The sequence below is a fragment of the Schistocerca piceifrons genome, chromosome 2 (genome assembly GCF_021461385.2).
Source record: "Schistocerca piceifrons isolate TAMUIC-IGC-003096 chromosome 2, iqSchPice1.1, whole genome shotgun sequence".
In the NCBI taxonomy this organism is placed as follows: Eukaryota; Metazoa; Arthropoda; class Insecta; order Orthoptera; family Acrididae; genus Schistocerca; species Schistocerca piceifrons.
In genome coordinates, this window is record NC_060139.1 from 146985998 (window position 1) to 147058086 (window position 72089).

General features: G+C 41.1%; 1 protein-coding gene across 1 annotated transcript; it reads right to left on the reverse strand.

Annotated features, from left to right (window-relative positions):
- Positions 1 to 25884: 25884 nt before the first annotated feature.
- LOC124775206 (forkhead box protein B2-like) lies at positions 25885 to 54161 on the reverse strand. The gene is made up of 4 exons (XM_047250044.1): positions 54050 to 54161; positions 50294 to 50649; positions 25989 to 26132; positions 25885 to 25899 (listed from the first exon to the last, which is right to left on the reverse strand). The coding sequence occupies exons 1-4, from the start codon at positions 54159 to 54161 to the stop codon at positions 25885 to 25887; spliced, it is 627 nt and encodes a 208-aa protein (XP_047106000.1).
- Positions 54162 to 72089: the final 17928 nt, after the last annotated feature.

Sequence of the window (72089 nt, forward strand, 5' to 3'; positions counted from 1 at the left end):
TGCAAATGTCAACAGCAGGCGATGTGCGTCTTGCAAATTTATTCCACTTACAGTAAAATAAAATGTCGCGTGATTAGGGCCTCCCGTCGGGTAGACCGTTCGCCGGGTGCAAGTCTTTCGATTTGACGCCACTTCGGCGACCAACCAGTCACTGAGCGGAGAAAAATCTCCGACCCAGCGGGGAATCGAACCCGGGCCCTTAAGATTAACATTCTAACCACTCAGCCACCCGGGGCAGACTTCCACTTACAGTAATTGCTTATGACACCAATAATAAGTCTTCGCCGTCAAGCTTGCATTCAGTACTGTTCAGTACGTTTCGGATTTGCTTTTTCCGGCATTGTTAGCTGTATGTTAACAGCGCTACACAGCAGTGTGAATAGGTTTACAGATGAGAAGTTGGTCGATATGAATGGGTCCACTGATTCCAATGACAGAAAGGCACAACTTCTGAACTGTTTCCCCAGTTACGGTAACCACTTCATAGGAATTTTACATCTGTACATAGGCTCCTAGGAGAAATCGGTTCCTTCCGAAGTTGCATATTGCAAGTTGTTTTCACTGTTGTGAAGGTATTTTCGCACGAAAGTAAGTAAGTGGGGTAGCAAAAAGAATAAATCGCAGTTATATTATTTCTGTGTAACGAGATACCGTAGACCACACGTCTCTTACTCAAGATACTGAGGAAGTATGCCTGAACAACTTCCGAAATTTTGTCGGTGGAGTTCGGGTCCACCCGGTTTAAAAGTATATTCCCTCGAATTTCGTTAGTTCTTTAAGTGCATATAAAAACGTGGCGTCGTGACGAAGAAAGCAGCTTTACAGTATCCCTGAATTGTTCACATATTGAAGTTCTGAAACTAGACGAAATCTCGTACGGCATCCTGTATGTTGTTTTAAAAGCTACTGTTTCATACTATTGAACTAAATATTAAAAGCGGCAAATCACAAAAAGACAAGCTCTGCCAAGCAGCGTGTACAAGTTTCCAACAAATTTCAAGCAATATTTCTGGTTACTATCGGGTGGCTGTCGATTCTAACGTATTGCAAACATCTTTCGAAACGCACTATATGTCGTAATGTCGGCACAGATCGAAGGAAACAATATTTCTAGTCAGCTGTCACATATAGGCCGTACATGACGCTAGCTCATCTTCTTCTTCTTTCGTTTCACCCTCTTTGTGGTACGCAGGATCAATCATTTCTTTGCGCGTTGTTCTTTTCTTAGGGCCTAGTATTTCTTCATTATATCTGATCTTCTTTTCCTCTCTTCTTCCGAGATGCAGGGTTTGGACTTTTGTGTAGATTTGTCTTGGAATCTTACGTTTTCATCTTTAGTAATTGATTTAGCTGTTCGACCAAAAAGTGAATTTTCTGAAATCTTTAATTCTACTAGGTCTTTCTCAGTTTCTTTAAACCAGTTGGGTTTCGCTTTGCTGTCACGGAAAAAAGTCAAAGATTTGTTTAGTTAATCTGTCGGAATTCGTTCTGAGAAGATTACCTCAAAAATTTATCCTCCTTTTTCGTATAGTATCTGAAAGTTTTTCAATTTTCTTGTAGTGGGTTTCTTTTTTGATGTATATAATCTTATTGTCTTGAAATTTTGGTCCTATGATTTTTCTTAAAATCTTTCTTTCCTTTAGCTCATGTTTCTCCATTTGGTCTTTGAAATTCATGTTTAGTGTTTCTGCTGCACACAGTGCTTCTGGCTTAATCACTGTCTTGTAATGTGTAATTTTAGACCCCCATGAAATGGATTTTTTGTTGTATGTATTTTTTGTTAGTTGGAAGGCCAATTAAAGTTTATTTTTTCTGGATTCCATTGCTTTGCTTTCCCCAGCACTTCAGCTAATCCATTCTCCGAGATATTTGAATTCTTTTGCTATTTCAATCTTTTGTTCATGAACTTTGAAGTATTTACATGAATTCTTGATGTTTGTCAATATCTTAGTTTTTTTCAAAGGAGATGTGAAGACCTATTTTAGCTGCTTGTTTCTTTAGTTCAAGGATTTGCTCCCGCGCTTATTAAATTGTTTCAGCAAACAGGGCCATATCATCTGATATTCCTCTGTAATTGTTGGGGTCTGTCTTCAAGCCTTTCTTGTGGATAGGGTGAATGAGAGCTGTTCTCCATTCTGTGGGGATCTCTTCTTTTTTCCATATTTTATCGAAAACACACTGAAGGGATGTAATTGCATTTTTGTCAGCCTTTTTCCATAGTTCGGCCACTATTTGTTTTTCTCCGGACGCTTTGTTGTTTTCAAGTTCTGAAATGACCTTCTGTAGTTCTTCAGTCGTCGGTGGTTCTGAATCCGGCTTTTCACTGTTATTTGGGATGGATTCAAATTTTTCAAGGATGGAATCACAATTCAAGAGTTTCTCAAAGTAGCCTGCTAGTATTTTGCAATTTTGCTTGTTATTGTGAACGATGGTCCCATTTACATCTCGAAATTGTAGGGTGGGTGCTTTGTATCTTGATAACCTTTGTTTGAAAGTTCTGTAAAAGCTTCTTGTGTTGTTTTTAGCAAATTATTTATCAATTTGGAGGAGAGTTTTGTTTTCATGTGTCTTCTTAATCCTTTTTATATTTTTATCTCCCAGTTTTCTAACTGTAATGAAATTCAATCTGCTTTCTTCTGTTTTCTGTGATTGCCATTCCTGTTTTCCTGTTTCAATGAGGGCATCACATTCCAGCGATCACCAGGCGTTTCGCCTGAAGTTATAGTTTCGTAAACAGTAGAAATTGGAATGGACAAGGCAGCAAATTTTCGAGCTGACGCCGTTATGTGAGGCAGGGGAGTGGTTATGTAATGTACTAGGGTCAGTCAGAAAGTAATGTTTTTTTTATTTACAAGGGAAGTAAATGGCAAGTACATAAGATAACAGCTATATCGATTAATTTGTCACTGTTAATTTAATCACCATCTTTGTACACAGTTACTTTCCACCTTGAAACAAGAACATTTGTGATAAACATTATGGCCCTGCTCCCTCTGCCAGGAACAAATAAATGATCCAAAGTCTCTTCTCTTGTTACAGTTTTCGCCAGAAGCACCTCCCCCTCCTCGCTCAAACACAGTAACAGAATGAATGCAGTTGTTTTCCTTGCCTCATCATTGCGGTCGGTCAACGTCTTCGGTACACAGCGTGCAGAAATCTTGGAATTGCCCTGTTTGTCAATAATGGGCATCAGACTGCCTTTACTGGTGGATAAATGGCGACACAATTCATTTATTGTGACCGCGGCAGTCATCACGGATGATTTGTTCGACTCACTGGATGTTGTGTAAAGCCACTGCACTCAATGTCCGGCCGCTCCGCGTCGTATCAGCGAACTGGACTTCGGCTTCTCTATAGAAACAAGCCCATTGTCTAACGGTGTTGACGTCTGACTTTCATGGCTGTAATTGGGCGTTTCACCTTTTGCAGTTAGGAATGCGATCACAGAACGCTGTCTCATACGTACGTCAATGTCGTCCATTTTCTACACTTGCAGGACGCCGTTACCAGAGTGGGCTGTACAAGAAGGCTTACGGAAGTGCGTCCAATACATGATTACTACATTAGCAACTTAATGAAGGGAAAAAAGTGGACTGCACTTATAAGAAGCTCAGACTACAAAAATAAAACGGAAGATAGGTGTAGCTACAGAAAATTACACACATCATAAGTAATTGTGAAGGGAAAAAGATTCGGTCACTTGTTGAACAATACTGACGAGAGAACAGGTAGACAATGAGAGATCGGTCAGTAGCGTAGACACTATAGGCCCTAAACAAGCCGATATGGTTTGAATATGAGTGCTTGGGTCATTCATGAATCCAAAGGAACAACAGACATCATGAACAAAGAGACACAGGGTTGTGGCTTGCTTATCTTTATTTACGTGTCGTACTGTATTAAAGGTAAAGTTCCGCGTTCTTGTCTTGGACGCGCCGATCTATCCTGACCGATCGCCGTGTCGCCCTCTGCCAAAGGCGTCATTGGACGTAGTATTTACGCTCATATGGTCAGCACACTGCTCTCGCGGTCGTTGTCGCGTTTCTTGATCTTGGAACCGTTACTACTTAGGGCAGTAGCTCCTCAGTTGGCATCACAAGGCTTAGCGCACACCATTCCAGTCCTTCCACCAGAGAAAAATTCCTGGCAGCACGGGGAATCGAACCCACGTCCCACGTATGGCAGTCAAGTGCGCTGATCTCTCAACTAGGCAGGTGGGCGTATTAAAGCGTACGACAACTTTAATCCATTATTTTTTTGTCGAAATTTGACATTCTGAGGTCGTAAATGTGTGCAAAATACAAGTTGATACTTGCAAAGAAGAGTACAGCAACCAACCGCTGTTGATAATGCTACTTATTCACACAAATATATCCGTTACCGGTTTCGAGCTAAGACATTCATCTTCAGGCAGCTGTACACGTTTAGACACGCATTTGTTGATGTTTACATGTTGCCGTTTTGTTCCCTTTGTGATGAAAGTTCCTTGGGATGGTGGTTTCCTACAGCAAAATACTATGCGTACAACGAACTGTTAACTACACAATAACTATTTAACATACAGTAAACAAATATTAAAGATTGATTTGTTATACACACATCAAAAAAGTTTTGCATCACCCCAGTTCCCAGAACTCCTGAAGACAGACCTTGACTATGGCTATTGTATCACAGACACAGTCCCTTTGACTGTTGAGAGATGTCACTAAACCCGCCCAAAGATGTAAACAACCATGCATGTGTGGCGCCTATTAGACGGAGGGGTCCGACAGTCCATCAGTTCCAGTCATTTCACCAGGAAGGAGGTACACGGCTCGTGTTCTCCGTAGTTCAACCATGCCTAGACGGTCAATACCGCGGTTCGATCGCGTCCGCATTGTTACTTTGTGCCAGGAAGAGCTCTCAGCAAGGGAAGTGTCCAGGCATCTTGGAGTGAACCAAAACGATGTTGTTCGGACATGGAGAGGATACAGAGAGACAGGAACTGTCGATGACATGCCTCGCTCAGGCCGCCCAAGGGCTATTACTGCAGTGGATGACCGCTTCCTACGGGTTATGGCTCGGAGGAACCCTGACAGCTACGCCACCATGTTGAATAATGCTTTTCGCGTAGCCACAGGACGTCGTGTTACGACTCAAACTGTGCGCAATAGGTTGCATGATGCGCAACTTCACTCCCGACGTCCATGGCGAGGTTCATCTTTGCAACTACGACACCATGCAGCGCGGTACAGATGGGCCCAACAACATGCCGAATGGGCCGCTCAGGATTGGCATCACGTTCTCTTCACCGATGAGTGTCACATATGCCTTCATCCAGACAATCGTTGTTGTTTGGGCAGCAAGATGGAGGTTCCCTGCTGGTTTGGGGTGGCATTATGTGGGGTCGACGTACGCCGCTGGTGGTCATGGAAGGCGCCGTAACGGCTGTACGATACGTGAATGCCGTCCCCCGACCGATAGTGCAACCATATCGACAGCATATTGGCGAGGCATTCGTCTCCATGGACGACAATTCGCGCCCCCATGGTCCTCATCTTGTGAATGACTCCCTTCAGGATAACGACATCGCTCGACTAGAGTGGCCAACATGTTCTCCAGACATGAACCCTATCGAACATGCCTGGGATAGATTGAAAAGGGCTGTTTATGGACGACGTGACCCACCAACAACTCTGAGGGATCTACGCCGAATCGCCGTTGAGGAGTGGGTCAATCAGGACCAACAGTGCCTCGATGAACTTGTGGATAGTATACCACTACGACACAGGCATGCATAAATGCAAGAGGACGTGCTACTGGGTATTAGAGGTACCAGTCTACAGAATCTGGACCACCAACTCTGAAGGTCTCGCTGTATGGTGGTACAACATGCAATGTGTGATTTTCATGAACAACATAAAGGGCGGAAATGATGCTTATGTTCATCTCAAATTTTCTGAACAGGTTCCGGAACTCTCGGTACCGAGGTGATGCAAAACTCTTTTTGATGTGTGGTTTTAGGTTACTTACACTGAAAGTTCTATGTCATTATGTTGTAAACAGCAATGCTCGCCCTCCACAAGGTAGCAGACAGAGTAAAAAAAGTGACTATATCCCGGCCAGTATTGCTTCGAGGAACGTTAAACTTGACCAGTGTTCACTGGGGACATGTGCAAATGTACATACAAAATTTTGTCAAAACCCGTTATGATCGAGGAGGAAAATATTACGAAATTAGGTGATTTGGCATGGGATGATCATTATTTTAGTCAAATTGTGTCATAAATTTCATTTTTTCGCAACTCGATTCAATACCTCATTATGTTTCCGACCTACCCCTCTAATCTTAGACATTCTTCTATGGAATCACATTTCAAAAGCTTCTGTTCTTTTCTTGTCCGAACTGTTTATCGCCCACGTTCCGTTCATTACGAGGCTACAACCCAGACGAATGCCTTCAAAACAGATTTTTTGAACACTTAAATTTAAATTTTATATGAACAATTTCCTCCTTATCAGAAATTCTTTTCAAGCTATAGCCAGACTGCATTTTATGACCTCTTACTTCACACTGTCGATTATTTTGTTACTCAAACAACAAAACTCATCTACAACATTTAGTTAAGTAAAAATCAAAAGTCGAGATCTTAGTAACATATGTTTATTTACCGGTTTCGGCTTACGTTAAATCCATCTTCACAGTTTTTGGCTCTGCAAGTTTAGGAACACCGAAGCTACAAACAGTACTACTGTATATGGCGTTAAAATAAAATAGAAAAAATCTGTAGCAAAAATTACATACAGTACTATTACGTATGGAGTTAAAAGAAAATAGAGAGGGGTTGTAGCATTTATCCCTACGACTGGTGCTGGCGGCTCCCCGGTTTTCTCTTGATACCACGATCGTATACTGTGACTGATGGGTGTGGGCCCACGGGTTAAGTCGTGTGCAATTCGCGCGCCGACTATGGATTACGTCGTCACCAGCCAATGGAAAACGCTTCACAAGAACCGAAATGCCGTTGCTGTATGAAATTTGCACAGTAGGTTTTCGTAGACCGTGTAAGGGTGCATAAGAAGTGAAAACATCATAAAACATGAGGCAAGTAGTCATTTATGTTAAAATAAAATAAACAAACTTACAAAACAACAGAAGAAGCGGAGTAATCTATTGACACTGGTGTGAAAGACGAACACATTGTTCTTATTAACAAGTTTGTTAGTGTGGCCATCCTCTATTGTTCTTTTGTCACTCGATACAGCTATTTCGTCGTACACTGTTTATCGGAACGTAAATATTGCGACTCCATTACGTGTTTCATCTTCTTTGGTATGTTTACCTGTTTGTTGCCAACCTAACGAAGTGTATGTTCGAGTCTAAATTCTATTTATGACGTTTAAACCATGTGTGTGTATGAGTGAGAGAGAGAGAGGGGGATAGAGCCGACGAGTTTTTTTTTTTTTCTGGGGGGGGGGGGTGTATTTGCTGTTAGCGAGTGGTTGAAAACTTAGAGCTGATTTGACTTTTTGTTTCAATACTCTGTGGAGGAGTTCATGGATGCATGGATGAGTGAGTGTAAATATGTTGGGTTCTATTAATATTACATTGGATAGTATTATTATATTAATACTTTTTGCGAACGTTATTCTATTATTTTATCTATTAGTGTAAATAATGAATTGCTTGGCATATGTACTTGGTCATTCAACAGGATTTTACCCTCTGCTTTGGTTATCTGTATGTGGTAATTTTCTTGCATGGTTAGGTGGTGTTTTTTATTGTTGATTCTAATTATTTTCATGTCATCTTCTCTAGTGGTTGGTTTGTGGTCATTTTCTCTTAGGTGTTCTGCAAATGTGGAGTGGTTTGTCCCATATTTCCAGGCTCTCATGTGTTCTTTGTATCTGACATCGAATGTTCTCCCTGTTTGCCCTATGTATGTGCCTTCAAAAGTGTTACACTGTAACTCATATATACCTGCTTTCTGGTATATGTCTGTTTTTTGTCAGTTTTGGGGTGTATTTTTGTATAGAATTGTCTGTTGTGTATGCTATGTTTATTCTTGGTCTTTTGAAAATATTGGTGATTTTATGGGTGAGTTTGTGTCTGTATGTCATTGTGTACCATCTTGTGTTTTCTTTCATCTTTTTCTGATTATCCTGTGTAGATGTTATGGGACTGCGTGTTTATGTTTGGTTCTGTGGTGTTGTTGTCTGTGGCTTGGAGCTTTCTGCTTTTATTTTACTTTTAATTTTGTTGTTTAGCTTTGTGTCTGTGTTATTATTGTAACCATTATTTTGTGCTATCTGCATTATTATGTCCAGTTCTTTTTGGTAGCTTTCTTTGGTGAGTGGTACTGTGTTGTGTCTATGGAACATGTGTCGAAGTGCTGCTTGCTTTTGTGCGTGTGTGTGGTTCGAGGATTAGGGAATGATAATGTCCGTTGCTGTGGGTTTGCGGTAAATTTCAAATATATGCTTACTGTTTTCTTTTTTGATTGTTATATCTGGAAAGTTAATTTGGTTGTTCTGTTCTCTTTTAGTTGTGAATTTTATATTTTTATGTATCTTGTTGATGTCAGTATGTAGTTTTTCAATTTTTATTTGTGGTTCATCTCTTAAGCAAAGGATGCCATCCATATACCTGAACCAATATAATAAGTTGTACTCTTTTGCTACTATTTTCTTGAAAATGATCTGTTCAATGTGGTTTGCAAAAATATTGACTAAGGCTCCTGAAACTGGGGACCCCATTGGTAATCCATCGTCTTGTAAATAAAATTCATTATTGAACTGGAAGTAATTTTGTTGTGTTACGAGCTTTATTAGTGTGCGTATTTTCTTAATCTGTTTATCAGGGAGTTGGCTATAAGTTTTCAGGTTCTTATCTATAATTTCTATTGTTTTGGTACTGGTATGTTGGAATACATGTTTTCTATATCAAAAGAGAGGAGTGTTGCTATGTCTTATTAATGTTTTGTCGATAGACGAATAAATTAGAGAGTGGTAATTATATGTGCAGACATAAATTACATAAAGACATAATAACAAGTAAAATTGCATTAAAGATACAACCATTAAAATATATACATGTCGTTTTATATTTACTAGGATATTTACTAGGCAGTGCCCTACGGTAAGAATTCAAAATGACGCTGTTGTCTGGGCAACTTGAAGGCTAAGATGGCCGGCACGATATCATAGAAGTGTGTACTGAAAAGGACGCCGTTGTCAGAGTAAAGTAACCGCTGACGTGGCAGTTGAGAAACGAAAGAAGTACGCCTGAGACGCCGACTACGATCAAGATATCGATTCAGGTCGATATCATCAAAGACGTTTGTGCCGACGACTCATAAATAAACTGTATAGGAAAGTTACTTAGTATCGTTCATACCATTAGTGGGGCCAAATGTGGTGGTACATCAACCACTACGGCAGGTGCTGTTGTCAAGGTGCTATAGTGGCAGAGCGGCAGCTCTGTGTGGACATTTCATGGCATGGGCTTCTAGAAGCGTGAATACATGTATGACATGGTGTTGTTGGTAATCTGATGATAAAATGCTATACATGTCTTAATAGCATTAGGCTACATTAATGTTATTCTATTAATTTACGGGAATGGAAATATAAAATGTTAAAACGATAGATACGCTTCAGTATATATTAACTTAGCTGGTCTCAAAGTCCACTATAAAATGAAAAGTATGTGAGATAAAATGCTTGCTCATAACAAAGTGACGCTAACATACGTGTGAGATTTGAATAAATAGTGTTAAAATAATTAATTTTCATAAAACCAAGATAAGACAGGAGATAAGGCAAGAGTCGTTAATTAAAAGAGGGAAAACAGCATCTTTGGGTTCATATGATATTATGAAAGAGTTCAAAATATGCTTTATCTCGAAATTCTAAGCGTTCGTTAAGGAGAAGGGATGGGTCGTTTCTTTGGTGGACAAAATCTCAAGTTCTTCCAAAGTATATAACAGGAAGTCTTTTTGGACAGTATGTAAAATTCGCATATCGTATTCTATACCATATTCTGAATGGTTAGTACTAGTCAGATTTTGTCCAAATGCAGATTTTCTGCGGGCTGTACCCTGCATCTGCTCTTTGAAACTTGTTCGAAAATTTCTATCAGTATGTTCAATATATGTCTTATGGTAGTCCTTACATGTTAATTTATATACCCCAGATCTTGAGAATCGATATTTTGAATTTACGATAGTGTGTTTTAGTTTATCTGGAAATATGTTTGTGGTTCAGAAAGCTAATGTTATGTCAGTATTTTTAAACAATCCGTTTATCCTATCAGACGCAGTTCCCACGTAGACCATATCGGAGATGGTACCAGCCAGGGAGTTCCCCATACCTAGGCCATCTTTTTGGAAAAAATATTAAGTTATTAAAAGACAAAGGCGTCCTTTTCAGTACAGCCATCTTAGCCTCCGTGTTGCCCAGACAACGGCGTCGTTTTAAATTCATACCGGAGGGCACTGCCTAGTAAATATCCTAGCAAAATTACAACGATGTGTATATATTTTAATGGTTTATCTTTTAATGTAATTTTCCCAGTTATTGCGTCTCCATGTAATTTATGCATGTGCATATAAATACCACTCTCCAGGTTATTTGTTTATCGACAAAACATTAAGAAGAACGATGCGTTCGTCTTTCACACCAGTGTCAATGGATTACTCTGCTTCTTCTGTTGTTTTGTAACTTTATTTTATTTTAACATAATTGACTACTTGCCTCATGCTTTATAATGTTTTAGCTTCTTATGCACCCCTACATGGTCTACGAAAACCTCCTGTGCAAGTTTCATACAGCAACGACGTTTCAGTTATTGTGAGGCGTTTACCATTGACTGGTGATGACGTAATCCATAGTCGGCGCACGAACTGCACGCTTTTTAACCGTGGCTCCACAGCCTTCAATCACAGCGTACGATCGTGGTATCAAGAGAAAACGGAGGAGCCTCCAGCACCACCCATAGGGGTAAACGCTACAACCGTTCTCTATTTTATTTTGACGCCATATGTAATAGTACTGTTTGTAATTTTCGCTATAGCTTTTCTCTATCTTATTTTAACGCCATATGTAGTAGTACTGTTTGTAACTTTGGTGTTCTTACCGTTGCAGAGCCAAAAATTCTAAAGGTGCCTTTAACATAAGCCGAAACCGCTAATATTATTGCGATCTCGACTGTTGATTTTAACGTGAATATTTCACCAGATCGTTGCACTCTATAGACAATGTTGTCTAAATTTATGTCCTACATTTAGTGTCTCATTTCCTAATCTATATATTATAACAACATCAGCTGATTTAATTCGATTACATTTCATTACTCTTAATTTACTTTTGTTCATGTTCATCTTATGTCCTCGTTCCAAGGCACTGCCTATTCGATTCGACTGCACTTCCACGTCCTTTGCTGCGTCTGGCAGAATAACAATGTCGTCGACAAACCGCAAAGCTTTTATTAAAAATAAAAGGCACGGTAACAAAGTTATTTTCATTTAAAAATAATACGTTTCGCCTTGGTTAGGCAGCGCCAGATTATGTAAAAGTGTGAAATGAAATTCACTGCGCAGGCTACCAAAGCCAGCCATATGCACAAAAACTCTCTGGATGAAAATCAGAATTATTAAAAGGAACTGTGGGAACCTTTTAACTGTTATAGCAGCAAGTAGAGCACGACGCAGCTCCATGTTGGCCTGAATGCCAAGCAGGTGAGCGGACTAACCGGCAGCAGCACTAGAATTACGATGGACTGCAATGCATACCGCAAAGTTTTTACTTCTTCTCGCTGAACTTTAATTCCCTTTCCAAATTACTCCTTACTTTCCTTCACAGCTTGCTCAGTGCACAGGTTGAATAACACTTGGGATAGGCTACAAACCTGTCTCACTCCCTTCTCAACCACTCCTTCCATTTCATTCTCTTCAACTCTTATAATGCCACATATTTTCTATACCAGTTGTAAATAACATTTCGCTCCCTGTATTTTACTCCTACTACCTTCCGAAATCTAAATAGTGTATTCCAGTCAACACTGCCGAAAGCTTTCTCCAAATCTACAAGTGATATAAACGTGTTTTTCGTTTCCTTAACCTATCTTCTAAGGTAAATCTTAGGTTCAGTATTGCTTCGTGCGTTCCACCATTTCTCCATATCCTGAAATGAAATTCTCTGAAGTTAGCTTCCTCCATTTTTTCATTCTTCTGTAAATAATTTATGTCACTATTTTGCAACCATGACTTATTAAACTGATAGTTCACTGATGCTCACATCTGTCAAAGCCTGATTTCCTTCCAATTGGAATTAACACATTCTTCTTGAAGTCTGGGGATATTTCCCCTGTCTCATCTCTTGCACACCAAGTGAAATAGTTTAGTGATGGCTAGCTCTCTGAAGGCTGTAAGTGGTTCTGATAGAATGTCGTCAACTACAAGGGCCTTGTCTTGACTAAGGTATTTCAGTGCTGTGCCAACTTCTTCTCACAGGATTGTATCTCCGATCTGATCTTCATCTACTTCTTCTTCCATTTCTATAATATTGCCATCAAGTTCATCTACATTGTATAGCCGTTCTATATATTCCTTTCACCTTTCGGCTTTCCCTTCTTTGCTTAGTACTGGTTTTCCATCTTAGCTCAGGATATTCATACAGCTGGTTCCTTTTTCTCCAAGGGCCTCTTTAATTTTCCTGTAGGCGCCATTTATGTTCCCTCATGCTTCTATAGACTAACATTTGTCCTCACCCATTCCTGCTCAGGCATTTTGCATTTCATGTCAGTCTCATTTGTTAGAAGTTTATATTCCCTTTCGCCTGCTGTATTTGCTGCATTCTTTATTTCCTGCTTTCATCAATTAAGTTCAATAAATCCTGTGAAATCCAAGGATTTCTATTAGGCCTTGCCGTTTTACCTGTTTCATCCTCTTCTGCATCACTATTTCATCTCTCAAAGCTACCCATACGTCTTCTCCTTCACTCCTTTCTCCTGTTTCACTCAATCATTGCCTAATGTTCGCTTTGAAACTCTCAACAATCTCTGGTTGTTTTAGCTTATCGAGGACCCATCTCCCTAATTCCTACATTTTTTGTAAATTCTTCAGTTTTAATCTACAGTTCATAAACAATAAATTATGGTCAGAGTCCACATCTACCCCTGGGAATGGCTGACAGAACAAACACCACTCAAATATATACATTTCTGTAAGATTGCGACAGCCTGTTGATGTTTATTTCAGTGTTGATGCTTTAGTATTGTCTGCACTCCTAATGGAATCAATAACTTGCGAGTGGGCGGTTAACGGATGAGGGATACTGCACTGCAGCATGTGGTAAGTTGGAGATTTGAGTCGGTCAGGGACCATGTCCGAAAGCAGTTCAGTCCGCTTTTGGCAGCGAAGCGGTGCAGACGGAGCTGCTTACATCAGACGGAGCTGCTTATGTCCTCGCAACGGCCTGTGTCTCTCAGTTGTTTACTTTTGCAGTGGTATTCGTGGGTGTTATGAGCAATGATAGAATGGTTAACTCCTACCATAAAACCACACTGAAATTCACCTTCTTGAACGAATATGCGTGGCTAAAAGCCCTCGCTATCGAAAAATTTCTACGTGATGAAGTGAAGACCCTCTTTGAAGACATGATGCAAATATGCCTGTCTGTTGTCAGTAGCGTGGTTTACATCAAACTTGTGAAAGAATTTAGTACAAACGAAAGACAGCCTCAAATTCCCGCATTTCAATGGCCACATCGACTCAGTAATTGCTGAACATTCCTGCCTGGGATTATGTGTGGTTCATATCTCCGAACTCCCTTTTAAAATATCGGAGGAAGACGTAATGGCGGCATTGCATCCTTGTGGAACTGTACAGGGGCATGTAGCAAAGAAATGGGCACAATTCAGTGCATATGCAGTTTTGAATGGCAGGTGAAAGCCCGTTAAAGAAACATGTCTCACCCCACCTCTTCATTGGTGGTTGCTGGGCCATAGACATATGCGATGGCCAGCCAAAGACTTGTTCTGGATGTGGTAATGAAGGACATGTGCGGAACGAATGTCTCCAATGCAGATGTATTCAGCTGCAGACCAACGACACTTCTCCCCTTCTGGCTATGACATCCCTTCCATCCACTTATGCAGTGGCACTGACACCCGATTCCCTGCAAACATCTACACAGGAGCTTCCACAAAATCTTTCACAGCCTGCGCAGACTGGATGAGACGAGGCCCTCCGTCTACAAGGGCGATCAGACCCTCGCCCACAGATCTCGAAGTCAGATGAAAATGTAGACAGACTTGAAGGTGATATTGATCTCGATCCCATAGTTGTGCCCACAGCTACCCTAAGTCCTGAATTCTGTAGTCTGACTCAGAACCACATCCTCATAAACAGAGGCCACCAAGATCGTGCACGTAGAGGGGGATAACATCGGCAGCAGAGTCGGAGTCACAGGCCGCCCCGCTGAACTGGGCGTGTTCAGCAGACAGACAATGCTTAAGAGCAAACGACATTCGTTCTTGCCGATTTGAGCATACGCCGGCAGCATGCTGCTGATTCAAGTGTGGAGAATTGCTACCATCAATTCAAATATGTTTGGGCTCCTATGTTAATCTTCAATTGTTATGTGACAGGTTATGAGCAACAGACATTGACATTGCCGTGTTCCAAGAACTATGGGTGGAGACTTGGCCCGATTTTTATGGTTCGCTGCATACGAGGGGCGTTTGAAAAGTCCGCACAAAGTCCGAGAGATGGTACCACCGGCACGTATTGAGGTCATGTTTAGTTAGTAGCATCTTTGGAAAGAACGCACACCAAGTTTCAACCATATTGGTCTATTTCTTTGTGATTGGCATTCATGTGAATCAAGGAAGTCGAGTGATTGTCAAAAAATGGACGAAAAAGAATTTCTTGTGATGGTTAAACGTTACATTATGAAAGGAAAAACGCCTCAGGAGACTAAAGAGAAGTTTGATAAACATTACGGTGACTCTGCACCTTCGATTAGAACAGTTTATAAGTGGCTTCAAAATTTTCGGAGTGGCCATATGGGCACAAGTGATGCTGAACGTTCTGGACGCCCTGTGGAGGTTACGATTCCAGAAATCATTGATAAAATCCACGATATGGTGATGGATGACGGATGACAGAAGAGTTTACGTGCGTGAGATTGCTAGTGCTGTGGGCATGTCGAATGAACGCGTGCATAATATTTTGCATAAACATTTGGACATGAGAAAGTTATCCGCAAGATGGGTTCCGCGATTGCTCACGCTTGACCAAAAACGGAATCGTGTGAAGCGTTACAAAGATGGTTTGCAGCTGTTCAGGAAGAATCCGCAGGACTTTAAGCGTCGTTTCGTCACTGTGGATGAAACATGGATACATTACTATACTCCTGAGACCAAACCACAATCTAAACAATGGGTTACCAAGGGAGAATCTGCACCAAAAAAGGCGAAGACCATTCCCTCTCCCGGAATGGTTATGGCGACTGTCTTTCGGGATTCGCAAGGGATAATCCTCATCGACTATCTGGAAAAGGGTAAAACTATTACAGGTGCATATTATTCATCGTTATTGGACCGTTTGAAAACCGAGCTGCAAGAAAAACGCCGGCGATTGGACAGCAAAAAAGCCCTTTTCCATCACGACAATGCACCAGCAGTCTCAAAAAAAGATAAATGTAGTTTGCTGAACCGAATTGCTACAAAGTTTGGAGTTTATATGGCTCTAAGCAGTTCATATGGCTCTAAGCAGTTGTGGTCGCAAAATTAATGGAAATAGGATTCCAACTCGTTTCACATCCCCACTTCACGTCATCGTAGATCTCAGACGCCGTCAACAGGTGGTGATCCGTTCTTCACATTTACCTTATGGCCGAAGGCTGGTATCACTGGCGGGCATCGCAACAACCTTCGAAGCTCACTATCGTCGCTTCTATCGAGAAGAAGACCCTAATATTGCATCACTTAGAGACATACCATAGATAGTCCATCGTACCCTTGATGGACAAGCAGTGGACTCTTTTCTACAAGCATCTCCACTGAAGACGTCACTCATGTGCTCGCCAAGCGACCTCTCAATGGGTCACCAGAACCAGACGGACTGCCGTTAGAACTTTATAGGACTTTTGAAGACTGGAGGGAAATGTACCAGGAGCTACTGTCCCTTACGATGCCGCGACCACCGGAATTCGAGGTAGGTCGAATGATTCTGGTACCCATGTCTGGAGGGCAGCGGGCCTGACAGCTATAAGCCAATTACTGTTCTGAACGCAGATTTTAGGATTTTTACTTGCCTGCTCGCGATGCGTCTCACCTGGGTCCTGTACCAGTTACTATCTCCTGCACAGATGTCCTTGGGAGAAGACACTAATATACAGCTGAAGCTATGTTATTATAGACACTTCATTCCCATTGCGACAATCGGTAGACTGCATGAAGCCATGATTTCTGTCGACTTCGATCAGGCATTCGATCGGGTGAACCACACCTTCCTCACGAAGGTGATGGAATGGATAGCTTTCCCACCTGGCATCGTCTGGTGATCAGGCCCCTACTTCATGACGCATCGTCGAGGGTGATGGTCAAGTGATGACTCCAATGTCGATCGCATGGTCAGTCTGACAGGGTTGTCTCCTTTCGACGATCATGTACGCCATTGCTCTAGAACCACTTCTCTGCGGCCTGCAACGTCGTTTATCAGCGATCACCCTGTGGAGACACACATTCAAAGGCCGCGCCTATGCAGTCGACCCTGTTTGACAACCTCATCTGTCGATCTTATCTTCATTGTACGCAGCAATGAGGAGGTTCAAGAGGCAGCACGGTAGATCCAGCAATATGGGAGCGGAGTGGGCAGCCATATGAACGTCGTCAAAACGTGTACGATGAACACTTGAATGGGACTCCGTATGAAAATGTGGCTCCATTCAGAACGATGGACACTCTACGCTGCCCAGGAATAGTTTTCACTTGATACATCCGTCGCACCATGAGTTCATCTTTCGGCGTCTTCTTTAGAACATCAGAACAGGCGTTCGAAGTCAGTTGTTTCGAGCTGTGGACATGTTACAAAAGGTGCGGCTTATTAACATTTATATGGCATCCCTCATAACACACATCACATTACTTTTACCTCTCTTCACAGTGATGGTGCGTCGGATCCAATCGGCCCTCGGGTATTTTGTCAGTACTACTCACATATTCAAGGTCAAGTAAGGCACCTTCATACTCCCTAATCGAAGAGTGAGTCTAGCCCTGGTCAGTGTCCACGTGAATACTATGGCCCTTTATGTACATACAGTCTTGAAGTTGTGGAATCACAATCTCGACAGTATCACTGGACTTTTGGTCGGCGAACTCGCACCTGGTTCACGTCGACCGCCGGTCACCCAGGGCCACACTTTACCAGCGTTATCACATAGCAAACGATTTTTTCTTGAGTGCAGTTATATCCATGAAGACTTTCCTCGCACAAGGACTCCCACTATGCGAGATATTTACCACCTCTTAATACGGACACACCACCGGAAAGCTGTCAAAGGACGTCTCTTAGAAGTTAGGTGGCCGGTGGTGTGGTGCGCAGTTTATCAACATACGTTACCATGGAAACGAGCGCCACATGGTACATCGTCGTTACTGGTAAATACCGACGCTACACAAACTTCCTCTATCCTGACCCTACGTATTTTTCTAACATCGAAGATGCATAAGGTCACCTGGATAAAAGGTATGGCCAAGTTTTACCTTTTCTGAGATGGACCCAGGAACGTGATCGATTTTTGGAGGTTTTTGCCAACATAACAATACATAATGAGACGGCACTTCAAATACCAGTCCGATTTTGCTAACTATTTAGGGAGCATTTTTTTCACCCAGCCCAGAATTTGGAACCTCCCCGATGAATTTGGAACCTCCCCGGCTTTCCATCCCGATGGCATGTCCGCAACCGGCGTCTGGCGTCTTCAAAACGAATTGTCTCCGATTTGTTATCGGACATCAGGAGCATCTTGGAATTATTTTTGTCCATTTCCTATGTTCATTAAAAGAATTTTCTGTTATTCTTTTAGTTTTCTGTTATTCTTTTACAATGTATAATTAAAACAAAAAACCGGCTCCGCCGCGCCGGTCCCAAGCTCGGGGCCTCACCATACAAGAGGCGAGGAAGGAGGGGGGAGATGAGTAACAACCTCGTTAAAAAACCAAGGTTCGCCTGGCCCGGGTGATAGTACCTTGTAAGGACTCCTTGCTGGGACTACAATGGTAGTGAAGGTGGAAGGAATAGTTCTTGGTACGGCGGAACTGGCGGAAGGGGCAACCAAAGAAAAAAATCAACTTGACGTCTGTCTTGAAGCAAGCACCTGAGTGGTCAGCGTCTGTCCACCAGTGGTGCGGCTGAAAACCGTTCCTTGGAGCTAACAACCTCGAGTAGAATCCTTAGGGGACTTGTTCCCCTAACCTAACAAACAATCAACAGTGGATATACGCCTTGTAAGAGATTTTACCCCAGGGAGTAACCACTCTCCAATTTCTAAGGAAATTAAAAGTAGACACTTGGATTCTGGGCGCCTACAGCAATGTGCGAAGGATGAGTCGGAGCATCCTGAACCTGCCATAAGCAAGCAACAAATAAAATTAAACATAAAAGGATAGGCTATCTGGCAACTTTCAATGTGAACTCACTTTTAAAAACAGGAAAACTTAAAACGTTTATAAACTTTATAAAACAGAAAAATATGATGATAATAGGACCCCAAGAAACAAGGTATACTGATGAACATTCATTTGATTCAGAGGGATTCAGAATTTTCAAAGGGAAGCCGAGAAAAAGAATTATGAAGAAGGTACCCCAATTTGGAACAGGATTCATTGTAAACCAAAGTATATTAAACTCAGTAAGAGAATTTGAATCCATCAATGAAAGGCTTTCAACATTAACCTTCAAATCAGTAAACAGACTGTAACCATTGTAAATACACATGCGCCAACAAATGAGGAAAACAGAACACAAAAAGAGTAAACAACATTTTTTTGGCAGGAACTGTCAAACACCTTAGACCAGATTTCGTTAAAAAACACAGTAATATTGCTGAGAGACTTTAATGCTCAAATCGGCAAAGAACGTCATCACCGATCCATAGTAGGCAAATTCCCTGGACGTAAAAGAACCAATGCAAATTGGAGAAATACTTATTCGTTTATGCAAAGAACATGGCATAGTTCTGAAATCTACATTTTTCAAAAAAAACTCCCTGAAAAAATACATGGGTATCATTGAATCCAGTCTGTGAGGAGAAGCAACTTGACCATGTTGCTATAAGCTGACAGTCTACATCAGAGGTACTCAATGTAAAAGTTGCTAAGAGTGCAGGTTTAGATTAAGATCACTATCTATCTATCTATCGTTAAATTCAAAATTAGGCCAATATATAGAAGAGAGAGCCAATATCAACCTAAAAGGTTTGACGCTCATAAATTAACTAAGGAAGATATTTTCAGGACACTTTTGAAAAGAGAACACCTGAAACATGGGAAAAACTTCAAAAAGACATAGTACAGACTGTAGAAGAAACCATTCTCCTCACCAAAAAAGAAAACATGCCTGGTGGAATCATGAGTGTGACGAACTAATCGTAACAAGACAACGAGCTTGGAACATATGGAATGCAAATAAAAATGATAAATATAGGAACTCCCTCGAAGAAACCCGGAAGCAAGCATCAAAAGACCTTAAAAAGATCAAAGTAGAATACATGAAAGACCAACCAGCATCAGTAGACTCCAACTTTTAACGGAACAATGCTAGGGTCTTTTACAGAACTTTCAAAAGTAGCTTAAAGAAATACACTCCGCTTAGTCTATTTTTCAAGGACCCAAAAACGCAGAAGACTGCATATAATACCACAGAGAACTGTAGAATACTTGCAAATACTTTGAAGAACCACATAACCGTGGTCCACCGAAAGAAAAACTTAATTTAGATATTGTAAACCCAACACCGCCGGGCTCAAAGCCGCCAACCGCAGAAGAAATAAAAGAAATCATAAAAGACCTGAAAAATAATAAAACACCTGGAGGGAAGAATATAGTTGCTGAACTATGGAAGTACTCTAGTGACAAAATGGTACAATTTCTATCAGAAATACTCAAAGAAATCTGGGCAACACCCGGCTTGCCACCAGAAGAATGGTTATCTGTACTATTACATGCATGACACAAAAAGGGAAGGCCATCAATACTAAAGGGATTCAACGAGGAAGAAATCCAAACAAGATCACTGTCGACTGTTTAGCCTTCGCTGATGAAATGGCATTGATTACAGATTCGCTAGATAAAGTCCAAGAACAAATAAGAGAACTGCAAAAACAAGCATCCCAAGTAGAGCTACAAATATCCTTTGAAAAAACAAAGGTTATGACAAACATCTGTGATGCCCCTCAAAATATTGCAGTTGAAAAAATACAGTACACAAAACAGATTCCTTTAAATAACTAGGAGAGTGGATTACATACAGTGCAAAAGAAAATACAGCTATAGAACCTAGAGAGCACAAAATGGAAAGACTGTTTCATATGACCAAAAACGTTTACAACAAAAAAATCCTTGTCCTGGAACACGAAATTAAGACACTACCAAACAGTGGCCAGACCTGAAGCTCTGTATGCCGCAGAAACACTTAAACTAACAAGAAATGGAGATCTTGAGAAACTAGAAAAGGTCGAAAGAAGAATTTTAAGGAAAATACCGGGAGCTAAAAGAAACGATAATGCTGAATACAGGTTAAGACCAAACAGAGAGCTATACTTGAAAACTGAAAAACTAACTGATGTAATGAGGAAGAGAAGACTACAGTTCTTGGATATATATTCAGAATCAAATTGGGTTATTCTAAAGAAGAATAAAGCAAAAAACTACTTTCTGAGTTACGAGTGTTCTTAATTACTAGTCAATGAATAAAAGTTAAATGTAGAGACAGCAATGTTGCATTTAAGCTGGGATTGGAACAATCCTTACAGTTAATGCATCTCACAAGCAGATTGTATATTGAATTAATGTATAATTTTAGTAGAAATAATTCAACAGAAAAAGAAATAACACTGTAGAGCACTTGCCCATAAACCGTGGTTAAGGCAACTGCTTTTGAGAAGCTGTAAGTCCGGTTCGAGCCCCGGTCCGGCACAAATTTTCAACTTTCACCACTGCGTTACCACAATGCCCTGTGCGGCTAGAAGTCACAAATTCCCACCCATCCCTTCCCTTCCTTTCGCCATTCCTTATTTCATATAAATGAAAGTCTTACAGTTTCAAGTCCGGTTCCAAAACCTTACCATCATTTAATCAGTCTGAAAACTTCCAATGCCTCAAGGTCTCTTACACGTATACAGCCTTCCTTCATAATTCTCGAACCAAGTGTTAGCGATTTACTAAACTATGCTTTGTGCAAAATTCCACTATATATTCTCCTACTAGTTTTCCTTCTCTTTTTGCTACCGAATTCCAGTCACCCACCTATGTTACGTTTTCCTCTTGCTTAATTACCTAAATAATTTCTTTTATCTCGTCATACATTCTTTCAATCTCTTCATCATCTGCAGAACTAGTTGGCATATAAACTTGTGCTGTTGTGGTAAGTGTTTGCTTTGTGTCTATCTTGGCTATGATAATGTGTTCGCTATGCTGCTCACAGTAACTTATTAGTCTGATCCTGCTTTACCTTTATTTGATTTTGTGTTTATAACCCTTTACTCACCTGACGAGAAGTCCTGTTCCTCCTGCCACCGATCTTCACTAGTCCCTTCTAAAATTTTCCAATCTACCTTCCCAATTAAGGATACCAACGTTTAAATTGAAACATTCCTTTTTTTCTTTATACTCCAGTCATTCTGTTCAGTGTCACCACCATACACGCTGACATTAATGTTAGCTCACAACCTGCCACAATTTTAAGAAGTGCATACGATTTTATAGATTATAAAGACACATTCTAAGACTGTGTGAGGTGAAAACCCACTACGTGGACTTACTACATGCCACTGGAGAGCAGCAAGTCAATGTAGCAAATTTTATTTATATATGTGTTAGTTATTATTTCCAAATATCTGTACATAATGAATAATTTTCTATGAAAGTAGTGTGTCATTTTCGTATTATTATGATTTCATTTTTTATGTTAGTTACTATTCACAAATATCTGTATATATTTATACCTAATGAACAATTTTCTTTGATAGTGGTATTGTATCAATATGTCAGTTTCGTATTAGTGTGATTTCTTAAACTCTAATAATTATCAAATTTTGCATAGTAACATTAGTACCATGCTCACAATAACATACATTTTTGTTTCACTTACTATGTTTTAACGAAGTGTTATTCGAATGACTTACATATGCAAACACAGACACATCACTTATTAAGAATTTTTGTGTTTCATTTATATTTTGTTGATGTGTATGTTCTTTACTTTTTCTTCTCTCATATCTTGTCCTATTCTTTTAACAATTTGTTACTCTGCTTTCATTTTGATTATCTGCTATTAAACTGAACTTTATCATGGCAGTGGAACACATAGTGGGCAGTATTTGCATAATGGTCATTATAATTTTAGTTTAATCGAATTATATCAAAGTGTTGACAGAATTCCCCACAAAATTAATGGTTATTTGCAGAATCCTGTAGGGGCTATTGTGATACAATTCTATTTAACTCGCTGCACTTTTTATAAATCCAACTAATTGATCTATTCCAAATCGACTGCTGCAAATAAAAACTGTTTTGTTCCTCTTAACTTAAATTCCACACAGTAAAAGTTTGTTTTGATGAAAGATAACACACACTTTCGGCCACTGCATAAAACTGGTACAAATTATTCGTCTCATTTCATATTTATCCTTTGACTTGATTACTTTATCAGCTCCATCCGTATGGTTAGAATATTTTTCTTTCCTCTTTCTTCGTTTCTCTTTCAGAAATTATCGCCACCATTACCAACATGTATTGGAAGTCAGAGTCACCTTTTATTCAGAGAAACATGACAGGTTTTGTGGGGGATGGCTTACATCAAATAATCCTGCAACACTTGATATGAGAACACTACTCACTTTACATTTGAAACTTTTTTATTTACTAAAGAGTTTTGAAGCGACTGATGTACTTCAATAGAAGCAGGAGGTCAAAATACCTCGCTTCTGGCAGATAGTTTCACTTAAAAACCTATGTTTTATTTATTATTAATTGAAACATTGATAAAGTTATAGCGATAAAGTTGATAATACTTTGAGAAGACGAAATCGAATTGCAGTTTAGTAATCCTCTGATCAAACACAATCGTTTGCTGTGCATTACCATAAATTTATGTTAGAGTTTTATTTTGGAAGTTTTTGACAATTTGTTGTTTTTGTATGTTTTTAAGCCTTTCCACCCCTTTCAACTCGATTCGATAAAAACATTATAAACATAATTTGCGTGCAGCCAGAACCAGAAATTTATTAGGCATCCCCAGTGTAATACTGATGCCCATAATTATCTGTATTATTAGTCATCGATGTAGATTAAATTTACACAATACTTAATTTTAATCATTAGATATGTAATTCTGACTCAGAGCTTGCTGACGCCATGGCCATTGCGTCTCTAGTCCCTAGAACAAAAGCTACAGCCTCTGCTGACTCAAGCATTTCCTTGAGAGGTTGTTGTGATCAGATGACAGATGTGCGTTAGTTAACAAGATGGCGCTGCACTGCTTTTGTATATCGATGGTGCCGAACTGCAACCTTGTATGCAGGTTTTTTCATATAGGAACATCGTATGACTATTTTTATTTAGTGTATGGCTTGAGATTCACTTTCCCATCTTTTTCATCTTATATTTTATTAACCAAATGTATTATAATGGTAATTTTAAATTTGTTTGATATCGAGATATTAACAGTGTTTTTCCACTCTCCCATCGAACTAATTTTTTTGACATATGAGTTTGCTGTTCAACGTCATCGACGTGGTGAATGTGGCAACACTGACGGATTGAGGCAACAAAGTACATATGTGATTCAGTGCATCGATCTGTTATTGTTTAGGTGCAGAACAAAATAAACGAAGATTATTCGAAGTGTTTGTTTGTCATTTATAGAACATAAAGATCGGCTTAGACATATATGTGAAGTCATGGACCTGCACTTAGGACAACAAACGCGTACAGTCTAAGTATATCCACGAGAGTGGTGAATTTACCATTCTACATTACTATTGGGGACTGGCTTTAATAAACAATAGGTAGCGCTCAAGCTCATAACTGCCCGCAGTTGTATGGAGATGCATGAAGAAGGCACTCTTGTTACCGCCAGCTAAAAAGAGAACACGGTTTGCTGCGCGGTTGTGATGTGTGAAGTGGACGAATTTACGTGAGACAAGGACCCATAGTCCAATGTGTTTTGTTGTTTTATTTTGTTTGATGTAGGGAACTTCAAAAATTGAATGTCAGGAACCTGAGAACATTGTCTCTCGAAGCGTATAATTGGATTTTGTCAGGTACATATTGGATTAGCTTGTATTAAATTCATTTACGTTCTACAGATGAGCATGGATGTATACTGATTTATGAGAAAAGGAAGGCGCCAACAAAGAACGTGCTTGCAGCTTCAGAGTTTGAACACCTCTCACTGCATGAAAAAATTTGAAGTTGCAAACCACGGTTTCGTTTCTTCTGCGTTAAATGCGTTAGTTAGCAAAAATAGCTCTATTTAAACTTTGCATTTTTGATTATTGCTGCCACATTGCACAACAGTGGCTGACTGACGTATGAATGTTAAAAGTGCTGTGATAACTGTTTCTGTTGCATTATTAACGATATGTGTATGAATATGGAATGTGCTTGCTGGCATGAATACATTAGCAAACGTCAGAGATGTACAAATCCTCCTTCCAGTCTGCCTGCCTCTGTCTCCGCTGCAACCATTAAAATAGCTCAAACTGACGCAACGGAGACGTGGAAGTCCGTGTGTGCTGAAGCGCAGTGGTTAAAGTAGGAAGTCTTGGGTTTCGGCGCTCAACTGCGCGGTTATCAGCGTCCGTAGAAATTCCCAACCTTTGCTCAGTCCAATCTCACCACTTTCATGAATGATGATGAAATAATGAGGACAACACAAACACCCAGTCATCTCGAGGCAGGTGAAAATCCCTGACGCCGCCGGCAATCGAACCCGGGACTCCGTGCTCGGGAAGCGAGAACGCGACCGCGAGACCTCAGTCCAGCGTGACTACATAATAGCCAGGTATATATTTGCGTAGGTAGTTTGACTGCAACTCAGCAATCTTAACGGCGGGAGCAGCAAATTGAACATACCACACTTAAAAGGGATTGAGAAGAAACTAAAAACTGGGGACACAATTATAACAATCATGAAACAGAGCACAAGTCCAAAATGGAAAGTTTTCATGTGTGTGTAAACAGCTCCAAACAAATCGGTAGGTGTTTCGCAATGGAAATTGTCTGAGAAGTACAAAACACTCGTTCGGGAATCTCGAGTAGGGGAGACTGGGTACAGTTGAAACGATTTGGCTTTTATCGTTCATATTATTGTTGTATATAAACCAATCGACAATAATGATATGTCAAATGCAAGAGCGCGGTTGTACCTATAAAACGGCTATAGCACTTTTCTTTCTGGAAAGCATATTTTACATTATACAAATTGAAAAAGGAAAATATCCGTTTTGTTTCAACCGTCCCCATACCAGGGGCGGTTGGAACAGTGATTGGGGTCAGCTGAAAAACATACAAATAACACAAAATATAGAGTAATATTGCAACTTGTTTTATTTAAAAATAGGCTAATTCTAGTGATATTCATGATTATGGTACTATGTGATAAAATTAACCAGTCTTCAAGGTTTTAATACCTATAAAGACATTTCCAAATAACATTTGACAAGTAATGAACATTACGAAAAAACTAAAAGGAAACATTTCTTCAAACAACTAAACTTACAGAATAAAATTTTTGCTTGGGGTCGATCTGAATATTCAGAGTCACAGTTGTGGCAAACATAGCTAAGTCCACCTTCTGTGCGTTCTTCGTGAGCCCACTGTTTACAAGAAATACACTGAATCCACTTTTCTCCGGGTCTGCTCTCTGAATATGGCGATAAGCAAACAATACAGTAGCAGTCTTTCTCTTCTGATGACATTTACTGCTGAGTATTATTTTTTTCTTCGTTTTGAAAAAAATTTTTTTTTCCTTTTCTTCCATCCAATCTTTTCTTCACATGCTTAGCTTTTCTCCGTTTCAATCTTGCTTCATGTTCTATTCTTATATTCTCTTTCGCTGGGGTGTCAGTGTAAATTGTTGACTTTCTATTTCTTTGCCCTTTCGGCCTATTACATTTCCTCGATGGTGCTTTCGGTAAACACCGTACTGCTTCCGGTGTAAATACAATAGCGTCATTAGAAATTGCTTGTGTGCTTGTAGAGGGTCTCGGTGAAGTTTCCTGATTGATTAGCCTAATGCTGCTGCACAGTGTAGGTGTTTTAGGTCTATTCGAAGTTTCCTGACGTTCATCAACGTTTTCTTGCTGGGTTGATTGAACTGGTGAGCTATTAATAGCCTGTTGTTGAACTGTTGTCTCTGCTACTAGGCCTAGTTCCTCAGTTAAAAGAGAAGGCGACAGGCCTAATGGTGGTGTTTCATCTTCAGGTGGATTTTCATTAATTACAGGAACAACTGCAGACTCAGCTGTATTTCTAGGATTGGGTCTATCCGTTACAAATGCAGGAGCAAAATCGAGCTCACTAAACAGCTAAATTCCCGTTTTGCGAAAGTCGGCTTGAATGTTGGAAGATGTCAGAGCGGGGGGCATAGCAGACGCTACAATCCGCGGAATGTCGTAGATTGACATTGTTTTTCCTGGATGGTTTCGCATCCGCGCATCACAGGCCGAGTTTACGGCCTTTTTGAAAGAGCCATATGCAGATCGATCGAGTGGTTGGAGTTTGTGTGAACAATGGGGAGGAAAAGACAGTAAGACAATGCCGTTGTTCTTGCAAAAATACAGTGCCTCAATATGAATGTGTGAGGAGTGGTTATCAAGTATGAGTAACACTTTATGAGACGGAGATACATTCGCATGCTTCTTGAAGTGTTCCAGGAAATTCGTATATGATTCATCCTGCATCCAACCAGAGTGATTTGCAGTTCCAGCAGACCCTACTGGCCCACCCCTAACAAAATGGTCTTGGTAACGCACTCGTGAAAAAACGAAGAATGGAGGAATAACATAACCAATGGCGTTTGCTGCAAAGGTTACTGTCACTAAACTACCCCTTTCAGCTGAAGTTACTGAACCTACTTGACGAGCACCGCGTCTGGCTACAACTCTGTCTGGTTTTTGAACAGGTGCTATGCCTCTTTCATCGGTGTTATATATGTCTAGGGGTTCAAAGTTATGACGGTCCATGCCAATGACCAAATTGTCATAGAAAGCATCGACGTTAGTTTTGTTCAGGGTTTCTTCTCATAAACATCCGAAACCATTCCTCACCAGCCATTTCGTTGTCGTCCCAAGTTGGAGGTCGTGGTAAATTATACTTAATTGTAAGTTCGTAAGCCAATTTTATCACCTCTTTTTTAGACAGACCAAAATATATATCATGCTTGTCCGCTGCTTTACGTAGTGAGTTTCCTGCTTTCACCTCTTCATATGCATCCTTATACTTCGACAAATCAACCTGCCCTCTGGAAATCTTCCTCACTCTAACCCTCGGGATCTACAAAACAAAACGAAATAATATATTTACTGTTTCAACCGTACCCACAAAAATTGTTTCAACCGTCCCCAACCCCACCTTTCAAAGAAGAGAGATGAAATGAAATGTCGTGTGGCTAGGGCCTCCCGTCGGGTAGACCGTTCGCCTGGTGCAGGTCTTTCGATTTGACGCCACTTCGGCGACCTGCGCGTCGATGGGGATGAAACGATGATGATTAGGACAACACAACACCCAGTCCCAGAGCGGAGAAAATTTCCGACCCAGCCGGGAATCGAACCCGGGCCCTTTGGATTGACAGTCTGTCACGCTGGCCACTCAGCTACCGGGGGCGGACACAAGAGAGATAATAGGAACGGTAGTAATAGTAACCCATTAAAACTAGTAATTATTCCGAACTCTACAAGCTTCATTAAAGGCACAAACACACCCTCAGTACTTTGACTGAAATAAAATACACAATATTAGCATAAAAGCCAGAAGAAAAATCCTTACTTTTCTGTGTAGAAAAACAATACGGCCTCCTGTACGCGACGACAATGCACGGGGAGCAGCGCAACACTGAGATTCGTGTTCGGAATTGTCGTCCGCTCTGTTGTTCCATTAGGCCAGCCACTCCCTAAATAACAGTTCCAGAGATATTAGCTTTGTTTCAACCGTCCTGTTTCAACTGTACCGAGTCTCCCCTATGTTATGACATGATTGAAAATTTGGCCATCAATTTCTTCACTCCATAAATATTGTGAAAGAGGACAAGGACTTAGTGGCTGATATTGTATGGAAATGTGCGACTTGAGGGAATTTGGCGGTATATAGGCTTTCTAAATTTAGGGCAAACATTAATTAACATAGGGAAAGAAATACGGCCTAGTTGATACTTAAAACAATATTCTGGTGGTATGCAATGTAGTGCGAAAAAGCTTGGTATGAAGGAAAAGCTTCTTCTTTCAGAATGTACTTTTTGAGTTAAATAACATGAAAACAAACTTTGTGTTTCCTAAAATGCGTTTGGGAAATTTTGAATGAACTATTTTGGTCACTCGCAATACACGTCCCGGAAAAAGTAGTTAAAATTGGTATAACTGGGTACATATTTGGCTGAAATACACTGAGGTTACAGAAACTAGACTTTCAAAACTTTACTTTAGTTGGTGTTGCAGTATAAGTTTGAGAGGTGGCATGAGCCCCCTCTCATATTTCTATCTTACGATTCTCCTCTCTAATTGCATGCGGTGGAAAGTTGCTATTCCTTCACACGCGGACTTCCCACGCAGCGTCTCTCGTCACCCGGGTGGTCCGGTGACAGGCGGGCTCTGCTGATTTTGAAAGGGTAAGCCGACGTGTGAGGGAGTCGAGTGAATGCTTTCCAGACGCCGACATTGTCAAGAGATACGCCTGCAGGGGCCTGAAGTAGTGGCTGGACTAGAGGTTCCGTTACTTCGCAGAAACCTGGCGAAAACACTTTCTGGCAGGCTACCAGCGAGGCGTGGGAATGACTTGTGTACCCAGGCAGTTGTGGCGGGAAAATTCCCGCACTTTCAGCAAAATAGTAACTGTGATTGGCTTGCTCAGGGCATAGCTCCGTGACGTAGCAAAACCAACGAAGAAATTGGCGCCAAGAATCTCCATTGGTGGAATGGTAGTGTTCCGGCAATGGAGTGGAATTTTCCGCCGGTTTTCGAGTTGCTGATTGGAACGGTTAACCACGGCCACTGTCGTGGGGGCGGGAATGTTCTGTGTTCGGTTAGTACGGGTGCTCTTGTGGGGTAGTCGGCTCTCGCCTTTCGGTCGGAGTAGGTTACAAGACTGAGCTCTCACTGCTCTGGTGAGCCTGCTTCCGTTGGCTGTCTAATATACGTTTATTTAATTGTAACTGCTTGACGAAGTTGCTGAAGTTTCGACTTCAACATAACTTTCCGAGTAGAGTTGGCAATTGAGCGTTCTGCGTACAAGAGGCCTATGTTGTCTGTCTTGAGCAGTTTTGGCTAAAGTTGACTGTATCGGAGTTACTGTGTGACATCGCTTGTTAAAATCAATCACTGTACCGTCAGTGATTGTGTGGTGAGCCTTCTTCATCTCCCTCAGAGGCGCATTTAGTCTGGAACAACCAGACCAGGACAATTTGTTTCAGGCTATACTCGCGACATTATCATCCCCACGACGGGACGTCGAAGCAACCAGCCATCACTTCCAGTACGCCAGATCGTGTCCTTGCAGCTAAGAAGACAGCTTGGTAATGTACGTCCGCAGCACCGGCAGATAGGGATTTTCCTAGGTGATAATCAGAGCTCAGCAGAGCGCGCCTGTTCGTCTTTTTCTAACTTTGTTCTGTCTTGGGTAGCAGCAATTAATGTGGGGTTAGCTGTGTGTCTCTCTTAAGATTTGAGTGGCAAGGAATTGGCTCCACATACGACTTCGTCATAAACCTCACAATCTAGTTTAGGGACAACTTCACCTTCACAGCGTTTGTTTGAGTATCCAATTTGAGCCAATTTGATGTGTTATAAATGTTTCATGTGTTTTTGTTTATTATTATGTGTTTAGTCTTAATAAATCATATTGTTATTTTGGACAGAACTTTCATTCTGTTAATCGGTAGAGCAACCCTATCATTTCTCACTACGTTAATGAAACCTTCCTTTATTTAACTTATTTATCAAATTAAATTATTGCAGGTGCCAAACTCTTTTCTACTCCACTTGCAGGGTTGATTACAGTCAGTTCGCGTATATTTTTTTATCTATGTGCAACAGCAAAAGTCGGAGTTAGAATAGGGGGGGCTTAGAGCATCATTTACATATGTAGATTCTAGAAGAATTTAGTGTTAAATACACTGCTAGCCCCGGCACCTCGCAAGTTCAAAGGATGTCGACTTTCAGAGATGGTTCTGCTTGCTGCAGAAAACATGTATTATAGGTTAGCTGATGATGTTTCGAATATAGAATAGCCAGTAGTAGTAAAAAGAGAGTGAAGTTGCAGGGAAAAGCATCCAAAAGAGGGAAAAATAAAATCTATAAGTATCTAAGCTACAGTGGCCCAGGATGAATATACAGTATATTATAGTGGACCTTGTCTTGCGATACTCAGGTAAAAAACTTCCTAACCCTACTCATAACATTACAATGAAAGTATGCAGAATATACTGCTACGTAGCGAGGCACTGCGATAAGACAGGCAGGCAAGCAAGATTCCTTTAGACTGCTTGGGTTGAGCGCAGCTTGGCTTGAATGGAAGTAAAGCAGCCAGCGTGTTCGGCTGGTACGGTGCGCTAGCTTGCCTTCCTCGCTAACTATCAAGTATGGGTTAAAAGAGGAATGTGTACGCATCTGCTAAAAATACCACTGAATTTCCTCTCCCAATGATCTTTAATTCAGCTGCGTTATGAATGCAGCTTTGTATTGCATCTACATGTTTATTACTATATTCTCGTATTTGTATTTGGACAATGTTATTGTCGCCTTCAGTCCGGTGAATAGTTTGTTGCAGATGTGTACGCTAGTCTAGCCCTTGCGAACCCCTTCCTTTCCACAACGCAATTTCGCTTGTACCTGCTCTTAATTTAGTAAAATTTTTAACCCCCCACACTTCCTCCACAACTAAATTGACGATTCCTTGACACCTCAGGATGTGTGCCATCAGCTGTACCATTCATTTAGCAAAATGTGCCAAAAATTTCTTTTTTCCTCAGTTGGATTCTGAACCTCTTCCTTAATTATCCTATCTATCCATATAATCATCAGTATTCTTCTGTGGCACCATATTTCAAATGTTTTTATTCGTTTCCTGTTTGTACTCCTGAGTGTTAAAATTTCACTTCTGTTCTATTTTATATGCTAAACAAAATACTTCCAGAAAAAATACCCAACAGTTAAACTTGTATTTTATGTTAACTTATTTCTCTTACTATGAAATGCTTCTCTTGTTATAGTCAGTCTGCATTTTATAACACCTTCAGTTATTTTGCTGCCCGAATAGTATAATTCATTTTCTAATTTCTTCAGCCTCGCCCGATTTAATTCGACTGCACTCAGTTTTCCTTGTTGTACCTTTGTTGACGTTCATTTGACAGCCTCTTCTCAAGACGCTATCCGTTCCGTACAGCTAACGTTCTAAGTTTTTTGTCGTCTCTTACAGAATAACAATATCGTCAGCATATCTTAAAGTATTTGAATACGAAGGCTTCCATGATCAGCGTCAATCTCGAAACATTCTTTAATCCGCGTTGTTTTGAGAGTGGAACCACTAATAAAACGAACGTCTTTCATTCAGATTTCAACATAAAGTTTTTATATCTTCTCTCTGAACTTTAATTCCCTTTGCCAAGTTCTTTTTGTCCTATAACTGATTGCACAATCCAGAGATTGAATAACATGTCTCACTCCCTTCCCAGCAATTGTTCCCCTTTATAACTGCAATTTGGTTCCTCTTCAAATTGTAGATAACTTTTGCTCCCTGCATTTTATCCCTGCTTTCTGTTTTGATAAATGTATTCTTCAGGAATAAGCGTAGCGGTAAGTGTTTTTTTAATCATAGTTTCTAAATTTGATGGGATTTATGCCCCGTTTTTCTGACACTCTATGCGATGATGGTTCAAATGGCTCTGAGCACTATGCGACTTAACTTCTGAGGTCATCAGTCGCCTAGAACTTGGAACTAATTAAACCTAACTAACCTAAGGACACCACACACATCCATGCCCGAGGCAGGATTCGAACCTGCAACCGGAGCGGTCGCTCGGCTCCAGACTGTAGCGCTTAGAGCCGCACGGCCACTCCGGCCGGCCTATGCGATGAGTATATTGCCTTATCACACTAATGTTAATTCTGTCGCATACATGCTATTGTCGTCAGATTAAATTGTTAACCGTACTCAATGCTAATATGCACCTTCTCAAGACAGCATATATCGAATACATTTGCAAGAAGGGGAGATGATGAAGTACTGAGTAGCAAAAGTTGGTGACCCTAGATGCAAAATTAAACAGTCGACTCATTAAGTTCTCATGTCTAGTAACTACCAGTCTGGTGCAGAAACTCTGTGACTTTCAGTCATCTCACTTTATATCTGTTTCATAGTCTACTTTTGTTTTTTTTTTGTTTTTTCTTTTAACCTACCGGCATACACTGCGGCGACTGAAGTGATGGGATAGCGATTCGCACGTAAACAGATAGCGGTGTCCACGCGTACACAAAGTATTAAAGGGCAGTGCATTGTCGTAGCTGTCTTTTGTGCTCAGGTGACACATGTGGACACGTTTCCGACCTAATTGTGGCCGCAAGACGAGAATTAACAGACTCTGAATACGGAATGGGGTTTGGAGCTTTCGATTTCGGAAATCGTTAGGGAATTCAATATTCTGAGACCCACAGTGTCAAGAGTATGTCGGGAATATTTCAGGCATTACCTCTCACCACAGACGACGCAGTGGCAGACGGCCTTCATTTAACGACCGAGAGCAGCGGCGTTTGCATCGAGTTGTCAGTCCTAACAGATTAAGAACACTGCGTGGAATAACCGCGGAAATCAATATGGGTCATACGATGAACTTATCTGTTTGGACAGTGAGGCGAAATCTAGCGTTAATTGGTTATGGCAGCAGACGACCGAGGCGAGTGCCTTTGCCAACAGCACGACATCGCCTGCAACACCTCTCCTGGGCGTGTGACACTAAATGACTGGAAAACCTTCTGGTTTCAGCTGGTAAGAGCTGATGGCAGGGTCCGAGTATGGCGCAGCTCCCCCTAAGTTATGGACCCAAGTTGTCAACAAGGCACTGTGAAAGCTGGTGGTGGCTCCATAATGGTGTGGACGGTTTTTACAAGGAATGCATTGGGTCCTCTGGTTCAACTGGACCGATCATTGACTGGAAATGGTTATGTTCGACTACTTGGAGACGATTTGCAACCATTCATAGACTTCGTTTTCCAAACTACGATGGAATGCTTTATGGATGACGGTGCGTCATGTACCGAACTACAGTTATTCGCTAGTGGTTTGATGAGCATTCTGGACGATTCGAGAGGATAGTTTGAACACCCAGATTGCCCGACATGAATCCCATCGAACTTTTATGGGGCGTAATCGAGGGGGCAGTTCGTGCACAAAATCCTGCACCGGCAACACCTTCGCAATTACGGACGGCTATAGAGGCAGCATGGTTCAATATTTCTGCAGGGATCTTCCAAAGACTTGTTGAGTCCACGCCACGTCGACTTGCTGCACTACTCCGGGCAAAAGGAGGTCTGACACGGTATCATTAGCTATCCCATGACTTTGGCACCTATGTGTAAAAGTATCTGATCATTGCGTGATTGATCGAAACTTGTAAGACTAAGATAATTGACAACAAAAACTGCGTCTTGCCACTCTCTCAATATCTGAACTTATGAACTTATCTGTATCCAAAATTATTCCACGATAGTCGTTCCGTTAATAAGGTAATAGTTCTTTGTAGAACATTACTAGCCTTATCTATCCGCCCTAGTACTTCTGAAATCTGAAGATACTATAAAAACAATTTTAGGTTACGGATAAGCAATGTTTCGGTTTTGGGTATAGGTGAATTCGACAAATGCAAAGGTATTTCTTACAATGGAGTGATATTAACAGTCTTTCGTACTGGATAGTTCTTATAAAACACTGCTAGAACACAGCTGTGTGCTGTATAACCACTAGAATGTCATTCTCTATTGCTCCTGAGCAACGCTTTACCACCGGATCATCAGGATATTGCTTCAATCTCGATTCAAAACTTCGCATTTTTCTTCATTATGATTTCGTAACACAGCAAAAGGGGTTTAGCAAAACTTAGTTTTGTTTTTCACAGGAACCCTTACTTCCACATTCTCATTCGCAGCCCTGCCCATTGAATGAGAAAATAAGTTAAGTCAGATTTTTGTTTTGTTTTGAAAATGTAACAGCTTATTAAAATTTTGTTACCTGCTTCACAAACCTGTTTTTCTAATCCTCGCTAGTTATCGGTCACAGCCAGACGATGTCATTGAAGTATCGACTGTTTTAAATTCCCTCCCTGTAATCATGAATTTGGTTTCCAATAGCGTAATTGAATCACTTGTGGCGAAAAAGGCCACTTCCTTCCTCATCATTATCCGCTCCGGTCTCGTGCTCATTAATGACATCAACGGCAATGGAATACTTTATTTTAAACTTTCTTTCCTTCCTATCAAGTAGCAGTTTATACTGAGAAGAGGCATTAAAATATTGTAGCTTGCGCAGTAAGATGTTATTACTAGATTCCCGCCGTTATTTCATATTTGAGTGTTTTATGGTGGCGTTCCATTAAGTATTCGTGACAGGTGTTCTCATTATTAGTAAGAATGTATCTGAATTCTTGAACTGTTGACCTCATGGTTTATTTTATTGAAATTGATGTTGTTATTGTTGTTTTCTTCAGTCCGAAGAACGGCTTGTGCCGCTCTTCGCGCTAGTCTGTTCTGTGCAATTTTCTTCATCTCCATAACTCCTGCTTACTATACTCAAACCTTGAATTCCCTCTGCAAATTTCACTCCCTCCCTCTCGTCTGTGATGCCTTAGGATGTGTTCTGTTAACCGATCCCTTTCTTTAGTCAAGCTTTCTCATGAATTTTCTTTTGTTCCAATTCGATTCAGTATCTCCTAATTATTTAGTCGACCTTCTCATCCAATCTGCAGTATTCTTCTGTTGTACCACATTTCGAATGCTTGTGTTATCTTCTTGTCTGTACTGTTTACGGTCCATGAATAACTTCCGTACAAGGCTATATTAAGTACAGATATCTTCAGAAAAGACTTCTTAACAGTTAAATTTATTTTCGATCTTAACAAATTACTGCATTTTATATCTTCTCGACTTCGGCCATTATTTATCACACAAACAACAAAACCCATCTACTACTTTTAGCGTTTCATTTCCTGATCTAATTACATCAGCATCAGCTGATTTAAGTCGACTACGTTTCATAATGCTTGTTTTACTTTTATTGATGTTCATTTTACAATCTATTTTCAAAACATTGTCCATTCCATTCAACTGATCTTTCAATTCCTTGTTGTCTCTGACAGAATTACAAACTAAATGTTCAAATGTGTGTGAAATCTTATGGGACTCAACTGCTAAGGTCATCAGTCCCTAAGCTTACACACTACTTAACCTAAATTATCCTAAGGTCAAACACACACACCCATGCCCGAGGGAGGACTCGAGTTTCCCCCGGGACCAGCCGCACAGTCCATTACTGCAGCGCCTGAGACCGCTCGGCTAAACCCTCGGGGCTACAAACTAAACTTCAAAGCTTTTATTTCTTCTCCCTGATCTGCAATTCTCTTTCAAAACTTCCCTTTGGTTTTCTTTACTGCTTTCTCAGTATACAGATTATTCCTGTATCACCTTCAATATTCATTTTTCTTTGTAGTCGGTGAAGGTCTAACCCGCCATTTAGCAAGAACTGATCTGATTACGTCACCTGTTGTATTTCTGAATGCACCACATACTGGTAATATATATGAGGGTAAGTCAATTATTATCCGCAATTTAGTTATATTTTTGTCTATTTTGGCAGTACTGTCGTTTTACGTTGATAACGCATGCTTTGTTTATTTGTTGTTATATCTTTGCAATTTTCAAGCTGCTAGGTTAGTTTCGTTATCGTTGCCTGCTGTTAATCACGGCTGCTCCGCTGTCTATTTGCACCAAAGAAAAGCAACGTTCAGTGATCCGTTATTTGTGGTCGGAAGGCGTATCAGGGGCCGAAATTCATCGAAGACTTTCGGTACAGTACGGGAACTGTGTTTTGCCACAACGGAGTGTCTACGAATGGGTTGAAAAATTCCGAAATGGTCGCACAAGTGTTACGCACGATGAAGGAGCCGAACGACCGTTTACCTCCACAAATGAAGAAACCATTGAGCGTTCAGGTGAAATGATTCTCTTAGACAGAGGATTAACTATTGACGAAGTGAGACATCGTCTGCAAATTAGTCACGGTTCTGACTACGAAATCATCCCCAACAGACTTGGGTTTCATAAGGTTTCCGCAAGATGGGTCCCAAAACAACTCACACAGTTACATGAACAAACGCACTTGGACATCTGCAGAAAACATTTGGATCGCTATGGTAACAAAGGGTGGATCGCTATGGTATCGAAAGGTACAACTTTTTAGACAGGTTCATTACTGGTGACGAAACATGGATCCATCATTACGAGCCGGAGAGTAAACGGCAGAGTATGGAATGGAAACATCCAAATTCGCCGTGCAAGAAAAAGTTCAAGATCCAACCGTCCGCAGGAAAACTGATGCTTACGGTTTTTTGGGACGCACAAGGTCCAGTACTGGAACATTATGGGGAAAAGGGCACAATAATAAACAGTGTACGTTACAGTGAGATGCTTACTGCCAGGCTAAAGCCTGTAATTCGAAGCAAGCGTCGAGGATTGCCGTCAAGAGGTGTTGTGTTGTTGCACGACAATGGCCGTACGCATACTACTGCCCACAGTGCTGAAACGCTCCAGAAACTCAAATTTGAATTACTGGATCATCCTCCATATAGTCCCGATCTTGTCCCTTCAGACTATCACTTGTTTGGTCCACTCAAACAAGCATTAAGAGGCCGTCGATTTGCCTCGGACGAAGGAGTGAAAGAAGCGGTGCATTCCCGGCTCGCAGCTCATCCGAGAATCTTCTTTTACGAGGGCATCAGGAAGCTTGTACAACGATGGACCAAGTGTGTTGAAACGCAAGGAGACTATGTCGAAAAATGATGTTCTTGTAAGTTTCCTATTTGATAACAATAAAATTTTATAGCTAATTTGCGTATAATAATTGACTTACCCCCGTTGTTCCATATGTACCGCTAGAAAAAAAAACTGTCTACTTAGATTCTTTTGTCTTATGGTATTTATGTTCTTTTCTGTGAATCTAATCAAACATATAACACGCAGTAACTCAAAATTCGGTGTTGTGTGTTAGTGCTTTCTTTTTACGACCCCTTCAGTTTACCTTTTTTCCGTTCTTTATGTGATACCAGAGTCGGATGATTTTCTTGGACGATAGTGCTTCTGTATCTACACAATCAAGTGTGCCACTGCAGCTAATTGTATTCGCATACTGAGCATGTCGCCATATACCCAAATAATTTTGTTTTTACTCCAATGACACGTAACCTACATAAGATACACTGTGGAAGTAGTTCACCTCGACAGGATGGAACTCTAATACCTTTCGTTAAAACATGGAACTTACCTGTTGTACTGCTTCTCCTTCTTGCAAGATGTCATGTGTGATAATTTAAGAGTGGTGTTTGTTGAACGAGTGCTGATTCTTTGGTAGAATCTTATTTTTCTTCGAGGAATGTGGTTATGTTCGAGCTTAGAATGGCACTAACCTCGATAATTATGTGTATGTGAATTCCTAAGGGACCAAACTGCTGAGGTCATCGGTCCCTAGACTTACACACTACTTAAATTAACTTATACTAAGCGCAACACACACACCCATGGCCGAGGCAGGGCTCGAACCTTCGGCGGGAGGGGCCGCGCAATCCGTGACATGGCGCGTCTAACCGCGCTGCCACTTCGCGCGGCTCGACAGTTATGAGTTAAGGCAGAGTCTAATATCGGATTGTAAGAACCGTCTCATTTGCTTTTGCAGGCTTCAATTATTTTTCAATAACGTGAGATTTTATTTTAGAATAACCGTTTTTTTACTTATGACTCAGCCAACAACGGAACTTTGTTTTCCGTTTTGTTGTCTTGTGTTTCGACACCAGACATGTCTAAGTGAGACAGAATGTAAAATTTCAATCCATTCGTCGATTTTCATAATACTAAAACTTTTTAAGGTTTTCTGTAAGACTTTTCATCGAGGAGTGACTGTGGAGATTGTCATATTAATAAATGAAAAGCACCAGTTTGCTTTTGTTCTACAGTATTACTTTTATTGTTAACCGGTTTTCGGCTTACAAGGCCATCTTCACAGTAAATGTCTGAAGATGGCCTTGTAAGCCGAAAACCGGTTAACAATAAAAGTAATATTGTAGAACGAAAGCAAACTGGTGCTTTTCATTTATTATAATGTTGTTCTACCAAGAACCGACGGAAGATTCTGTTAATTGTCGTATTATTTTCATGTTGTCCATCATGCAGAGGCCTGATATCTATTACGTCTACATTATCTCCATCAGTTTCCCAACCTTCTCTGAAGCGAAAATGTAACAGTCCGTTTGGCATCAGTCTCCGAATGGGACCATTAAACCAAAGTGAGTCTTTATTATCTTTTATTTGTTCAATTGATTTTTACATACAAAACAGCCACATTTATATTTTCTCACTAACACTAGAAATAGATCCCGTACACTGGAAGGTTTCAGATTGGTTACATAATGGTAAACAGAGATTTCGAAACCAGATTTTAAACTGTAAGAGATTTACAAGGGCAGATATGTATTCTGACCAGAACTTATTGGTTGTGAACTGCAGGTTCAAACGGAAGAAGTTGCCAAGGATCACATAAGTAAATAGACAAGGGTTAGTACAAATTCTTGGTTAACACAGGATATATTGAATTTAATTGGCGAAGGGAGATATAGAGGTGGCCTAGAGGTAAAGTCCGTGGATGGAAACTGAATGGTCGTGGAATCGAATCCCGAATGGAATAAGAAAATTCTCAGTCTACCTTCACTTCTCAACGATGGAAGGAGTCGCCAAGAGTGAAATGTGGTTCGGATTCCACCTTAAACTGTAGGTCCTCTTCCCCGATTGGATAACTGGGGTGGATTAGAGGCACGCAAGTTGTCCAATTAGCGTACAGTCGTAAAAATCGTACCTTTCATTGGTTTTATTAATATAAAAATCCAGAAATTAAGTAGGCGAAAGAGAACAGTGATGTAAAAAAAAAAAAAAAAAAAAAAAAAAAACGGGACTGACAGGCAGTAAATTGGCTGTGCAGGAATGTCTAGAGGACAAATGCAAGGCTGCAGAAGCATGCATAACCAGAGAAAAAATGGAGCCTGTAGTAAAATTAAATATCTGGAACACAGATGGCAAGCCACACTAAGCACTGTCATGAAAATCCTAAGGTTCAAATGGTTCAAATGGCTCTGAGCACTATGGGACTCAACATCTTAGGTCATAAGTCCCCTAGAACTTAGATCTACTTAAACCTAACTAACCTAAGGACATCACACACACCCATGCCCGAGGCAGGATTCGAACCTGCGACCGTAGCAGTCCCGCGGTTCCGGACTGCACCGCCAGAACCGCTAGACCACCGCGGCCGGCAAAATCCTAAGGCATGAGAGGGAAGCACAGGTTGAGAAGGGAATGAGACAGGGTTGTAGACTATCCCCAATATTATTCAATCTGTACAATGTGCAAGCAGTAAAGGTTCATATGCCTCTAAGCACTATGGGACTTAATGTCTGTCATCAGTCCCCTAGACTTAGAACTACTTAAACCTAACTTACCTAACGACATCACACAATCCGAGGCAGGATTCGAACCTGCGACCGTAACAGCAGCGTGGTTCCGCACTGAACAGCCTAGAACCGCTCGGCCACAGCGGTCGGCTAAGCAGTAAAGGAAACTAAGGAAAAATTTAGGAAATAAAGTTCAAGGAGAAGAAATAAAAACTTTGAGGTCTGCCGATCACATTGTAATTCTGCCAGAGTCGTCACGGGACTTGTAAGAGCAGTTGAACGGAGCAGACAATGTCTTGGGAAAAGAGATTATAAGACGAACATGAGCAAAAGTAAATCAAATGTAATGGAATATAGTTGAATAAAATCAGGTGGTGTATAGGGAATTAGATTAGGAAATGAGATACTAAAAGTAGTAGATGTGTTTTGCTATTTGGGTAACAGAATAACTGATGGTGGTGAAGTAAGAGGTTATAAACTGGAGACTGGCTACATTTCGAAAAAGTTTCTGATAAGGAGGAATTTGTTAATATCTAACTTAAATTTAAGTGTTAGAAAATATTTTCTGAAGGTTTTTGTGTGTGGTGTAGCCTTGTATGGAACTGAAACGTGGGTGATGAGCAGTTCAGAGAAGAGGAAAATAAAAGCTTTTGAAATGTGGCGCTGTAGAAGAATGTTGAAGATTAAATGGGTATCGAACACATAAGGAGGCACCGAATCGAGTTGTGGAAAACTGAAATTTATGGGACAACTCGACTAAAAGAAGGGATCGTTCGATAGCACATAAACCAAGGTATTAAGGATTTGTCAATTTAAGAAAGTGTTGGGGGAGGGGGATCCGGGTGATGGAAGCTGCAGAAAGAACAGTAAGTAAGTTCAAATGACTGTAGGTCGCGGTAGTGATGCAGTACACAGGATGGGCTAGTACAGGGAGCTGTATCAGACCAGTCTTCGGATTGAAGACCACAACCAGTTGTTCGAGAACTTGTTGCTGGGAACCGGTGTAGGGTTTGACCCAGGGGGAACGTGATAACATCTACCGTCTTGGCAATATGTAGCAACCATTTGCATTATATTACACGAGTACGATGAGTATAATTTTGAACCAACAGAACTACTTTCATGATATGGTAGGTCAGATGCATAAACAGTATTATTTACAGCAGTTCAATATTATGGTTGTTTTGCACTTACAAGGAAAATCGGCTTCAAGGGAGAACGAGGTTAGCACACTCTATATCTATAGTGGAATTCCCAAATTGTAATAACCATGCATCTGACTGATGTTTGGCACTATCTATGAATTACTTAGTAAATATGGTGAACAATATACTTATTATGTTTTAATAAAGGGAGATATAATATAAAAATAAATATATTTAAGCCATATCAACTAATAGGTGTATACAGCACATGTCCTCTAATGTTTTATAAATTTAAAAAAATAAATAAATGACATATAGAGAAAATATCTGAAGTAATGGCAAAATGAAGATTAACATTTTTTGGACATCTCTACCGAATGGATGGAAATAGACTAACAAAACAAATACTCCTATATTTCTGGAAGAAGAAGTCGACAGTAGCATGGATTACAGAAGTAAGAAAAGATCTTGAAAGAAACAACATCAAAGAATCAGAAATAGCAGAAAGAAACCGTTTTAAAAACAAAATACTAAATTTGGAAGGTTTTCAAAGCAGAAGAAATAAAAAATCGGGAACAACATGGACAGAAGAAAGGAAGAGACTTCATGGGGAGAAAATGAGGGAATACTGGAAAAATAGGAAACAACAACAAAGGAAGAACAGGAACTGAAGTTCTTAACGTGATCCTAGTTGGTCAATACGATTCTAAATAAATCAATAAATAAATAAATATCATAAAAAATGTTTTAACAAATTTCAAGTTTTACCCACCTGACGTAATTTAAATGTTTTAATAATAATAACGGACCTACAAGTTATGAACATGGAAATTTTATTGCTTGATGATAAATATGAAATAAGTCGGACGACAATGTAAGAATTTTACTTGTGTTTCATTTTATGTAATTAAATTTGAAGTGGTTTATTCCCCTTGAGGTTTATAGGTAGTACACATAGATGGCGTCATGTAACCAACCGATGTGTTCTCCATACACCCCGCTTTCCGCAAACAGTAGTATTCAATGAACTGTGGATGAAGCCCAACCAACAGGCAGTACATGCATTGAGCAAAAATGATAGTGGTATGTAATACACAAATCATATGAGTTAACCCATTAATTGCAACTTTTTTATGACAACATCTAACTATGTACCTCTTTTATTCCTAGCATTGAGAATGTCTAGTGTCTAGCTGAAATCTAGATCTGCCACTAAAATTTAAAAAGGACGACTGATGGATGAAATCTATTATTTAAAGTAATTTTTTTTTTCGGTTTCGATTGTCTCAAACTATCACCTTCAGAACAGTGTACAGCACATGAGGGCCAAGTATTATCCCTAATTACCTTAACTGGCGAATATTTGTCCAACACGAGATTTTTTTATTTGTTTGTGCTTCGCCGGAAGTTCTTTTTTTGAGATTTGAACTCAATATTCCCAGTTTGCTTTCCTGTAGAATGTTAATGATTGCTTATCTGTTGTAACATACTTATCGAATTCTTCTAAACAACACTGTCTTCACGATCGAATCTGTCACTGGGTCAGGTTCAAGTGTCTTGCATATGAGTTGTCTCATCGCACTGTTGACGCCATTTATCTAATGGCTAATAGTGCGCGTGGTTTTGTTTTGTAAGACCGTCGATGCGGCAGGTGATAGTTGTCTGGAATTATACGCTTCTGGCTTACTTGGTAATATTTTACGGTATTTTTTATAATATGAAATTAGTACGCCTTCCACCATACGAGTGGTTCAGTAAATGACTATCTGCACAAATAATGACCGATCTTCATCGATGGAAAATTCACATTTGTACCTATTGTAAGAATATACGAAGAATTTTCGTGATCTCTCACTAAGAAATTGCGTGTACATATGCAGTTTCTAGTGAATCGTATCATGAGTTGTTTGCTGAGCTCGATGATGAACAGACTAGTCAGTGCGCTCATTCACCATGAAATGAAAATTGATATTTCCTTGTGCTGAACATCTGAAATTCATCGGTGAGATCATCCACAAAATTCACGAGAAACGTAGTTCCAGAACAAAATTAATATTTGTTGTCTACACGCACGACCAAAACTCGTTTTACTAGTTTCTTCAGCCACTACAAATTTGAGCTAAATTTTGGGCGAAAGAGATAAGTGTGACAAATTTTCGTAACGAGACAACAAGCTTCTAACGTATTTTCTTTCTTTCTTTTTTTGCCCTGGAAGGAGTCGCAAATTTCGTCAAAAATGGCATCAATTGTGACCCCAGTCTTTGGACGCTTCAACGAAAATTCTGCATAAATTATTCTTCCTATTTTGTATACTATCTCAACGATGAGACCGCTAGACGTGAGATACAGTTTTCTAGATTCGAGAAAAATATGAAGGGATCGGATCCAAGAATTGGTAGAGTACGATTCTGGTTATAACACTGAATAATCTACAAAAACCCTGAATAAAACCACAATAGCGCAACAAAACCTGCTATTTGCCAATATCAGCACCGTACTTACAAATACATTCCTTCGTCACCCTGCCAACTGCAATTTGGTTGACCCCTATTAATACCCTAATGGCCATTAAAATTGCTACACCACGAAGATGACTTGCTACAGACACGAAATTTAACCGACAGAACGAAGATGCTGTGATATGCAAATGATTAACTTTTCAGAGCATTCACACACGGTTGGTGCCGGTGGCGACACCTACAACATGCTGACATGAGGAAAGTTTCTAACCGATTTCTCATACACAAGCAGCAGTTGACCAGCGTTGCATGGTGAAACGTTGTTGTGATTCTTCGTGTAAGGAGGAGAAATGCGTACAATCACGTTTCCGAGTTTGATAAAGGTCAGATTCTAGCCTATTGCGATTGCGGTTTATCGTATCGCGACATTGCTGCTCACGTTGGTCGAGACTGTTAGCAGAATATAGAATGGGTGGATTCAGGAGGGTAATACGGAACGCCGTGCTAGATCCCAACGGCCTCGTATCACTAGCAGTGGAGATGACAGGCATCTTATCCGCATGGCTGTAACGGATCGTGCAGCCACGTATAGATCCCTGAGTCAACAGATGGGGACGTTTGCAAGACAACAACCATCTGCACGAACAGTTCGACGACGTTTGCAGCAGCGTGTACTATCAGCTCGGAGACCATGGCTGCGTTTACCCTTGACGCTGCATCACAAACAGGAGCGCCTGCGATGGTGTACTCAACAACGAAATGGCAAAACGTCATATTTTCGGATGAATCAGGTTCTGTTTACAGCACCACAATGGTCGCATCCGTGTTTGGCGACATCGGGGTGAAGCGGTGAAGGCACATTGCAAGCGTGTATTCGTCATCGCCATACTGGCGTATCACCCGGCGTGATGGTATGGGGTGCCATTGGTTACACGTCTCGGCCACCTCTTTTTCGCATTGACGGCACTTTGAACAGTGAACGTTACATTTCAGATGTGTTATGACCCGTGGCTCTACCCTTCATTCGATCCCTGCGAAACCCTATATTTCAGCAGGATAATGCACGACCGCATGTTTCAGGTCCTGTACGGGCCTTTCTGGATACAGAAAATGTTCGACTGCTCCCCTGGCCAGAACATTCTCCAGATCTCTCACCAATTGAATGGTCAATGGTGGCCGAGCACCTGGCTCGTCACAATACGGCAGTCACTACTCTTGATGAACTGTAGTATCGTGTTGAAGCTGCATGCGCAGCTGTACCTGTACACGCCATCCAAGCTCTGTTTGACTGAATGCCAAGGCGTATCAAGGCCGTTATTGCAACCAGACATGGTTGTTCTGGGTACTGATTTCTCAGGATCTATGCACTCAATGTAATCACATGTCAATTGTAGTATAATGTATTTGTCCAATGAATACCCGTTTATCATCTGCATTTCTTCTTGGTGTAGCAATTTTAATGGCCAGTAGTGTAAATTAACTTTTGTAGTAATCACTACCAGTCACCTATTTATTTATATCTTAGTTAGATTTTTGTTAATGTTCTTGCTTCAAGGAGAAGATTCTCATCATCAAAAAATTACGGTAGTGCACGTGTATTTTAAGTATAGAAAGGTTTTCCTGCTGTGTTAGTGTCTTGGTATGTGCTGAGGCACACCTAGGGAGAATGAGAAGCGCAATTTGTCTGAGAGACTTTATTTCAATCATATAAACATGAATATTTAAGAATCCATCCACCGTGTCTGTCATTAGATGTTTTCTTCTGATTTACTATCACTCTGATTTAACTGGGGTGATGAGTTACCGGTAACTATAAAAACAGAGGTTATCATAAAAGCTTTTTTCGAACCATCACGATCCGAAGACAGTCAATAGATTATTTAACTGACGTTGCTAACTTGCCGTTGATAGTATGTAAAAAATTACATGCTATTGTTCATGAGTGTAGCCGGTCAGTGTGACATCACAAAAATGCCGAATGTAGTGTAGTGAAAGAAACTGTAAAACTGTCATAGAACTGTTGGTTGACGTTTCTGGAAGAAATCGATGCATGTCGAGGTCATAATATATTACCTTCCCCCAAATACATGTATTCTACTGACCAGGATGGTAAATTAGCAAAAATTTGGAAATTTGTGGTAAATCCTGTTGGACCAAACTGCCGAGGTCATCGGTCCCTAGGCTTGCGCAGTACTTAATCTAGCTTCGACTAAATTATGCGAAGGATAACACGTACACCATGCCCGAGGGACGACTCGAACCTCCGTCGGGGGGAGCCGCGCGAACCGGAGCATGGCTCCCCAGACCGCACGGCTACCCCGCGCGGCATATTAGCGAACTTCGGACTTATACAAAAAAACATATACCCCAGCTGAGGTGAATTAAGAACGGGTAGTGGGGGGGGGGGGGGGGGCAGGGAGACATGGAAGTCTCAGATTGTGTTCTCTCAGCACATACCACTTGATCGAGCGCAAGAAAGTGTATAACTGTAGATGTTTGTAAGTATGTAATTACCTAATTCACAAGTTAAAACCATCTTGCAACAAAGCTAAAAAATTATAACAACTACTGACGTTTGTGTTCATCGTGTATGCCATGATGTAGACCAGACAACCCTTGAAACTATCAATACAGAACAAGAGCTGAACTTCTGATTTAATTTTCCATAACAAACATTTTTCTTCTGGAGTTATTGAAGATTATTCCTTTTTGACTGGTGCAACAGACATTATTATATTGGAATCCGTTTAAATAAAATCACAACTGATTTCATACATTCACGTATTTATTACACAGATTCAAAAATAAAATAGGAAACACATAACACATTTGAGGAATTACATATTTTACAGTAGCGTTGTGGTTGCAATTTGAGCCAAAAGTAGAAACGTTATGATTGTCATCGCTAATTAGCGGATGCATTTTCCATTAGTTCGCTTAATATGAACAAATGCTGAAACAACACAGTTTATCATGAAGATTACTTCGTAAGTCTTAAGATGAGGGAAAACATAAATTTTTACTGCAGTGTACCTAACAATGCAATTTAAGTACATTCATCATTTTATGGTAATGTAGTGATGTATTATGTGATCATCAAAGTTAATTGTTAGTTATTGTGGAACATGGGACCGGTGATCGAGTTATGCGACAAATATTCCGTTTATCCATCCATCTCTTCTAATCGCACACTGACGGCAATAAGTCTGCAGTTATAATGTTTGGAGTTGAGTTTGTTTTAGAGTTTCTCGAAACAATTTTATAAAGAATGAACTCGGCGGTACGAAAAACGGCCAGTACAGAATACGTTAATTTCCTGCAATCGTACTTTGTTGATAAACACAGAATTAGCTCTATCAGCTGTTCAAAAGAAAAAAATATTTCATCGAGAATATGTGGAAAGTGATGCAGTGCAACGAATAACAACACGGTGTTTCCTATGAAAAATAATGTCTGTAGTAGAAGCCTTCAAGAGATGTTAATACAGTTTGATTTTACTCAGAAGAATTGTAATTTAACGAATGTGGTGTCAGTAAACATGGGTCTTGGTATTTGACGAAGTTCGAGTGTGTATATTACATTATGAGATACAGAAGTGTACTTTTAGTTTCATTTTCTGTTTTATCCTGTTGTTAAACAGATTCCTTGTGCCTGAAAATTCTACTGGTCTGTCTTTAGTCAAGATAAAGTCGTTGTACCGCAGACGAATGTAATAGTCAAACACAAGTCTCCTTACCTGTAGCTCATGTTGCAACCACAACAAAAATAACAGAAAAGGTGTACAAATATAAAATCCACTGTCATGGTTTTTTTGTTTATACAAATAATGTGCAATACAGACGAGCCCTGCCCGCAAATACTTGCCCAGCTTTGGGTGACTTTCCAATTGTTCACTGTGTAGCCACAGTATCAAGTATAAGACGCTAGCATTTCACACACAACCAACATTGTTAGCGGATGCATTATGTCGATACAGATGCAGAATTTGATACTTGCTGGACACACCAGAAGGGAGTTCCTTCTTTCTTATTGCTGTCTTTTAATCTTGCACTGCCTATTTAGTTTTTTGTGGGGTAATACTGTTTTTCTTCAGTCCAGATAAGTTGTACTTCGAGATCAGAGCGCAGCAGCGGAGGGGATGCAGTAAAATGGGAGATGAAGCGCAGTGATATAGGTGGTTATTTTAGTCCCAGTTACGATTTAAAGAGTCGATTCTCGGTTTCGGCCTTTATCTGCCATCTTTAGATCTTTTCAGTTTTGTTACGGTGAAATGAAATGACCTTATCGCATTATTGAACGCGATACCTCTTCTGGGGGTAGTTCGGCCGACTGGTGCTTTTTCTATTTGACGACTATACCAGCACCCAGTCGCTGATCGACAACCTCCAATCCGACCGGAAATCGAACCTGGACACCGGGATATAGAATCAGCAACGCTAACCGCTAGACCAAAGCAACGTGTGTATAATATTATAGATCGTTTTCTTGTTTTTGCCTGTCTTAAGCCATACATCTCTTGTGAATTATTTTATCGATCTGATGGCAGACACGGCATTATTATTACAAAAGGAATATTGTCATTATGCACTGAATGAAATGGAATTGCTAGATAGATACTGTTTTGAAACGATTAGTATTTAATTGAACGAATGAATATATTTTACTTTATTGCAGCAGCATTTAATTAGGCATTCTTAATTTAACGCAGACATCCAAATCAGGAAGTTCTTGCTATCTTTATAAAGTTTTATCAAAGTCAATGTTACTGGATTTGAAAAGACGAAAAGAATTTAATCATAGTGTAAAGACATTCGTGTTGAATAAATTTTCTTGTTGAGCTACATTTTTATATTTCTCTAGTGTTGATCCTTGTTGGATCTTCGATGGTGAAATTTTGTAAATGGGGTAGTGTCAAGAAATTTACTGAGATGAATTTTTTTGAGTACAGTGTCTTGGGAAGAATTTTTATACAGAAAGTAACACAGATTACTCAACGTCATTATCCAGTTCACATTACCTGATGAACATCCTTTTTTATGAGAGATAAATTTTATGAGGACCAACTTTTCATTTGATGTATTTAAAAGGACGCATTGCGCTACCGCAATTTTCTGCAGTTAGAAGCAGCTCTGAAATAGAGACACGCTTTTTCTTCTTTTTCTACGAAAGAAGTTGCATGGCATTTTTCATTGCGACACCGGTAAGCCAAATACATGTGATACGAGTTTTCAGTTTCACAGGGTCAGTTTACATTGCTCAGTTTAATTATTCGCATTAAAATTCAGAGTCCTTTTTATGTGTCTGTACAGTTTTAGTTCAGACAGGGCATATTTCATTTACATTCTCGCAGTCAGATTTGCTTCTTATTCTCACAGGTACACTTAGTTCTCAGCTGTAAACGTGAAGTTAGTTTATGCGAATACTTCTTTTCTATGAATGGAACGTTTTGCTACGCAACAGCTCACACACAACAGGTGCGCTTTCAGATAATCTTTATCTTTTTTATTTATTAAGATAATTTCCAAGCGCTACGTCGATAGATAAGAAATAATATTTTAATGTGGAGGAAATCGTACAGCGACAAAGTTCACACGATACACTGTAACAAAGCTTTCTTTTTAAAAAAATCAAAAAAATCCGATAACGGCCGAAACACGTAATTGTCTATTGTAAATCGTAACTGCGACTGAAATAAATAAATAGTTACAGCTTTCTAACCGTTGCTGCATCTCTCCATAGACTGTATAGGACACTTACTGACTGAACAACATGGTATTCGGCAGAACGAAATCAGAACGATCTAACAGTCAGTCAGTAAAATTACGATAGCGACGAAGAAGAGGGCACTTCTTTTTAATATTTAGCGCTCCTTACACCTACTTAAAACGGAGCTCCTTCTGTTGATTTTGATCGGTACAATACATTTGTGACAACAACAGGAGTGGACACTAGAAATTAGGTAAAATACACAACCTGATATGAATAACAAGGAAGCATTTTTAGAAGAGTAAATCTAAACTGTAAGCGTACATTTTGGGACACCGTGGTACATAACGCATCGAATTTTCATGTGTTACTGAACATTCCAGTAAATTGGTAGAATTCAACAACTGACCATTTCGGCCAATATACAGTCTCCAGACCAATATGGTAAGGCCACCGAAATGTAGGTGTGTCCAAAATGCTGAAAAAAGTTAACTGAAATTCCAGATGTTGTTTGTTCCGGTAGATTGAGAAGCACTGCAGTGTAATGAAAGTCTTGACAGAGCCATGTCCCCACTGAGGAGTCTGTCTGCAGGCTCTGGAATGTCTGTAGTGTCCGCGAGTGGAACGCCCGGCTGCGTTCCGTCGTCGGACTCTTGAGATCAGCCAGTGGGGTCAGCCAGTGGAGCGCCGCGTGCGCCCCTCAGTAGGGCCTCCAGACGGACTGGTCGGCGTGCCGGTCCGGATACCTGTTGATGACGTCGCCGGGCGGTGAGGCGTCGTGCGACGAGACGACGAGGCCGTCGAGTGCGCGAGCGGCGGCCGCCGCCGCCTCCGGGTCGTGCGCGTAGTCCCGGTCGGCGTGCAGGTGCACGTGGATCTGGTTCTGGTTGACCGTCGAGTACAGGTGCGGGTACACCAGCATGGTGGGCGGGGGCGGCGGCGGAGGCGGGGGCGGCGGCGCGGCGGCAGCCACGGCGGCGGGCGGCGGCGGGTTGAGGTACGGGCCGGGCGCCGGCTGGGCCGCGCCGTAGTAGTTGTAGTTGTTGGGGTGGTGGTGGGGGTGGTGGTGGTGGTGGGGCATGAACGAGCCGGTCTGGTGGCCCGGCCAGCCGGCCGCCGCCGCCGGGTGGTGGTACGTCGTGCCGCCACAGCTGAGTCCGGGCGCTGCAACAAATGGAAAGCGCACTGTAGTACGACACCTGTTCCCAGTATTGGTTTCAGAGTACCTAAGGGAAATGCAGCTCGTAATTGCGTTGACATACAAAATGTAGGCCTATCATTTAGAAATGAATAACAAATGGTTCAAATGGCTCTGAGCACTATGGGACTTAACTGCTGAGGTCATCAGTCCCCTAGAACTACTTAAAGCTAACTAACCTAAGGACATCACACACATCCATGCCCGAGACAGGATTCGAACTTGCGACTGTAGCGGTCGCGCGGTTCCAGACTGAAGCCCCTAGAACCGCTCGGCCACACTGGCCGGCGTGACAGAAGTCAATGGATTCTTTCTTTCATTCTTTTGCTAGCGCCTTGTCCCGCATCTTTGCGCAGGGTCGGCACAGTTGAAATGGTTCAAATGGCTCTGAGCACTATGGGACTCAACTTCTGAGGTCATTAGTCCTCTTGAACGTAGAACTAGTTAAACCTAACTAACCTAAAGACATCACACACATTCATGCCCGAGGCAAGATTCGAACCTGCGACCGTAGCGGTATCGCGGTTCCAGACTGCAGCGCCTAGAACCGCACGGCCACTTCGGCCGGCGTCGGCACAGTTCAATCGGATTTGGCATGGTTAATTTTGAGGGGTGGCCGGATGCCCTTCCTAGCGCCATCCCATACACCCCCCCCCCCCCCCCCCCCCCCCCGGGACAGTATTGTGTAACCCCAACTGTCTGCGTCTAGTGTAAACCACGAAACAGTGCAAACGTGTTTCAGATGTCTGCGAGGCGTGTAACAGAGGCGGGATGTGTGGACCAGCCCGATATTCACCTAGTGGGATGTGGAAAACCGCGTGAAAACCACATTCAGGCTGGCCGGCACACCAGCCTTCATAGCTATTCCGCCGGGCGTATTGATACGGGACTGGCGCGCCTACCCGAGTCCAGGAAGCAGCGCATTAGCGCTCTCTCGCTAACCTGGCTGGTCTGACAGAAGACAAGGGTAGGCAAATACAGAGATCGCGTACAAGAGGTGTAAAGAGGCAGTGCATTGGCCTGGCTGTCATCTGTACTGAGGTAGTTCAAGTGAAAAGACTTCCGACGTAATTATGGCCATTCAATGGGATTTAACAGACTTTGAAAGCGGAATGGTAGTTAGAGCTAGACGCATCGGATATTCCATTTCGGAAGTCATACCGGCCGGAGTGGCCGTGCAGTTCTAGGCGCTACAGTCTGGAACCGAGCGACCGCTACGGTCGCAGGTTCGAATCCTGCCTCGGGCATGGATGTTTGTGATGTCCTTAGGTTAGTTAGGTTTAACTAGTTCTAAGTTCTAGGGGACTAATGACCTCAGAAGTTAAGTCGCATAGTGCTCAGAGCCTTTTTTTCGGAAGTCGTTAGGGAATTGAATATTCCGAGGTCCTCAGTCTCAAGAGTGTGCCGAAAATACCGAATTTCAGGCATTACGTATCACCAAGGACAACGCAGTGACCGATGGCCTTCATTTAAGGACCGAGAGTAGCGGCGTCTGGGTAGAGTTGCCAGTGCTAACAGACAATCAGCACTGTGTGGAATAAGCGCAGAAATCTATGAGGAACGTACGACGAATGTTTTCATTAGGACACTGCGCCGGAATTTGACGTTAATGGGCTATGGCAGCAGACGCTCAACGTATGTGCCTTTGCTAACAGCGCGAGATCACCTGCACGCCTCTCCTGCGTTCGTGACCAGTTGGACCCTAGTCGACGAAAAAACCGTTGCCTGGTCAGATGACTCCCGATTTCAGTTGATAAGAGCTGATGGTAGGGTTCGAGTACAACGCAGACTCCACGAAACCATGGACCCAAGTTGTCAATAAGGCACTGTGCGAGTTGGTAGTGGCTTCAAAATGGTGTGGGCTGTGTTTACATGGAATGGATTGGGCCCTTTGGCCTTTGGTCCAACTCAACAGATCATTGAGTGGAAATGGTTATGTTCGGCTACTTGGAGACGATTTGCAGCCATTAAAGGACTTCATGTTCCCAACCAGCGATGGAATTTTTATGGACAATACGTCACGTCACCGGGTCATAGTTGTTCGCGATTGGTATAAAAAACATTCTGAGCAGTTCTAGTGAGTGATATGACCACTCAGATCGCCCGACATGGTTTCCAACGAACATTTATGGTACGTAATAGAGATGTCAATTCGTACTCAAAATCCTGCACCAGCAATACTTTCGCAACTGTGGGCTGCTATAGAGGCAGCATGGCTCAATATTTCTGCAGGGGAGTTCCAACGACTTGTTGAGATCATGCCAAAAGGAGGTCCGACACGATACTAGGAGCTATCCTATGACTTTTGTCATCTCAGTGTATGATACACACAGTAAGGAAAGTGCCACTCAGATTTGCAGTAGTACATGAAACTTCTTATTTTGATGACAACTTAATAAAAGCAAATGCCATTTTATGGTGCCATATCAATACGTAAAAGCCGACCGCTGTGACCGAGCGGTTCTAGACGCTTCAGTCCGGAACCGCGCTGCTGCTGCGGTCGCAGGTTCGAATCCTGCCTCGCGCATGGATGTGTGTGATGTCCTTAGGTTCGTTAGGTTTCAGTAGTTCTAAGTCTAGGGGACTTTTGACCTCGGATGTTAAGTCTCATAGTGCTTAGAGCAAATTGAACCATTTGAATACGCAAAAAATTGCAATTACGCTGTTACTACCGCCCCTCCCCTTTTCTCGGGTGTAAACAGGTTGGCGCTGCCATCCTGGTGAGGTCCTCAGTTCGCTTCGCAAATTAGAAATTAGGGTACTTGCTGTAATCCAGGCAAGGCATCACTGTAAGTGAGATATGACTTTCTTTTTTTAGAATTAAAAATTTGACCAACACGAACAAGAGACACAAAAAATAACACCGATATTGATTCGAGCCTTACATAACACTCAAACAGAGTTGCATCAACAATTCATACTATCCATCCTGCAATGTCCTAGTCGTGCAACGCACTGTTTCCGCACGTATCAGCCTGTTTCTGAAAAAAATGTTGGTACACATTCATCGCTGACCGTACCCCCTCCTCACCACAAAATGGTTCAAATGGCTCTGAGCACTATGGGACTTAACTTCTGAGGTCATCATTCCCCCAGAACTTAGAACTGCTTAAACCTAACTAACCTAAGGACAGCACACACATCCATGCCCGAGGCAGGATTCGAACGTGCGACCATAGCGGTCGCGCAGTTCCAAACTGTAGGTCCTAGAACCGCTCGGCCACTCCGGCTAGCTCTCCTCACCACACTCCATCCTATCATATTGCATGGTTTTGGTTCGACTTGCTGCAGCTTGCCCGGCGGTACGACGAGCGAGATGGGCTACCGATGGAGCCTTCCGGGCAATTTCATGCAGAACAGACTCACGGGCAGAATCGAGCGCGTTGTATGTCAGTGGCCTCTGACGGTCTGCTTTAGTTGCAGCTGAACAGCTTGAACTCTGAGCACTAATGTAGTCACAAGGAATTTCTCGAAACATCGCATCGTGCGAAGATAACGTGACAACTCGGCAGCAAATTGAGAAACAAGTAAATCATCACTTTCGTGGAGAATGCCTGAAGGATCACTACAACGATTGTGGAGTTGCTTAGGTTTTGTGCGCCTTTTGTTTGTATGCTCATTGTCTCTAGCTCTTCATCGGTTCAAGGGAAAAGTGTTGATTGTGCATACCACCCACTTGGAGTCATTCAGTCTTCTTATGTGGCCATAAAACCGAACTCTGCTTTTGCGCATATGTCCGTATTTTTTGTATTAGAGCACGTATTTGCTATTTCGATTTTTTAACGTGTTTTTACGATTTAAGCGCGTAGTCTTCGATAATTAGAAAGTTTTAATTATCATCTAAAATGTACGTAATTAATTTTTATTTGGCATGGCATTCATAGAAAATCACTTTTTACTGCCGTTAACTTATCCTTACTAAATTGAACTGGCGCTCCTCATTAATTGCTCTCGTTAAAAGTGGAATAGTTGGATCTCACAACTGCACATTTTCTTCATACTGTTAGGATTTAGAGGTCAGTCCTAGATATCAGTTTCATAAGTCAGTGTAACAGAATTATTTAAAAAAAAACAAAAAAAAAAACTCGTAAGAAAATTAGCCTCAAAGATTAGAAGACTTCCGAGCGTTGTTAAGTAGAAACATTTCAAGCGCATTAACAGAATCTGTGGTAGCCGCGTGCATAGCGTAAAATTCTTGTAACAGTAAAGTTACTGATTCGAGTCTGTTTGTAATTGCTGATTACACGAAAATAAATTAAAATTTGGTAGATAAATTCGAAATGTCTTTTAAAACGTAAATACGCCGACAATATTGTTCAATCTCTAGAGATAAAAAGTATTTTATTTTCTATTTAATGTTTTGCTTTCTGGTATCAATTTTTATTCTCATACTATTAGTAATTAAAATTAAAACGATGCTGTTTTCATTAAAAAGTTATGATTCAGTGGTTGTCAATTATCACAGCAGTTGGTAATAATATAGAATTTAATATACTGGATGTCCATGATTAAAGTTGCAGTTTAAAAACAATGTTGAAAGAGAACCACTCCTCAGAATGACGTTAAATTTTTAACAGTATATTACTGACGCAGGGGGAAACGACATGGAACAAAGAAAAAAGTAACAAAAATTTGACCAAAAGATGCTGTAACGTCAGAATACGCACACCAAAGGATTCGCGGCACTCTACTGCTCCTGAGTTTGCGTCTGAGACGCCTAAAATGAGCCTCCATGCAGGCTCTTTTACAAGAACGGTGGCTGCGCACCAGTAGCCCAGCAGAAGCTCCGGACACTCAAAGATATAAGTAAAGGCACTGGTTCGCTATCTACCAAGGATCTGGAGAAAATGATTACAAAATCTGAAAACAAAGGTTCTTTTGAAATGCAGTGTGGAAGAGGGAGGAAAGCAGTTGATCCGACGTCTGTCGAAGATGTGACCACAGCATTGCAGAAAAGGTCAAGTGTCATGTGCAGACATGCAGTGCGCAGAGAATTGCCCAAATGTTGAACATGTCTGCGAACATGGTGCATAAAATCCTACGAAACAACCTGCTTTGCTATCCATACAAAATCACCTGTGTTCAGGAGTTGCTTCCGGCCGACCTGCCAGCAAGACAAACTTTTGCTCTGGAATTTCCTGCTTATATGGAAGTGAGCAATGAATGGCCATGGAACATCCTATGGACAGACGAAGCCCATTTGCATCTCCAAGCGACGTTACAGTAATAAAATTTTACGCTACGCAGTCTGCTACCATCGATTCCACTGATGAGCTTGAAATGTTATTACTTAAAAGCGTTCGGAAGCCTGTCTTCGCAGGCGATTGTTTGATTATTACGACGTACTGCTTTGGGGAACAGACATCCACGTACTGATTTTCAAGTCGATAAGGACCGGGCTGTAAGGTCCCTTTGTGGACGAAGCAAAAGACGTTCGCTTGCGGCAGCGCCTCACCTGTTGTGCTGTAGGGCGAGTGCGAGGCGGCGGGCTGCGGCGGCAGGCCCGCGGTGGGCACGATGCCCCCCGCGCACGACAGCGGCTCCAGCTCGCCGCCCCCGCCGCCTCCGCCGCCCCCGCCCGGCCCCGCCCCCGCCGGCGGGCTCTTGGAGAACATACTGCCGTACTCGCCGCTGGCGCCGCTGCTGCTGCCGGCGCCGCCGCTCGCCGCCGCGTGGTCCGGCAAGACTGTGGGCACACGACGAGTGGCGTCACCACAACGTCCTAACCCCTCTCCCAAAATTTTTCTCCGACACAGTTCTTTGGGAATCCTGGTACTCTGATTAAACATCTTATTTATTTCATAATTTAATAAAATTACGTTTTTAGATAAATGATGCTACTTGTTAATTAATTTTTCATTCATTATTAATAGTTTTTATTAGCATTATTTAACGTGACTGCTATCAATATTTTCAATAATACATATTAATAATGCATTAGTCTACTGTATTGTAATACTGCGTCGTCATCAAACTCAAAAAATGAATTATTTCCAATATCTAAGTAGCATTATTTTCAATATCTAAGTACGGTATGGCAAACCTACGTTTCTAGCATTTGTGGACCTTGAGAAAGCTTTTGACAATGTTGACTGGAATACTCTCTTTCAAATTCTAAAGGTGGCAGGGGTAAAATACAGGGAGCGAAATGCTATTTACAATTTGTACAGAAACCAGAAGGCAGTTATAAGAGTCGAGGGGCATGAAAGGGAAGCAGTGTCTGGGAAGGGAGTGAGACAGGATTGTAGCCTATCCCCGATGTTATTCAATCTGTATGTTGAGCAAGCAGCAAAGGAAACAAAAGAAAAATTCGGAGTAGGTGTTAAAATCCAGGGAGAAGAAATAAAAACTTTGAGGTTCCCCGATGACATTGTAATTCTGTCAGAGAGAGCAAAGGACTTGGAAGAGCAGTCGAACGGAATGGACAGTGTCTTGAAAGGAGGATATAAGATGAACATCAACAAAAGCAAAACGAGGATAATGGGATGTAGTCGAATTAAATAGGGTGATGCCGCGGGAATTAGATTAGGAAATGAGACGCTTAAAGTAGTAAAGGAGTTTTGCTATTTGGGGAGCAAAAAAACTGATGATGGTCGAAATAGAGAGGATATAAAATGTAGACTGGCAATGGCAAGGAAAACATTTCTGAAGAAGAGGAATTTGTTAACATCGAGTATAGGTTTAAAGTATCAGGAAGTCGTTTCTGGAAGTATTTGTATGGAGTGTAGCCATGTATGGAAGTGAAACACGGACGATAAGTAGTTTGGACAAGATGAGAATAGAAGCTTTCGAAATGTGGTGCTAGATGGGTAGATAACGTAACTAATGAGGAGGTATTGAATAGAATAGGGTAGAAGAGGAGTTTGTGGCACAACTTGACAAGAAGATGGGACCGGTTGGTAGGGCATGTTGTGAGGCACTAAGAGATCACAAATGTAGCATTGGAGGGCAGCGTGGAGGGTAAAAATCGTAGGGGGAGACCAAGAGATGAATACACTAAGCAGATTCACAAGGATGTAGGTTGCAGTAAGTACTGGGAGATGAAGAAGCTTGCACAGAATAGAGTAGCATGGAGAGCTGCGTCAAACCAGTCTGAGGACTGAAGACCACAACAACAACAACACAAGTACGGTATTACATTATTATTACTGTCAACAGTTTTATTTCCACAAGTCCGTCTTGATCACATATATTTCTTTACACTTTATGACCGGCTTATCACCATCTTCAGATCTGTTATAAATATAAATAGTGTGTAAGCGACAAGGTTCAATTAATTAAGATTAAAAGTATACAGGTCTTAGTGATGCATGAAATTTAAAATATAAAATATTTTGAGCCATGCGTGGCTGTCATACATACCGTTAAAATATTCTTATATAAATCATCGTCAAGTTAAACACGTGCGTGCTAATGCTCAGATTGCGTCAGTATTTACGCAAAAATTTAACTAAGGACAAGGCATACCGCATTTTAATCTTTATATTGGCGACGCTGGTTTACTATGTACTGTGGCTAAAGTGCCCTCTGCTGGCATTAGGTTTTTGTATAACTACTGAAGCAATCTGAGTATTAGCACACACATGTTTAACTTGACGATGATTTATATCAGAATATTTTAACGGTATGTATGACTGCCACACATGGCTATAAATATTTTATATTTCATGCATCCCTAAGACTTGTAGACTTTTAATCTTAATTAATTGAACCTAGTCGCTTACACAATATTTATATTTACAGCAGGTCTAAAGGTGGCGATAAGCCGAAAGCGGTCATAAAGTGTAAAGAAATCTATGCGATCAAGACGGACTTTGTGAAAATAAAAGTGATAAAAATAAAATGATCGCGGACTCATATACAGACTTTATGTCTTCTGTTGATAAATACTGTCAACAGTTATGACTACGACGCGAAGCACATGAAAAATACACACGTGTCACAAGGAGGCGAACTATAGTAAGAGTTTGATAAGTAAAGTACGTTTCATTAGTTTTTGATATACTGACAGCAAACCTAAGTTCTGCTACTCAAGTCCCCTAATACCGCACAGTATATTAGAACTTTCGTTGAAGTAACACTCTTCCTAGACTGCACGTATGGAGTGAATAGTTAACGCGCTTGCAGTTTCATTTTCTGGGAAAACACAAATGCGTGTCGTATTTGAGTGTTGCGTTCCTGCCGACGCGAAACGACCTGTCTTGTTTGCCGAGCGCAGAATTCCTGCTTCTAGGAAAATCCAGCTTAAATCCAGCAGCTGTCCGCCGATTACACCATAGTGTTTCGAATATGAAGTTTCACCTTTACTAAATTTAAGATATACAGGAAAAACTATCAGACCACATGGCACAAATATGGTTCTATTGCGAAAGAATGTTGGGAAATATTACTGATGACTTCAGCTTTTCTGACAAGCTTCTCATGTCAGATGACCGTCATTTACACATCAGTAGGTATGTAAGCAACCAGAAGTTTAGTTGCTGGGCACCTGAAAACTTACAATTGCACGAACGACTACCAGTCAGCACAGAGCTTACAGTTTTGTGTGCTGTCTCAATGTCAGGTGTGACGAGGCCCCACCTCTTTGAGGATGAGGAAGCGAAGGCGATGTCAGCAAGTCTGTACGATATGTGGATCTGCTCGACACTTTCGTAGCAGAACAACTACAAAACTTTCACGATCTTCATCATCTTGGATTTCAGCAAGATTTCCCGGAATTTTTGGGAAAAGCACTTATAGCCAGACGTACATAAATGGTACGGTGATACAAAATACTCTCTCCCTAGAGGGATAGCCGGTACAGTGGTACTGACGAGAATACAATTTGGTTGTGGTAAGCAAAGTAGTACATCAGTGTACTACAGCCTGATTTCCTGCCCATGCTCATATAGCGTCAATGGCAGCAGTTCGACAGCTGTTACCACGTAATTTCACGGTTTTGCGACAGTCACTGGTCCTCAAGAACAACAGATTTTTCGGAGCGCGATTTTTTTTCTTGTGGGACCACCTGAAAACTGCACACCATTCGCTCAACGACAGTTGCTGAGCTGAAAACGAGGGCCCACGAAAAAATCGCTGTAATTCCCTTGAAGGTGTTACCGAGCGCAGTGCAAAGATTGCAGCATTCGCTTCCAGGATTGCTTTCGTTTCAATCGTATCGTTCCCCAGAAAAGGAGAAGAATTCGTGACGGGCCGCTTCAGTCCTTCCAGAAGACTATAAAAAAAGAAAAGAAACTTCAAGCAGTAATAATCTTTTGTTGTAAAACTATATGTCAGTGACTGCTTTCGACCATCAAAAGTGCAAATTCATTTTCTTAAGTCTTATGAGAGTTACTTTAGATATTCCTCTTTCATTGTTCCACCTGGTATAACACTCTGATGTACTACAAGCTGATTTCCTTCTTTCTAGCAGCAAACGTCAAACCAGATCACGAGTGACTGGCTTTTCACACCTCACAATAAGATTATGCTTTAGCACAAATACATCACATTGTTTTGTCAAACATTGATAAATGAATCTCCCTTGATCATATTTTAAACTGGTTTCAAATTATGGTTTAAGTGATTAAAAATACATCGGTGAGAGAGTATACACCGATGAGCCAAAACATTATGAATGGCGTGTTGTTTCACTTTTAAAACACAGTGTAACACAGATCCTGTTTGACATGGATTCTGCAAGTGCTTGACAGGATTCAAGAAGTATGTGGCACCAGATGCCTACGGACATGTCATACAATTACCGCAAATTACGTGATGGTGGTTTACGGGCACGCAGCTGGGGCCCGATATGTGTTCCAGTAGGTACAGATCGGTCACATTTGCTGCCAAGACATCAATGTGCGTTTAGTGGCCGGGTGTGTGTTTTGTGCAGCCATTCGCCTAGATGACGGCGTGTAAGGACCCAACTATAGACCTGTTTGAACAAGAAATGCAATTCTTTCGACAGTCGACACGTTTCTATCGATCCTTGGCGAAAAGTTAGTGATGTTGTGTCCACTGCAGTCATAACTGACGATGTCGTTGGGTCAACGCGGGAACACGTCGGGGTCGTGTGAAGTGCAGCTCCATGTTCAACAGTGGCCTTTGAAAGGTGTGCGCTGAAACACTTGTGCCTGCATCGGCAGTGTACTCTGCCGTCAGATCTGCCACGGATGGCTGCCTATCCTTGACTGCACAGTGGGGAATCCTCCGACCTCTACTTTTTGTGATGAGACGTGGTCTTCCAATACCATACGGCCTACTCGTTATTCCACCATCCTTAGCCACTTTACGTAGGTGCTCACGACAGTGGACGCCAACAGGCGCCGAGCTTCGCCATTTCTGAGATTCTGCGCTCTTTGACAGAACCTGCGGTAGCGTTCTCGCTTCCCACGCCCGGGTTCCCGGGTTCGATTCCCGGCGGGGACAGGGATTTTCTCTGCCTCGTGATGGCTGGGTGTTGTGTGCTGTCCTTAGGTTAGTTAGGTTTAAGTAGTTCTAAGTTCTAGGGGACTGATGACCATAGATGTTAAGTCCCATAGTGCTCAGAGCCATTTGAACCATTTGAACAGAACCGCTTGTATCAGCGGATTTACACGTTTGCGGCTCATATCTTTTCGCCATAATGAGTGCCCATTCGTCTCTCTTCCGCTTACATTCCTTGCTTACTGTGTAATGTGTCCGCAACACCACCAGGAGGTATTCAACCTCCTGGTGGGAGTGGTCATAATGTTTTGGCTCATGAGTTTACCTCCCAGGTACATCTTCAAAAGCTGATATTTCGCAGTGTCATTCGCAAAATTCACTCGTTGCTTGGGAGCATTCAAATGGTTTCCAAGCCGTGGAACATAACCATTTCCAGACAGTAGAACCAGAGAACCCTATCCATTCCATGCAAACACAGCCCACACCATTACGTTCATCAGCTTGCATGGTGCCTTGTTAACAAATTGGGTCCGTGGTTTGATGAGGTCTGCGCCACACTCGAAACCTGCCATCATCTCTTACCAAATGAAATCGGGATTCATTTGACGAGGCCACGGTTTTCCAGTCGTCTAGGGTCCAACCGAAATGGTGACGAGTGCAGGATTAGATTAGATTAGATTTACTTTCATTCCAATTGATCCGTAGTGAGGAGGTCCTCCTGGATGTGGAACATGTCAGAAAAACAACAATACATGACAAATATTTACAACTAAAACAAATAAGCTAATGTACCATTCCACAGGTCCCAAGTGGAATGATCGTCATTTTTAATGAACACTAAGAGTCATTTTACAAATACTAATGCACTGAATTTAAAATAAAAAACGTTTTTTATTCATTTATAAGGTAATAAACATGTAATACAACTACTGTAATACTTATTTACAATGAACACATTACTGCACTGAAATGGTGCAGAAGTTAGATTATACTTACACACACACACACACACACACAAATTTTCAGTGAACACATTACTGCACTGAAATTGTGCAGAAGTTATGTTGTACTTATATACAAATCAGTTGGTTTTACTAAGAAATTCATCAATGGAGTAGAAGGAGTTGGCCACCAATAAATCCTTTAGGCTTCTCTTAAACTGAATTTCATTGGTTGTTAAGCTTTTTATGGCTGCTGGCAAGTTATTGAAAATGTGTGTTCCTGAATAATGCACACCTTTTTGTACAAGACTAAGTGACTTTAAATTCTTGTGAAGATTATTCTTATTTCTAGTATTGATTCCATGAATTGAGCTGTTGGTTTGAAAAAGTGATATATTTTTAATGACAAATTTCATTAAGGAATAAATACACTGGGAAGCTGTAGTTAGTATCCCTAGTTCCCTAAACAGGCTTCTGCAGGATGTTCTTGAGTTCACACCACATATAATTCTTACTGCACGTTTTTGTGCCCGGAAAACTTTAGCTTGGCTTGATGAATTACCCCAAAAAATAATCCCATATGACATTATGGAATGAAAGTAAGCATAGTATGCCAGCTTTTTCATTTTTATATCCCCTACGTCTGACAAAATTCGCATTGCAAACAGAGATTTGTTAAGACGCTTCAGCAGTTCTGTGGTGTGCTCCTCCCAATTGAATTTATTATCAAGCTGTAATCCCAAGAATTTAACACTGTCCACTTCTTCTATCTTCTTGTCATCATATGTTAGACATATACTCTTGGGACACCCCTTACAAGTTCTGAACTGCACGTAGTGTGTTGTTTCAAAGTTTAGTGACAAAGAATTGGCTAGGAACCAGTGATTAATGTCCACAAATATTTTATTGGCTGATCTTTCTAAGACTACACTTGATTTGCTATTTATTGCAATGTTTGTATCATCGGCAAACAAAACAAACTTGGCATCTGGTAATGTTACTGATGAAAGGTCATTGATATACACAAGAAAAAGTAAGGGCCCCAAAATGGAACCTTGTGGGACCCCACATGTAATTAGTTCCCAGTTGGATGATGCCTGATAGACATGTATCAAGCTCTTTCCTAATAACACCCTTTGTTTCCTGCCAGAGATATAAGATTTGAACCATTTTGCAGCATTTCCTGTTACACTATAATATTCTAGTTTACTTAAAAGGATATTGTGATTTACACAGTCAAATGCCTTTGATAGATCACAAAATATACCAGTTGCCTGCAATTTTTTGTCTAATGAATTAAGCACATTTTCACTGTAAGTGAAGATAGCCTTCTCAATATCAGAACCTTTTAGAAATCCAAACTGTGACTTTGACAGTATGTTATTTGAGATAAGATGGTTATAAAGACGACGGTACATTACTTTTTCGAAAATTTTTGAGAATGCTGGTAACAGTGAAATTGGACGGAAATTTGATGCTATTTCTTTATCTCCCTTCTTAAACAGTGGCTTAACTTCAGCATATTTCAGCCATTCAGGAAATATTCCACTGATAAACGACTGGTTACACAGATAGCTTAATATGTTACTTAGCTCAGAATCACATTCTTTAATTAACTTTGTTGATATTTCATCATACCCACTAGATGTTTTTGATTTTAAAGATTTTATGATGGACATTATTTCTGTTGGGGTAGTGAGGGTCAAATTCATATTATGGAAATTACTTGAAATGTCTGGTCTAAGGTAATCCATAGCAGCATCTACCGAACCTGACAACCCCATCTTTTCAGTAACAGTTATAAAATGTTTGTTAAAAAGTTCTGCAACACTATACACATCTGTCACCAATGTATCATTTACTCTTAATGCTATCTGTTCCTCTTCATGTCTGGTCCTACCGGTCTCCTCCTTCACTATATCCCATATTGTCTTTATTTTGTTATCTGATTTGACTATCTTTTCCTTGTAATATATTTGCTTTGACATCCATATTACAGTCTTTAATATTTTGCAGTATTTCTTATAATGTGCTATAGCATCAACATTGGAAATGTTTCGGATTGACAGATACAGTTTTCTTTTTGTTTTACAAGATACCCTTATTCCTCGAGTAATCCATGGCTTCTTTGTAGATTTTCCTCTAACCTTGGTAAGTTTTGGGGGAAAGCAGTGTTCAAATAAGGTAAGCACTTTATTAGCAAAAATGTTATATTTTTCATTCATGCCATGAGCACTGTAAACATCAGTCCAGTGAATGTCTCTGAGGAGTGTCCTAAAATAATCAATTTTTGGCTTACTGATTACCCTCTTGAGCTCAGATTTAACAGATTTTATATCCTGTTCAGTATTAACATTTAACAGAAGGAACTGCATGTCATGGTCTGAGAGGCCATTGGCTATTGGTTTTGTAATATAATTTTGTTCATTGGACTTTTCTATAAAGATATTATCAATGGCTGTTTGTGAGCAAGTGGCTATCCTAGTGGGGAACTTTACTGTGGGAATTAAGTTGAATGATAGTGTTACTAACTCAAATAAGTTCTTATTCGGAGAGTCTTTAAGGAAATCTACATTGAAATCACCAGCAACCACTATTTCTTTGTTTTTGGTTATTAAATGGGCCAGTACAGCTTCAAGGTGGTTTACAAACAGATTAAAGTTACCTGCAGGTGCTCGATATACACTTAATATTATGAAAGATTTTTTGTGAAAATCTAATTCTGTTGCACATGCTTCCATATGCTGTTCTAGGCAAAATTTATGAATGTCTATGTTCTTAAATTTATGACAGTTCCTAATGAATGTGGCAACTCCTCCTTTCTCCATTTCTGATCTACAAAAGTGAGATGCTAACCTAAATCCTGTAACACTTAAAAGTTCTATACCAGTGGTCACATGATGTTCAGAGAGGCAGATTATGTCAGCTGGGTTTGAAGACTCTAATTCATCTATGCATATAGTTAATTCATTAATTTTATTTCTCAGTCCTCGAATATTTTGATGCAATAAAGATAGCTGACATTTCACATTGTCTGAGTTAAAATTGGGTGGAGTTAAAATATCTGCTGACAGTTGAAAATTCTTAACCAATGGCTGTTTATGCTGATGTAATAAGCTGGAATTATGTTTTTTGATTTCTTTTTCAAACTGAAGGTTTGTCTCAGTTCTAACCTCTCTTAAAATTTGCTTTCTTTCTGTCCTCCCTACCCTAAAAAAGGGTCTTTTCTGAATCCTATAACCACTGGTATTTTACCACTCATGACAGTGCCTCCCCCCTTTAACTTTCCTGCTATTTCCCCAGCCAATTTACCCTTCCCCTTCCTGTTGAGGTGAAGGCCATGCCTAGTATAATCCCACCTACTGAGAGAATCAACATGAACCACACCAATGTGTGACCCCGCACCCGACATGAGCAGCCGTTCCAGCTCCAAATTAACTCTCTTGACAGAAGAGTTCAAATGAGGTCGGTCATGGCGCCCAAGAACAGATACAAACTCAACACTAGTATGCTTCGATGCTGATGCAATCTTCGCCAGGTCACACTCTATACTGTACCCAGGATTTCTGTCAATACTGTTACCTGCCCCACCCACTATAACCACGGTGTCTTCCTTAGTGAAATCTTTGCAAAGTGATCCTAAATCCTCTGTCACCTGTTCCAGACCAGCACTAGGTTTAAAAAAATTGGTGACCTGGTATTCTGATCCTAGTTCATCCTGCAAGAGTTGGCCAACACCTCTTCCATGGGAACTACCTAACAACAACACTTTCTTTCTCTTTTCTGATTTCCCTACATTCTTACTTTTCAATCTGCTGCTGAAAGTTTGTTGTGCCCTGTCTACACCTGCAACTGCTTGAGGCTCACCAGCTTCTAACTGAAGCAACAGGTCAAATCTATTTTCCACATTCACCATAAAGCTGTCAGACAAAGTTCTAGGCCTGTTCCTCCTGTTGCCTGTTGCCACTTCCCACCTCTCTTTACCCTTCTCCCTCCTTAACCTGTCAAGATCTCCCCTGGCCTTGTCTAATTCAGCCTGAAGGGTAGCAATTTTCCCCTCCTGTTCCAGTATCTTCCTATCTCTACTACAAATCCTACAAAACCACTGATGAGTCTCATTTACTTCCCCTATTCCCACGCCACTACAGTCACCCACATGGAAAAAACTACAGCACCCATCACACCAAAGCCCCGACCTAACAATTCTACGGCAAGTCAAGCACTTTTCACTCATGATAAACGTAATAGTTGATTAAGAATAAGTCAGTTAAATTACAGATAAACACGAAAATATGGTTACACAAATTTGGCCTATACGCAACTGTGTGTAAACAAAAACAAAAGTGCAAAGTTTCTGAAACAACAAGTTAAACTTTACGCTACTTTCCGGAAATGCTAGTTAAATAATGAAGAGGTAAGCTAAGTTAAATTGCTGGAGAGAGCAAGGAACAACTAAGCGAAATTCTATAGATTTGCTGCAGCAGAACGTAAACAAAAAATACGACTGTACGGTCTTTTCGCGTTTTCTGCTATATTACGTAAAGAAAAGTGAAACCTTTAATGGTACACTTAAACGGCACACTAATACACTTATTTACCACGTAATCAGTACTAATCTATATGTTTTATAATCTAAAATAACTTATCTTTACGAGAACACCAAAACTCGCGCTAGTCGCCTGGCTGCAGGGCTGGCTGCAGGCGATATGGCGCTGTTAGCAAAGACACTCGCTTCCGTCGTATGCTGCCATAGCCGATTAACACCAGATTTCGCAGCATTGTCCTGACGGGTACGTTCTTCGTATGTTCTACATAGATTTCCGGGGTAATTCCACGCAGTGCTGCTTGTCTGTTAGCACTCACAACTCTACAGAACCGCCGCTGTTCTCGATTGTCAAGTGAATGCCATAGGGCACTGCGTCGTCCGTTGTGAGAGTTAATGCCTGAAATCTGGTCTTCTTCGCACAATCTTGACACTGTGTATCTCACAATAATGAATTCACTAACGATTTTCAAATTGGAATGTTCCATGCGCCTAGCTCGAACAAGCATTCCGCGTTCAAAGTCTTTTAATCCCCGTCGTGCGGCCTTAATTACGTCGGAAACTTTTTCATGTGAATCATCTATGTGCAAATGACTGCTCCGCCACTGCCCTTTTATACCGTATGCACTCGATACTACCGCCATTCGCATACGTACATATCGATATCCCATGACTTCTGTCACCTCAGTTTATGTTTACATCGTTACTTCAAAGATGTTATGCATAGATATACTTGCTTACATTGAGTACGAAGATACAGGGTGGCGCACGAACTGTGTTACCATTTTGTTTTTGAATATAAACTTTATTATCAATACAATCTGAAAGGAACATATACTACAATGAATAGCCGTCCATGGAGATTCGTTCTCACTCAGCACATGCTCAATATGTCCACAATTTCGTTTCCTAACTTCCTTCAAACAAACACTGAAGTTGGTGATTACCATACGGCACATGTCTTCCGTAATTTCACTGCAAGCTTGAAGAATAAGTCCTCTGGCTCCATTAACTTCCACAGCTTCTTGCTTCTGCCTTGCCCTTCAACACGCAGTGGTTCATGCAAGATGAAGCAAGGCCACGTACTGCAAACACTGTGTTGGAGTTTTTACACGAGCATTTCGACATGCGGATCATTTCACTCAGGTTTCCAGGTCGCTCCAATGACGGACAAAATTGGCCCCCGAATAGACCAGACCTCAGTTCACGTGACGTTTTTCTTTGGGGGTACCTAAAGGAAAAAATTTTCCCGAAACGTCCACGTGATTTAATGGAGCTCAGAAGACTTATTCTTCAAGCCTGCAGTGAAATTACGGTAGACATGTGCCGTAGGGTAACCACTAACTTCAGTGTTCGTTTGAAGGATGTTAGGAAACGAAATGGTGGACATATTGAGCATATGCTGAGTTAGAACAAATCTCCATGGACGGTTCTTCATTATAGTATATGTTCCTTCCAGATTGTATAGACAATAAAGTTTATATCCAAAAACAAAATGGTAACACATTTCGTGCGCCACCCTGTAAATGAAAGATGAGGGCTTTTTTCGAAAGTGCAGCCTTTTTTCGACTCTACTTCCCTTGTAAGTACACTTCGCTCTAACAGATTCACATTTTTTTTTAGCTTTAACAGTGCCTCTTCTATGAATACAATTTTATCACCAGCAAAAGACGCAACTTAGTCTGCCTTGCACTTGGTCTTCTTCTGTGGAAAGGCGCCTGTGCTCTTCACTAACACCAGCGTCTGTGCACATCACAAAAAACAACAACAACAACAACATAATTAAACAACTCTTCACCTGAAGATGTTGGTGTGAACCATCGAAACGCGTGGAGGCAAAATAAATATGTGACTGATGCAGAATTTTTTGACTTGTATTAGTTGGTATTTCTTTGTGCATAAGCTACTAAGAAAGACGTTGACAATGAAGAAGCCAGGCGTTTACCTGTGGGTAAATGGCTGATTCCAGAAGGGTCGGAGGCTGAAGCGATGTCGGCTCCAGTGTAGGAGAAGGTGGGCTGCAGGGGCGAGTAGCTGGCGTACGTAGAGGAACAGCCGTAGCCGCCCCACGGCGCTGCCATGGCCCCGCCGCCGCCCACCGCCTCCGCTGCCGAGCACGATCCGCCCACGCCGCCCCCAGTGTTGGTCGTGTCTGCAACCAACACCATCAGCAATGACTACCGTACATCTTTAAATGAGCCTACAATGATACTGAGGTACGCTGGAGAGGATTTATGGAGATGAGAAAGTGGAAAAAAATGGTTCAAATGGCTCTGCGCACTATGGGACTTAACATCTGAGGTCATCAGTCCCCTAGAACTTAGAGCTACTTAAACCTAACTAACCTAAGGACATCACACACATCCATGCCCGAGGCAGGATTCGAACCTGCGACCGTAGCGGTCGCGCGGTTCCAGGCTTTAGCGCCTAGAACCGCTCGGCCAGAGAAAGTGGAAAGGACATATTGACAGACTGAGTGCCGATGCCGATGTAGCTAATTGATTTTTTTTTTACACGTATCATGTTCCTTAGGACCAAATTGAGGAGTAATTGTCATGGAACGAATCAGTACATGAAATAAAAACAGTAGAGTCATAATAGATAAATTAAAACGTATATGAATCCCATAAATACGATGAGCCACAAGTTTAAATAAACGTAATCGACAACGTAATCCAGAAAGTAGCTTGATTTTAAAAAAAATTCCATGAGTTTCCCTACAGAATAGAAGGAGTGAGCCATGAGGAAACTCTCCAGTTTAGACTTGAAGGTGCGTGGATTACAGCTCAGATTTCTGAATTCTTGTGGCGTCTTACTGAAAATGGATGCAGCGGAATACTGCACTCCTTTCTGTGCAACAGTTAAGGAGGTCCAATTCAAAATGCAGATTAGATTTCTGCCTGGTATTAACTGAGTGAAAGCTGCTAACTCTTGTGAATATTGTTAACAAACGACATCAAAGAAAACATGAATTTAGACGCCAATGTCAGAATTCCCAGACTACTGAACAGGCGTCGACGTGAGGTTCGCGAAATTACACCACATATTTCTCTAACCAGCCGTTTCTTGAGCCAAGAATACCCTTTTTGTATCAGTGTCTACTTTTTTTTGTTGAAGTATCACTTATTTCAGTAACTGTCCTAATGATGAATGAAGCAGCGTTTAGTGTTTGAAGAAGATCCTGAACGTGGGCTTTCCTCGACAGCTTACTACCTGAACGCCTAGGAACTTGGACTGTTCAGTTTCACTAACGATATGCCCATACTGTGTAATCAAAATGTCAGTTTTTATTGAATTGTGTGTTATAAAGTGTAAAAACTGAATCTTACTGTGATTTAGCATCGATTTATTTTCTACAAGCCATCAACTTATGCCTTGAACTGAATTATATGATCCTGTGTCAGTATTGCACACAACATCCTTCACTACAAAGCCGTGTCATCAGCAAACAGAAATATTTTAGAATTACGTGTAATACTGGCAGGTATATCATTCACATAAATAAGAAACAGTGGCGGCCCCAGCACCGACCCCTGAGGGACCTCCCACTTAACTGTGCTCCACTGGGACTGCACGTCGTCGCCATTCTCGGTACTGTGGTGAATGAGCTTCTGCTGTCTGTTTTCAAAGTAAAAGGTGAACCAGTTGTGAGCTACTCCCCTTACTCCATAATGGTTCAACTTCTGCAGTATCATTTTGTGATCAACACAATCAAACGCCTTAGTTAAATCAAAGAAGACGCCTGGCGTTCGCAACCTTTTATTTAATCCGTCGAGACCCTCACAGAGAAAAGAGAACATAGCATTTTCAGTTGTTAAACCACTTATAAAACCGAACCGTATATTTTACAGCAAATTTCGTAAATTGAAATGATCAGCTACCTTTGTTTATATAGTCTTTTCAATAACTTTAGCAAACACCGATAAAATAGAAATAGGGTGTCAGATCAAACACCTTTTAGCCGCCCAATTTCCAGTTTCGGTGATTTATTACGCCGTCTTCAGGCCCTCTGACCAACAGCTGAGTCCCATATCCGTCTATGAAAAAATGGACATACAGGGAAATAGAAATAGGTCTAAAATTGTCTGCATTACCCATCTCTCCTTTTTTATGAAGTGACTTCACTACTAAAGGACACTGAACATTCCGAAAGGAAAAGTTGCAGATATGGCGGGGTGCTGAGCTAACATATGCTGAACAGTACTTAGTACTCTGCTAGAAACCCCACCATATCCTTAAGAGTCCTTACTGTTTAGTGATTTAATTATCGACTCAATCTCCTCCTTGTTGGTATCATGGAGTAATATTTCAGATAACGGTTTCGGAAAACTGTTTTCTAAGAGAGTTATGTGATCCTCTGTAGGAACTAAGCATCTATTTATTTCACTTCATATATTCAGAAAGTGATTATTAAATACTATACATATAACCGACTTATCGGTATTGAATTATTTCTGCTACGCGTTGACTTCTGTTGCTGCTCGATAGAATAACTTCATATTTGTGAAAGAGAAGTAAAAAAGTGCTTCGGCCTGTATGGGGACCATCAGTCTACAGGGCGACTGACGATGTATTAACGAAGTCAAATCAACTATGTGATTGGATTGAAGAGTTTCTAGTAAGCAGAACACAGCTTATGATTCTCAATCGAGAAAAGTCTTCAGAGGTAAAAAGTAACTTCGGGAGTGCCCCAAGGGAGTGTTGTAGGACCTTTCCTTTTTCACAATATATATATATGACGTGGTAGGTAACATCGGAAGTTGTATGAAGCTTTTTGCGGATGATGCTGTTGCATACAGAGATGTCCCAAAGCTAGAAACTTGTAGCAAAAATCAGGAAGACCTGCAGAGGGTCGGCACTTGGTACAGGGAGTGGCGGTTGACTCTCAGCACAAACAAACATAACATATTGCGAATACATAGACAGGAAAGCCCGTTGTTGTATGATTACACATGATTGCAGAACAATCACAGGAATCAGTTACTTCCATTAAATATCTAGGAGTAGCGTACGGGGCGATTTAAAGTGGAACGAGCACATAAAACTAAGGCAGATGCCCGACTGAGATTCATTGGAAGAATCCTTAGGAAGTGTAGTCTTTTAGTAAAGGAATTAGCTAACAAAATCTTCGTTCGACCAACGTGTGAATAGTGCTCGTCAGTCTGGGATCCGCATCAGATAGAATTGATGGACGAAATAGGGAACACACAAAGAAAAGCAGCACCTTTCGTTACAGGTTCATTTTGTAGGCGCTAAAGCATCACGGAGATGCTCAGCCAACTCCGGTAGCAGACGCTGCAGGAGAAGCGTTCTGCAGATGTTTCGAGCGCGTACTTTACCAGAAGAGTCAACCAATAAATTGCTAGGTGCTACATGGAGATAGAGAGATTCGAGCACACACAGGGACTTACCAGCAATCGTTCTAAGCGCGAGTCATTCGCGACTTGAACAGGAAAAGACGGAAGTGACATTGGTACACAAATTTTCCCGCCACTCAGCGTAAGGTGGCTTGCGT

Bases quoted from the DNA above. Each gene is read 5' to 3' on its own strand.
- LOC124775206 (XM_047250044.1), bottom strand. From the start codon at position 54,161: ATGTTTCGAGAAATTCCTTGTGACTACATTAGTGCTCAGAGTTCAAGC. The intron at 50,650-54,049 runs GTGAGTCTGTTC...CATTTGTTGCAG, and splicing joins CAACGCGCTCGATTCTGCCC to CGCCCGGACTCAGCTGTGGC. The intron at 26,133-50,293 runs GCACTCGACGGC...CGCCATATTCAG, and splicing joins CGGCGGCGGCCGCCGCTCGC to AGAGCAGACCCGGAGAAAAG.